Here is a 60,948-nt window from a genome sequence, read left to right on the forward strand (position 1 = left end):
GCGCAGCCAGTCCCTGATTATCTTCCTGTCTTCGCTGCCCAGCATCTGGGAAAGCTAAGAGACCTCTCTAGATAAATCACCGCAAAGCCACAGTGAGGACAACCTTACCATGGATAATACTGATGTAGCTGAATCCAGTAACAAATTGTTTTCTGCTGTAGACCGTGCCTTTCATTGCAGTCCTTAGGGGACAAGCGATGGAAGGAGATTCCCTCCTCTCAGAATTAAATCAGGAGGCCTATTATAAGAAAATGAACTCAACTGCTGCACAATATCCTTTGACATTCCAGTTTTGTGATCCGGAGGCGGTCGAACCACCACGATTTAGCAAGGACAGGCTGGCCACCCGCCGCTCAGACTGCCTGCGGACCGCAAGGACGTCGGGCACGCAGGATGCTCTGTCCGGGCAGCTGCACGCACACAGGCATATCGAGAGCAAGCACAAGAACTGGGAACCACGGGGAAGCAATTACTCCGTGACAACCGATGCCTCATAACTTATTCCAGCAGCAGGACGTCATTCCAGCTCCACCTGCAGGAACTTCCACTGCTGAGAAAGCCTCGAAGGTTAGATGGGAAAGGTATTGCTCAGGAAGGTGAGGGGGGCGAGTAGGCTGAGGTTGGTGGGGAGAAGCAGGCTACAGGTTAGAAAAGCGAGGCATAAAAACACTCTTAAATAGCTCGGAGAGTCAATGGGTTTGAGTTCCTGGGTATAATCCCAAAGGCAAATGCCAAATGCAGCTTCCCAAGAGTGCCTTCTAGCAGCCTTCACGAATTCTCTGCTCCAACCCATACTCTCTCCACGTTCAGTCTCTCTGCACGGTTCGGCAGCTGAAGTTTCCAGAAGGAACATTTGCTGAAACTTAATTTTACAGGAATATTAAAGAACATTTGCAAGGCAAAATCTGAATTGACAGAAGGGGACATTCATGATACAAATGTCATTCCAAAAAAAGTTACTTCTCTAAATCAAGGAACACACAATTAGTATGTCCTTGCAAAATTACCCATCTCTTTAATTATAGGTTTCGAATATCAGAAGCTTACAACAGCGCTTTGGAATCTACAGGCAAAAAACTTCATCTTGCAGATAATCACAAATGGGAGCATGTGGAAACTGCGGTCATCTCCAAAATGTTTCACTTAGAGAAAGGAAAAAAAAAAACCTCATCACGTAATTTAAAACAAGGTAAATGCCCAGCAACACACCGACAACAGCCTAGAGGAACAAACTTCCTGCAGAAAGGGCTCACCTGGCTCTCCCTGCCTGCCTGGAGCCACCTTCCCTTATTTCTGGACGGGGAAGAAACCAAGCTGGATTTCATTGCCCAGCAGGAATGGCATCTGCGGGAGACTTCTTCCCACCACACAAGAAGAGCGGTGCAGCTCCTGGAGAAGCACGTTTCCATGGCAGAGCTGCAAATCCCGATCTGCAGAGCGTCTCAGAGGCAGCAGATAAGCCTTTGGCTTTGAACTGGAGACAAAACCCAAAGAGGTAAGCGAGCAACCCACGGTGAGGGTGGAGGTCAACTGACTCTGATGCTTCAAGCAACCTGACATGAATGGGGCATCAAGCTCAGGCTAAAAGAAGTAGCAACCCAGCCAGTTTCATAAGTAATCCATCCTATTAAACAGGGAACATCATTAAGAGGTAGAAAAACGACCTTCAATGCACTCTCACCAAGATTAAAACCCTCAAACTTAACTAGATTCCAGGGAAAAAAACACCTTCAAATCCGCACGATTTTTTTTTTTTTTTTTTTAATAATTAAATTTTATCTTTACTAGCAGAAACAAGAAAACGTACGAGCACATTATGGCTCGCAGGAGAAAGCCCTGCATATAAAAGACAGCAAAACAGGTCCTGAAGTGCGAGAGACAGGAAAGCTCATGGCATGGATCGCCAGTCCCAGAGCAAGCGTAAGGCACGGAGAAAAGCAGCAAATGAGCTACACCCAAGAAACGAAGAAAACTGTGACCTTGAGCTAAGAACACGTTTGTAATAGATCTATAAAGATGCCAATCTCCTATTTATATAGTGGATAAATACCTGTGCAGCTACCCAGGAAGCCATGCATAAAAATTCTGCACCAAGCACCTGAGAAAAACCCTACGCCAGAGACTTCCCTGCTCCCATCTCTCTATCAATCCACTGCAAAGCTGTACTAAATGCCTGTTTTCCTCCTCATGGCCTAAATGCCGTGCATTTTATCTGAATTATCAGCATTTGCCAGGCCTGGCTTTACCTATGCAGACAGCAATCACAGAAAGAAAAAAAGGAAGAAGAAAAAAAAAAAAAAGAGGAAAAATCCCATACAGCTTATTCAAAGGCTGGAAATGTCTGACAGCCCTGGTTGTTACATGGTGATTTTCTTGCATCTCTATTCAAATAGAAAAGCAGCATGGAAAGAACTAGAGATCTAAAGCAGCAGCCGGACTGACCAAGAAAAACGTTTGGTAAAAAAGACGGAGGGCCAGGGTAGTACGCGAGGAGCAAAACCAATAGCATCCTCTGTGTGAACTGCCCTAAATTGAATTGTTTTTACCAGCTTTGTAAAGCAAATTTAGGCTTGTAGGAGACTCCAGAGAATACTGGTGATTTTGAGTAGACAGGCTGAGAGAGTTGGGGCTGTTCAGCCTGGAGAAGAGAAGGCTCCAGGGTGATCTTATAGCAGCTTTCCAGTACTTAAAGGGGGCCTACAGGAAAGCTGGAGAGGGACTTTTTACAAGGGTGTGTAGTGATAGGACACGGGGCAATGGATTTAAACTGAAAGAGGGGAGATTTAGATTAGATCTAAGGAAGAAATTTTTCACTCAGAGGGTGGTGAGGCACTGGAACAGGTTGCCCAGAGAAGTTGTAGCTGCCCCATCCCTGGAAGTGTTCAAGGCCAGGTTGGATGAGGCTTTGGGCAACCTGGTGTAGTGGAAGGTGTCCCTGCCCATGGCAGGGGGGTTGGAACTAGATGATCTTTGAGGTCCCTTCCAACTCTAACCATTCTATGATTCTATGCTTCTACCCTATAGTGGCTTTGCAGGGGACTCGGAAAGAAAACGACAGTAGCAGGAACGTGTATAACATTAACGCGCGTGCCTGTGCATCCTCATCGCAGGGACAGGCTGAAGGGGATTCCCACATGCTGGTGCCATGGGATGTCCACAGTCTTTCAAAGAGGAGGGAGACACACCTTCCTCTTTCCACTCTGGAAATGACCAACTGGGTGTTCCCATGAAGAGAAGCACAAAGAGCTAACATTAACCTTCTACCTCTGATGCCAATACACCAATAGATTGAAATTATCCTCCTTAAGTAACGGCGTGCCCTCCAAGAAGCCAGGATTAACGCAGTCTCCGCCCAAAAGGTCAAGCAGGCTCTAGACCTTACTCATGAAAATTAAGGTGCAGGCTGAGATGGCTTAAATTTCTGCCAGGAACCTGTGGCATACTGTTCCTGTTCAACAGACGCCTCCAAACACTCTTGAAAAGCCAACAGGGAGCAGCAGGCACGGACACGAGCCCAGATTCAAGCAGTTTGCATTTCATACCTCTGCCTTCCCAGCTTGCTGCTTGCTCCCCAGTGCTTTCCCCTTCTCTGATGCTCAGGAAGCTGAGAGGACACATGGGACCCCTTCCCACTGCAGCACTGCCCATGACCACTGGGACTCTGCTCTGAAAAACAACGTGAGTTTTGAGAAACCATCAGGCTCAGGTCTCTCAATACCTTTTATAACACAACCACCTTTCAATTACTGCACTGCACCACATCCATCCCTTTAGTGTTTCATGAGCATCGACAGGTGACAGATACCAAAAAAACAAAAGCCAAAAGGCACTTTAAAAGGGCAGAAACAGTTCTGGGAGAGCTGCCTGGGGAAAACAACCCGACCGAACGCCCAAGAAAATACCTGTTCCCTGCCTCTGCTCCAGCACAGCTTCACCAAGAGCTTGGTTCCCCCACGGATGGGCTCAGCAGAGGTGTAGATGCCACAACAGCAGCTCCCAAACTCCCGTCACCCTCCCAGGGCCACCCCATCCCAATAAGCACACACCATTATGAAGAATCAATTAAAAACAGCAGGAGCAGAGGAGAAGGCACAGTTCCATCCAGCGTTAAACTTCTCCATCCCAAGGCACTTTTTTTTTTTTTTTTGGATCGGTACCTTTTGCCTGTGAGCAATGATAAAACTACTGATTAAACTTTAAAGGGGGACTATCTTTGAACCAGAGGAGAGGCACAGCAGGGAAGGGATACATTATTTAAAGGAGGGTTTGTGTTTTCCACCCCAGCAGCCACCGTGAGATTGCCAGGCAAGGCACGGTACTACAGAGTCAAAATCCGAGTGCCCCGAGATGAACATTACATGGTAATATCTGCTTAAATAATCCGTTTATTACATCTTCTGATTGTAACTTTAACAAGGCACAAGTTTTACAGCTAATATTTTGGAGAACTGCAACGTGTTTTTTTTTACGGCATGCCAAGAATTCACGGGAGAACGAGTCTCACCTAAGTTTACTTCTTCCATCAGGGAACTAAATAGATTTTTCACATAAAATTACCTATCACATGGTGCCTATAAAAAGATGCAGCTGTAAACGTCCCAGTTTCAACTCTGCAGATGAAAGTTAGTATCACAAGGAGCCAAAAAAAAAAAAGGTTCCTACAGCAAAATGGCTAACTGCAATACATTTTACACCTGTCTGGAAAGCTCTTCCTTCAATGCCGTGTTATCACGTATGCTACAGCCCCCTGCCAGATGCTCGAGCGGGGTTGTGCTGTCGATGTGCAGCGTGCACGCTGCTGGGGAGGCACCAAGTATGTTTGCCCATCATTTAAAATCAACGTTTCTCTTTTTTTTTTTTAATCAAAGAAGAATTAACCTTTGGGGAAAAAAAAACAAACCATGCACCAACCATCTCCTGCAGTGTTGACACAATAGTTTTCATTTGCAAGCAAATGAAAGTTGAACTTAAACGTCAAATATTCGTTTATCAGCATTAACCTAGCTTCCCCTCCCTTCTTTGCTCTCACAGGCATTTTTCTTGTTCGGTTTCAAGTGGGCTCATGACTGTATGTGTAAAGCTATTTTGCTCCTTTAGCTTTGAGAAGGGTTCCCCAGATTACTCCCCTGAACTCCTCTGACCCAACTAGTCGTCCCCTCTGACAGGGTTGCCTGTTCTAGGCAACATTTAAAAAAATAAAAATAAAAATAATCCACAAAATTAGGCTTTCAAAAAGGCTCCCATTCAGGGAAATCCATTATCATTAATGGCATGCCTCCCAGAATCTGTTCTTCATTTCTTTTTCATTTCAAAATGTCAATGCATGTTGTCAGAACACAATTGTTTTCCTTAATCATCCGCAGCAGTGAAGTAGAAAGTACTCATCTTTGTGGTGTGGAAAAGTCACTTGCTTTATTCATACCACACTCAATTTCGAGAGGATGCTTTCCAGGCTGCTTGTGCCCTCAAGAATCAAGATTTATACACTCATCTTCCTTCCATACGAGCCTGCGTGAGCGATAAAGTTCCTTCCACCGGGAAATTCGAGTTTCTTTGCTAGGGTTGTCACTGAAGGAAAGGCACAGGTATGAGGACACGTGTTCGGAGGTGTCGGAAAAGCCATCTAGAAAACTGGGTATCCTCTCTCTTTAAGCTTAGAGAACTAGAAAAAGAACTGGGGCATCGTTGTCGGCTCGACTTTCGTCAAAGCCAGGAAGGCGAACTGTGGAACGGCGATCCACTCCATTATCGCTTCTCCAGAGTTGCTCCTCAGTGCAACAACTATATACAATCTTTTCAGTTTGGTAATTGTGGGTTTGGTTTTTGTCCCCAGCAATCACAAAGCGAAGCTGCTGAAAGGTGCGGGCAATAGACTTCTTGAAGAGCTGTTGACAGCTCCCAGGAAACTTTTACATTTCAAATGCATTCTGCCCACATTTCCTATATTTTCTGTGGTTAAGTTCCCCAATTTAGCACACAAAGCTATTTGCATGAAAATAGCATCTTGAGAGTTTCTTATGGAAGACTTACAATGCCTTTCTTTAAAAAAAAAAACACCAAGTAATTGCAGAATTGTGTGTTGAATATCTCAGGTAGCTGTGGTAAGAGGAGAATGAAGCACAAAACTGATTGCAAATATTTTTCTTTCATTTTAGATCCCATCAAGTTCTTGTTCTCCAACTGCCACTGACAATGGTACTCCTGGATACATTAATCTAGTGCCATTATCATTCTCTAAAGGCAAGGAGAGCTTTTATTAAAGCAAAGACAAATTAATTCAATGATTTGACTGTCTGTGTTTCTAAAAATACATGTAGACTTCCTTTTGACCTGCAGGTAAGAAAATTCTATATTGATATATCCTTGGACTAAACTCACTCCCCCAGAGAAAGATAAAACATCCCATCTGGTAAGCACTGCTTTCCCAAATTCCTACAGAAACGGCTGGAACCTATGATGCATCTGACATGGGCAGTGTTAGTCGAGAGAAGAAATCTGTTTCCAGATGAGATGGTCCTACCCAAATCCACCAGACTATGAACTCTACCAAGACTGTGATCTGCAGTGGAGAAGTGTTATGCAAGCAAGGAGATAACCTCTGAGGTAGCCAGCAACCATCTCACTTCAGGACATTGCACTTCCGATCACCATCGTAAGACGCACGAGACAGCCAACATGCAGTTAGCATTTCCACATGCTCCAGAGAGGAAAAAAGCAACATTTTTACCAGATTTTATACTTGCCAGCGCTGCAGGCAGTTTCACAAAGAGATGGCTCCCGTGGGGATAAGCAAGGACAGGTCACAGGTGGCAGCAGCCTGGGCCTTAGTGCCTGTGCAATCGCTTTGGACAACAGAAGCTCCCTGGATCCTTCTGGACTCGACATTCTCTCAAGGTTGCCCACAAATACAGGGGGCTGGAGCCAAAAACTTGGTCCTGCCAGCCCCACCTGCCTACATCTAAAAGCAAGGAATTTCTGGCCAAACCTGTACCACACAGACGATGGTACTGATCAATCAAGCAGCTGCATCAGGTAGTTGAAACAGCAGAACCAAAGGAGAAATACCAACTCTGTGCCTTAGCTACAACCTCCAGTGAAGGCAACTACAGTCATTTCTCTATACTTGGCTCTGTCACCATCAGCAGGTGGATGAACCCATCGCAGCTACCTGGCAGATGTCAGAGCAGTTACAGGGGCTGAGAGGAGGCGACAGAGCATGATGTAGTTCGCCCAGCTGCAGTCTATCTGCCTTTTATCACCCATGAAGCAGACGAGGACGTTCTTTCAATTGCCCGTGACTCTCAGAATCACAACATTGGGTTTCCACAAGAACGCCAAAGAAGAGTAAGGCAGCCACCATCGATGCAGCCTACCTTGTGAAAAAACTCTGTAGACACCCTGCAGCCTATGGGACATCTCAGATAGCTCACAAGCACCTTCATGCAGCGGCTTGCTCAGAGCAAGAGCCTCACCACTCCCACTTACCTGGACCCGAGTCTCGGAGCCATTCACGTACACAGAGATCACTCCACCACGGATCAAGTCCTGAATCGAGCTCCACATTTCTGCTTCAAAGCTCCTAGAGTAAAGGAGATATTTCTCACACAGAAATCTTGAACTCCAATGGAAAAATCACTGCGGGAAGGTAAGTCTGAATAAACTATTTACCCACTCGACCAGATGCTTCCAGAAATTAACAGCATGCTTTTGGCACCCCATGGGAACGTGACGTGGAGAGATCCTAGCAAGAGAGACCTGTCAATTAAGACAATAATCAATATTCTCTCTAAGGCAACCATTCCCCTTAGGTCATTAGAAAGTCTTAAGAAAGAATCACTGCCACTACCTTCTAGGCTGGACCACAGGAGCTGTGTATGATGTTAGGTATCAGTAAAGGAAAAGAAAGCAAAGAGAAAGAAACTTCAAGAAATTCCAAAACTGGAACTGCAACAGGGCTAGAGCGCTCAAAATCCTTAAAGGACTTTAAGATGTGGCCTTAATGTTTTTTGATCTACAAGATTTCTGCTGCACCCACACAAATACCCCTGAATAAGACCCTGGAGTTTACTCTAAACAGATTCCAGAGGCTTTACAGATAACTACGAGTTATCTGTTTCATGTCTCACCCAAAACAACACACACACCTTCTGCAGCATAGACCAAAATCATGAAAGAATATCACGACATCAGGGACCTGGAGGAAGAAAGCAAGTAGCAAATCACTCAGAATAAACCCAGGCAGCACCTGGACTTTCTTTGTGGATATCCCAGCTTCAACGTTACTTTTCTCACATTGTCAGGATCATTTCCTAAAATGACACATAGGAAGAACTTTTTGTGTGAACAAATGTCAGATTATCTTGATGGCTAGCAGTATTCCGCACATCATCATGCAAATTCATTTAAAAAAATTTACAAGGTCATCTCCGAGCAACTCCTAAGTAGCTATTCTCATGCAAATTTGTGTGTGTAAACGCAAGAAAAAAATACAAACAACAAGAAATATACTGAAAAGTAAAAAAAAAAAAATAAATACCAACAAAAATGACTGCAAGTAGAGGAGCTCTCCCACAAGACAGCAGGAGATGTGGGGTTTTTTAAACGCTTCTGACTGTTATTGCAAAGGCAGGAAGAAAAGACAAATTAGAAAGATGAGAAGGTAGCAAAGCACAAGGTCAGCAATAATGTGACTCCAAGGTATTATTGAATTCAGTCAAGGTTAATCAGAGAAGCCAAGTTTTTACCTTGGTGCCTTCACCAGGTGCCTAAAAATGATGTAAGGATCCAGCCCAAGAAACATTAGATTCTCTCAATTCTGCCTCACAAAGAAGTATTTGCAAGACCCTGGTTAATTAAACCAATAAACCACAAGTGAAAGCCTGGCCTCGTGCCACATTTTTACTAGCATGTTGTGCAGGGGTGTTGCATTAACAGCTGTTATCCCATCGCAGGGGGATGGGGGAGACCAGAGCGGGGAGCAGAGGAGAAGGAGCAGCAGCGGAAAGAACAAGACGAACCAGCTGATTTTCAATTAACAGTTGAAATAAAAATGAAGTGCTTTTAGAGCTCGGCCTTCGAAGTGCCAATACTCTTAAATAACACGGATACCTGGCCGTTCTATAGCCCTATTAAATCAACTTCATTTGTTTTAAGCAAAGCTGAACGGTACTTATTTAACAAGCACTTCTTCAAGCATGACTCAACACGCAGGGAGGAATCCTTCCAGGGCAGAGAAAAACGTCTCAGAGGGATGCTGGGAGAAGAAATTTCTCTTTGGACTAGAAATCAGTCAACACAGCAGCTTCGGGCCAGGCTAGGAGTGTTTGGAGATGGTTTGGATCACCTGCTTCTACCCAGGCTGGGATACACCTTACTTTGTCCCATGAAGGTATGCTGATGTCCCCAGATGTTAAGCACCCAGGTAAAGGGGTGAGGTTAGGATTGCAGGCTCCTGGGGGGAGAAGCAGACACCTCAAAAGGTGGTTCACTCTTTCAGGACACTCTAAAGATACTCCTCAGTTACCCTCTTCTCCCTAAAAGCACCAGTAGCAACCTTCCTACCACCTTGGTTTCAAGTGAAATGGTTAATACGACTCAGAAGCAACATCCTCAGGATACATGGTGCTATGTGTCTGTCCCCAGGTGTGAAGCAAGGTGAGCAAGCGGTAGTAACAGCAGCCTTGGTGGACAGCAAGCCTCTAAAGCTGTCACGCAGCTTGCCTGGGAGTCCTAGCCTGTCCTTTTCTTAGAAAATACAAGGATTTTGCTTACCAAGCGAGTCTGAGGAGGGGCACGCATGCTACATCCACACTATCCACAATCGAATCCTTCTCGATACTCTTGCAGTCCTTGGCCACCCAAGATCATCACCCTGTCCCACCTAGGAGCACATCACAGGTCAGTTCTCACCTATCCTGGTTATTTAGGGCTGAGTGAACAACTTCACCACATTTTAAGTGCCCAGGGCTTCAAGTTTCATTAGTGGTTACTCTTACCTGTCATTATAGAATCATAGAATCATAGAATGGTTAGGGCTGGAAGGGACCTTCAAAGGTCATCTAGTCCAACCCCCCTGCAAGGAACAGGGATATATATTATCTTTCGCTTCAGTTTCTGTATCCTGATAGCTTTGATCCATTCCCTGTAAGAGCCACTTACTCCAATCCCTGACCCCTCACCTTTGATACAACACACAACCAGTTCTTCGTTGGAGCCTCTTTCCTCCCGCCAAAGAGCTCTCCACCAACAGCTTCATGTTACAGCCAAATCCAAATCCATACACTCAGCCTGAAACTCTTTTCCAATCGGTCGCCGGTTCTCCACGCGGAACACACTCCTGTCCACACGGGACCAAGGCTCTGGGGCACTTGGAACAAAGCATCTCGGCGCGTTCAGAGTGGTGTTTACGAGCCAATGTGCATTAACCTCTCCTCTTGGAAACCTGAACACGGAGAATAATGGTTATCCAAAAGGCCTAATTACCAGCTGAGGGCACGAGGCATGGCTAAGCCTCACAGAGCGGTGAATTGCCTTCCTGGGATGGGTTGATGAGGGACGTAATCACAGGACAAGTATTTTGAAGGAGTGCATCTTCATCTCTCTTAAAAGTACCAATAACCAGTACCTAATTTTCTCTGTCCTGCTAGAGCTTCTTTGACTTCTTCAGAAATTAATACCTGTCCTTAAGGTTAAGCTGAAACAAGCACCACTGATTTTTCAATGGCTCCAACTTCAGGGCTGCTAGAACAGCCAAATTATCATCATTTAAAGGCTATCATTAGTTAAAGCAGAAGTTTCATCATTTAAAGTCAAAAAAATGCAAGAATATTGTTTGCGATACGTGCAGAAGCACACTTCACTTCGCATTCAGATACCAACATTTTGGAAAACAGCCCAAACTCTCTAGTACCATCAATGTAGTCCAAAACATGGATTAAACTGAAGACATGGGGAAGGAGCAGCACCATACTGGGAACACAAATACTTTATTTCTCACCTGCCCCCATGCATCTAATTTTAAATCCTTCCTCTACGCCTTGCCTGCAGGGCACTCTGAAACATTCAGATCCTGGGTTTAAAGCATTCGTTGCTCAACGCTACGTGGTCCTCTCTTTAGCGATGCACCCATGCTTCAGGAAAAAACAAAAACAAACCAAACAAAAAAGCATTGCTGAAAGCATCAAATGCACAAAAGCACTCTACTTCTCAACCCACAGCAGCCCCAAAGGGCAGGACGATGCTGAAACAGCCACCCCACTCACCACCACTCGCCTTTCCATGTCACTGACGAGCTCCAAACCACAAAGACCGAGGTCATGGTGCAAAGGCACCCCCCTCTCATCCCCTGGCAGCACACTGGGAACACGCACAGCCCCGAGAGGTGAACACAACCCACGCTCACCCAGCATCGGCCTGACCACATCCACTCGCTCCCGGGCGCAGACGGGAAGGGGGTGTCTCGACCCCTCCGCCCCCGCGCCCCTCCGTTTCAGAAGCAATAAGGAGAAAAAGGGACGAGGCTGCCATTATTATTCGAGGTTTCGAATCCGGGAGGGATGGGGGAGGCTAGAAAATGTCATGGATTTCTTGTGGACGTGACACAGGCTGGCTTGTGGGCAAATTAACACAACCGGGAGAATGCGCTCAGGCTCATCAGGGTAATGAAATGTGATATCCACTGGAGAAAGCAGGGGCAGGGACAAGCTCCACTTTGCTGTAGCAGCAATGCCCTTTAGACAAAAGACTCCCTGGTGAAATGCAAAACAACTCTGGGATGGAGTGTATTCTAACAGGATCCAAGGACAGCAAACCCATAACCACGTAAACAGATCCCTTCTGCTTATTTCTGCGCTGCAAGGGGACGTGACGACGGGTATTTGGGGAGGGGATGCTCAGAAAACACTGTCGTTATTCCTTTTTCCGGTTGCCTGCTCTCTAATAGCCCTGCTGTTCGGGGTCCAGATAAAAAGATCTCACCCCAAAAAACCTCGCTGACTACATCTACAGGCCCCATACATCAGCTGCAGGTTTTTTAAGATTGACTTACAACTGCTGCACCACGCAGGGAGGCAAATTAACTTGGCAAACAACTCTTCCCATCCAGACTCATCTTTTCTCCTGCAGACCAACCCAAACCTGCTAGCACTCCTTTCCTGTGAAGACAGATAAATTCCAGCTCTTTTTACACTCTCCTGTTCAAGATCGCTGGCTGTTGAGATGACACACACCACCCTAAGACCATGCAAGGAAATCTTCCTTGCTAATGCATGAGGTGGCCCATCTAGCACTTGGCATGCCCCAACCAGGGCTTCCGGTCCCACCTCTTCAGAAATGCTCGTCAGTGGTGCTTTCATCCCATTGCACGTCCTCCTAACAGCTCCCAGCTCAGGTGACTGTCTCCAGGCTTGCAGGTGAAGACCTGCCTGTTGACTTATTACGGTCTTTCTGCAAACCAACTTTATTTCAGGGCCCTCTGCCTCTACGTACCTCCCCGTCTTCTGTCGTTACAGACAACAGATTGATTTTTGCATAAGCGGGGCTCCTGGAGAGCTCTTTCAGAGGAACTTCAAAGGAGGTCCTAGCAAAGGTTCTCCAAAATAGTAACTAGTCTTGTCCTAACATCGTTTGAGCACTGTACATACATTATTAAGCATATTTACAGAGTAGGAAAATACCCATTACCCCATGGATAACACTACCTGAGAGCTCCTCTACGTGAGTTTGGTGTAGCTCTGAGTAAAAGGGAGACACCAATCCCAGGGAGAGGGAAAAACAGAGATCACAGCTTTAACTTTACTTTTCACACCTTCCCTCACAGAGGAAACGCTGCGTTAAGATGTTGAGTGAAGCATAACACATCCCACACTCCCCATCTCAGTTTGAAACATGTAGCCCTCCATTACGGAATCCCAAACTGCTGTGCTCAGGCAGGTCAAAGTACAGTGATTCATTTGTTAAATTGTTTCTTTGGCGGTGTTTGGACTTGAATTAATTTTAACGAGTACCTTATCCAAAGATGCCAACACTTGTTCATCGAAGACTGGGCTGCCACCATACCCTGGACCCTGGCTTTCTCTGGCACAGTGGGCCTCAAAACCATCTCCTGGACCTTGATACCAGCAACATACAAATATTCGTTCCTCCATCGAGTTTGGTTTGGGTTTTTTTAAGGACTTTAAAAAGGCTGTTGGAAAAACATTGACTTTGCAAAGTTTCTACACGGAGCAATTTATCTGATAGGTGGCATCTTAATTTGGATATGTGTTTTAAGAAGGCGTCTTCAGGCAGGGAGCAGCTAAGCTTTGGGAAGTTACATAAATCAGTACATTTACATTTGTATGCGCTAACGAGAAATGAATGCCTCTTTCCCTTCCAGTTAGCATTTGTGTGTGTCACGGGTGCTGCTCCCTCTCCCCACCTTTTCCACTGTCTTCAGGATATGACCACAGAAATTGTCATATTGAATTACACTGATAACCCGTCTAATTTAATGCCCTCTCGACAATAATACCCCACACCAGCTGCTACAGAGGAACATTTAACACTCCTTATAATTGACAGTGATGAAACAGCACCACCACGAGGGACGTACTTCCTTTGCGTTAGGGGACCCCCTCCTTTCCTTCAGCATTTTACCACGTACACTTTTATCCCAGCTCACGTACCTGTGAACGTTATGCTTTGAGAAAATCGGCTTGGTCTTTTTGGGGGTGACTCAGTCGTGTCTTCTGGCAAGGAGTTTTGCAGGTTAGCACGTTAACTGGGCGTGCAACGCATCTTCTCCTGTATTGCCACCCAGTTGCAAGCAACCACCTCTTACATCTCCCAGAAAGGGCTACACGAGGGCATGGGCCAACTTGTCTGTGGCATTCAGCGACTCGCACGCCTCGGTCACATTCGTTCTCCTCTCCTGCAAACACAAACAGTCTTAGCAACTAATGCAACCTCAAAAAGGACAGCTTTAAAAAAAAAAAAACTGACACTTGTAGTAGCAAGGAAGCCTTCCCTGGCCTCTAATCACTGTCAGAACCTATCTTCCAAACCCTTCTGTTTGTACCGGATTGTCCTTCCTGCCCGCTGCAGGGCTCCAGGCAACGCGCCAGCTCCCACAGATACACCCATGAACGGCTTCAAGACCTCCTTTCACCCCATGGCAAGAAAAGGACGAGGCAGGCCAGACTCGGCCCAGCTGGAAGTCTTCCTCCTGCGGGAGAGACGCGCACCGGGCACGCACACAGCCCCGTGACTCAGATGAACAAAAGACGTGGCTAATTGGATGTCGCAGTGCTCCCACGGCAAGGAGGGGACGGGGACGGCGTGGGGCTGCCTTGCAGAGTTCAGTTTTCTTCCTCGACAGGGAAATTTGCAGCGTAATTAAAATGAAATGTTGGCGTCTGTGTTGCACGTTGAAATATTGATGGAGGGAGGCATTAAGCATTTTATGAATGCATGCTTCCATTTTGTGATTTACTGCCCCCAAACACCTTTTTCACAGAACCTACTCGGGAAGAAAGAGGGAGAGATGAAAGAGCAATAGTGGTTTTATCGCTGCAGAAAAAAGGAATGGAATTGGACAAAGTTAAATACAACGTATTGAAAGATAGGCTTTGGCTCCGAACTTCAAATACAGCAGGAGCTCCCTCACACCTGGAAAGGGTCCACTGAAGTCCATGGAGGTTTTCTCCCCTTTCCTTGTGCCATACCAGATAATGCTGGAAGTGGCTACGCTGCTTTTGACTACAGTTAAAAAGAGGTCAAGTCCCTATTTGTAACGAGGCTTGGAGTAAAGTACTCCCAGCAGTGTGAGAAGACACACAGGTACGACTCTCCAACACCTGCATTTACCTGCCACTGTGTCTTTATTACTCAGCCCCACCAGGTACAGTTTAGCCAAATGGAAGTCTGACTCCATCCTTATTTCAAAAAAGGGAGAGAGGAAATATTCCGAGAGTTCTTTAATTAACGACCTAATTACAACACAGACTAAGACGAGGCCTTTCCTGTGGCAAGGGCAGCAGCTAACTCTGCCTGAAATTTATTTGCCACAGAAATGAGTGGCAAATTTGCCTCCTGGATGAGTGAAATCCCAATCCTTAGCCAAAGATGAGACCTTGGCATCCATCGAATCTCAGGCAAGGGGAATGCAGAACAACAGAGTACCGACACAGCAACCAGCTCCAAAGAAGGCGGAGGAAATCTTGCCAGGATCCAGGAGGACGCTTTAATACATATAGTTTCACTTCACTCAGCCACTACTGTTTTCTTTTTGCTCTGCCAAATCAATTAATGAACTGCAGTGAGCAGTCAGGAGCTGGAGACAACATTATTAGCCCTGGTGAGAGTCAGGAGGGTGGCCAACCCATGACCCAGCCATCCACGCTGCCCAACGAGAGTCCCTGTCCTACCATTCCCCAACCTCAGCTTCTCCTTTCATTCCCTCCTGTGCCTCTCCTCTGCTCCTTATAACCAGGTTAAAGCAGGAGAAAGGAGTTGCTGGCCTCACATTTGGGCTGGAAAAGGGCCGTGTCTGTACCGCAGGGCAAGCCCCCATTAGCATCGCACATCCCTTATTTTGGCACAAGACTCACAAGCAACTTCCCTTTCCATCGAACCCCACAAGCAGATGGGGCTCCAAATTTGCCAGCTGTTTTCCCAGAGGGTGGCAGAAACCCCAGCCCGTGGCTCCCCACAGCTGCACTTGTTTCAGGGTTTGCATCACTCACCACCAAACGCACCGCAGGCTGCGACCAAAGGAGCAGGGGATTCACGTGGACGTCCCATTTACGAGGCAGCTGTGGGGCTGTCGAGGGAGCTCTGCAATGGCAGGGAAGGCTGGACAGTGTCTGCTAAAGCACACAGAGCTGGGCTTGTGCCTTGAACAGGCTTGTGCCTTTTCCCCTCCAGTGTCCCTGGCCTTCTCCTTTCTTTACCAACCCTACAAAAACCTACAGAACAAGAGAGACTTGTTCACTCCAAGTTGCCTAAGTTGGCCACAACCACATTACATATATTACAACGTTTTACTCCAGATAATCGGAACTGCAACGTTTTAGAATCACAGAATCATAGAATGGTTTGGGTTGGAAGGGACCTCAAAGATCATCTAGTTCCAACCCCTCTGCCATGGGCAGGGACACCCTCCACTACACCAGGTTGCTCAACACCTCATCCAACCTGGCCTTGAACACTTCCAGGGATGGGGCAGCCACAGCTTCTCTGGGCAACCTGGTCCAGTGCCTCACCACCCTCTGAGTGAAAAATTTCTTCCTTACATCTAATCGAAATCTGCCCTCTTTCAGTTTAAAGCCGTTGCCCTTTGTCCTGTCACTACACGCCCTTGTAAAAAGTCCCTCTCCAGCTTTTCTGTAGGCCCCCTTTAGGTACTGGAAGGCTGCAATAAGATCATCCTGGAGCCTTCTCTTCTCCAGGCTGAACAGCCCCAACTCTCTCAGCCTGTCTTCATAGCAGAGGTGCTCCAGCCCTCGTATCATCTTCATGGCCCTCCTCTGGACTTGCTCCAGCAGCTCCATGTCCTTCTTGTGTTGGGGACTCCAGAGCTGAAGGCAGTATTCCAGGTGGGGTCTCGCGAGAGCAGAGTAGAGGGGCAGAATCCCCTCCCTCAACCTGCTGGCAACGCTGCTTCGGACGCAGCCCAGGACACCGTTGGCTTTCTGGGCTGCAAGCGCACATTGCCGGCTCATGCTGAGCTTCACAGCGAAATAGTGCTCCCATATTCCAAGCTGAGGACACACAAGTTGAGCATGGCTCTCCATACTGACCCACGCACCTGAAAAGGAAGATTTGCACTACATGTACACAGAAGTACTTGAATCTTTAGGCTGGCACTCAGCCTACCCAATTCCAGGGTCCTTGCTCTGCGTCCCAGCCACTGTCAGGTCCAACTGGGGTCAAGGACAGACCCTCACGGAGCAGTTCAACACACACAGGATCTGAATCATCCCTTGAGATTCATTCAAGCCACCTCTCCCGACCACAGGGTGAGATTAGGTACCCAGATGTTTCACTTCAGGGCCTGTGCTGGCTCGGGCTCAGCCCAGCTCTCAGTGCTACTCCATTTGCATATGCAGGCATAACCTTGTTTCACTTCTTTTAATTACTACTTGTTCCAAAAACGAAATTCATTTCATTAGATTTCAAATTTACATTTTCTACCTACAATTCTTTCAAGTTTCATTTCCTTTGGTAAGCCCAAGAACTTGGCTTTCTAAGCCAACTTAAAAATATTAAATTTTGACTGTATCTTTGAATTCAAGCATTTACACGTACAGTTTTGAACAACAAAGCAGATGTTGTCCCATAAGCGTACTATAAGATGAGGCAGAAGAGGCAAAAACCAGAAGCAAATCCAACAAGGCTGATTATTCAAAGCTAGCTGGTTGGAAGAGTCCTTGCCAGCTACATATGCTGTGAAAAAAATAGATTTCATTTTAAGGTTTGATTCTGTTTTAACATAAAGAGGTAGGATTTATACAACAGGGCAACTTTTTTGCAAGATGAATTTTTATATTCCATGATCTCTTTACAAGTAATTCAGTCACTGCGATGCAACAAGACACTTTTCGAAGACGCTCGATTTACTATTTACTGAGCAGAAAATATCAGCGAGAGAGGTCTGTAGAAAATTAAATATATGCACACTTTGAGAAAAACAGTAAGTGATAGATACCGCTCAATGAAATTTTATGTGACCAATAGCTGTTGGTGGATATATGATTTAACAGTTGCATTAAATATCTGAAGCTTTAACTAATCGCTGTATAAATAACTTACAGTGGTGGCTTTGGGCAAACGACTGATAGAAGGGTTCTCAGCAGATACAGACATGTATCAATGGAGGCAGCTCCAAACAAGTTCTAAAGGAAGAGAAAAAAAAAAATAAACCCAGAAATGCTACTGGAAAAACAGGGAGCAAAGCACAAAAGCTCCAGCAGTGCCTATGTACAGCAGCATGGGAGGAGCAACCTGCAAAAATAACGTCTGTTGTTCATCTCGGACACCCAGGGTGCAGGAGGGAGCGATGTCCGAATGGGTCTGTGAGATGCAGTGCAATCGTCCACCGCACGATCCCTCCCTGGGCCACCCATGGGACACGGTATCGATGCTGCAAAAGGTCAAAGGAGCACACAAGAATTTCCTCGTGCTCAAAATGCACCTTTTTGGTGGTCTGCCTCATGAGTTTTCCAGAAGTCTCTGGGAGCTCTCACTTTGAGCCTGATAAAACACGCTTGCGACTCACCGCAGCTAAGTACAAGTCATCTCCACCCGGTTTGATGAGCCTCGTGCAAAGCCTGCTTCGCATTTCTGCGGTTCTCACCGAAAACAGACGGGTAGGTGCTCCCTGCCCCACAGACTGCCACGTCTGCGATGGCCAAATAGGTCTCTGGGCAGCATGGAGCACATGTCGACATGGTGTACAACATCTGGCTGCTCAGCCAGATCAATTCTTCAAAGCTTGGCCTTTATTCTCTTTTTACTCCCAACCAGGACGAAAGCACCTGCTTTAAGAGAAAGAGAAGTTAACGGGCCAAAACCACCACCTCCTCGACATTCATGGATTGGAGGACCACATCGTACGATCCAAGAGCAGGGGACAAACTTCAGCATCTGAGGAGCCTCTCAGAGTCCTTTCAGTTCTTCAATCTAAATCACGTTAATCTGACAAAAGGAGGAATTGCTTCAGGGCAGATTCATCTGGCAGGAAGGAAATTACATGACTTCCCAACACGACCGAATATTTGCCACGTTACACCAGTGTTCAGGAAATAACCTCGCAGATGAGCGAGGACAGCGCTGCCCTCTCGTTCTGGAGAAGAAGGTTGAGCATGCCAGTGGTGGCTTCTCATGGCTTCCAGGAAAACACCAGGTGTTCAATGAGGTCAGGAAACACTTCCAAGAGGTGCAACTCCTTGTTCCTGGTTTTGAGGTTGTGCATACAATTTTGGCCAATTTAGGGTGATCTATGTGTGGATGCAGCTACACCACTGGTAAAGTTAATTTTTAGTATGAAGGAAGGTAATTCAGACATTGGTAAGTATGGATCTTCACTTTCCTTCGTGACCTGAGAGACGTTCTCAGATTACTTACAAAAGTAGGATAATCATATGTTATTTATCTATCTTTAGATAGGATCCTGTCCACTTTTTTCCTAAGGATACTCACTTGGGATAAGGAGGAGAGGAGTTGAAGGTACTGCCCATCTTCTCCTTTCACCAATGTACAGCAACGCAGGGTGGGGGGTTTGGAGTGCGGAGAAAAGAAAAACATCATCAAGGTCAGTTTTCACTGGGATGAGGAAGGGACTAGACAGGAAACTGCCCTTTCACTGTCACTTCTGGCTCCTCTTCCTGATGTTGAAATCCAAGAGCTAATGAAGATAGATGGGTTCATCCATGCTGTTGGGGTCTGGATACTAATGGAAATTATTTAATGGTCAAGAGCTGTCACAGGGTGCATTGATTAATTAGCAGTGTTAGGAGGGTGACCTTACTGGCACGGCAGCTAGTAATAATAGAGCCCAAATCAGTCAGTGAGCATATCCAAAGGGAAGATGAGGCAATCGTAGGCTTGCAGCTCACCTTCACTGCAGGCAACAAAGGCAGCAACTCTTCCAGAGGGCCTGTTTGCATCTCCCACCTCCTGCTAGAAAGGGATGTGTCCAGAATGAGTCACTACAGGGCCAGGTGTCTTCACGGTGGAAGAGTGCCCTGGGGATGGAGGTGACTCCTCTCCACCAACCCAAGAGTGTGGCTGTGCATTGGCAATGGGGAAGGTCAGTGGATGGGCGCTCTGTTTCTCAAAGGATCTGCTGTTTCAAGCACAGCTTCTCCCTGTCTGCAAGGGAACCTGCAACCCTTCAGTACAGTCTCTCTATACAATGATTTTCTGCCTTCCACCTTCTGAGGATACAAACTTTCACTAAGAATTGGGTCTCTAACACCTCTGAGGTCTTGATTTCCCCTTGCCTCAGTTTCCCACCTGTACAAATCAAACCTCCCCCCATCCATTCCAAGCATAACCTACTCGGAGTACAAAACCTCTCTCTCTCCCTGTGTGTCCACAGGGCCTGGAAAGAAAAAATAAAGAAAGAAAAAAAAAAAAGAAGCTTGTTCTAGGGCTTTTCTATACTACTGGAAAACAAACCAAAAAAAAGAATTAACAAAAGTGACCCCTGGGAGCGGAGAGCTGCACTTAAGATAAGCTTCCCAGGTGTCTGGAGGAGTGCAGGGAACGATGATGAAATAGCTGTATCATATCCACACACATTTGTCAGAGCACATACTGACACAGCTGGGAGACACTGACAGCTCTGCAGAGTAAGACTAATTTCCAAGCACTGAAAATCATCTCGGTGAAAGTAAAAATTATCCAGCCAATCTGACAGAGTGGCCATAATTTCGGCATCTAACATCTCAGTAATGCCTGAGCCACAAATTATCGTTCTGCATCAGCAGAAAGCAGAGGTCTTAATGTTTTTTGTTGACATCACAGACTTGATCACCGGCTATAGTGATTTGGAAAATAAGACAGGTGCTTTTTGCACCACGCTTACCGCCAATGAAGATACAGACACAAGGCAAAGAGAGGGAAGATCCTGGCCTTTTCTCCAGTTTTTTAACATTTCCTCCAAGCACTTAAATAGTCTTTCTGGGGTTCTGTAAAAAAAAAAAAAATAAAGCAGCAATTCTATGCTCTAAAGTAGAGCTAAACCTTTCAGCAGTGTAAATGAAAGCAAGTGAAATAAAAACGTATACCGCTTCTTCCTCTTAAACATGGAGCAGATTTCAGGTTGCCTCTCAAATTTTGTGAGCAGATGGCACCACAAAACACCCTCTACCCAACCCATCCCTGCTGGTTGGTGACTTTTGCCAATGAACCGGATGCAAAACTGGAGCCAGAACTACAGCGACTCTGGTTTAATTTTTCTGGTTCATAGCCCGTAACGGAAGCATTTTGCAGCATTACTTGGTGAGAGCTGTGTGCCACAAAGCATAACGGGAGCATTAAGCTGCAGTCCACACCCAAGCTCCAAAAGGAGCAAATCAGATCCCAAATTTTACAGTGCAGATGAGGTGGGTTTCTCTCCAGATGGGCTCTCAGTCCTTCCCCCTACAACAGCCACATCTGCGCACTGGAGAACCACAGTAGCACCAGGAGGGTACCCAAAAACACAGGCACTTTTTTAAAAAGTCCTCTCTCCCTCCTTATGCTGAATTTGATAAGCAAAAGCAAGACTGCATTCCCAAGTTGAGCTGAAGTACATTCAAATACTTCATGGAGTATCCCTGCTGATTTAAGACACCCCATCAGTCATATAAACTACAGTTACCTGCTTAAGACAGCAGATCAGCTGCAGCCACCAGGCTTGAGTGAAGCAGCTTCACCTGCTCAACTGTGCATCAGAAGAGATGGCCACGTTATCGCAGAGCCATGCAGGCCTCAAGGGCAGGCTGGAGTCTGCAGCACCACCACGGTATCTGTATTTATTTACATGCTGGATGTTCTTTGCAAACTGCTGATCAATAGCTGGTTCCTGGAGAGAAACCCTCTCTTTGCTGAGCCATGCTGCTGCTAGCGCACAGAGGCTGCTGTTTGATCCTGCTGACTTAAGTCCTTGCTGCCATGACGGGCAATATCACATCTCTTGGTTGCACTGCAACTGTTGGGCCTTTATTCTAACACAACTTGCTTGATCCAGGAATAGGAGTTTGGGGAGAAAAATTCCTGTTCTCTTCTCGCTCTTTTTCTGCCCTTGGCCACTGGGTCTGTTCCTGTCCCAGCTCTACTTCAGCCAACTGTTCCTTCTTTGTTTAGTTTGCAGGTAGCAAAATGCCGTAGCCATCACATTGGCTGAGGAAGGTAAAGCACCACATGAGCTTTCTCGAGCCTGACGATACGTCAGAAGTGGATTCCCCAATATACCCTTGCATTGGAAACCCTCCCGTCCCATGAACAAACATTGTCTCTCCATCACGGGGCACACTCCTGCTCCTCATCTTCCCTTTGTGTGACCAGTGTGAGGACCAAGTTCTCACAAGGACCCTCTGGAGGGCTCATGGTTCAGAGCAGTCCTACGAGACATCCTCCTTCCAGAAAAACAGTCAGGTCTCTTTCCCAGCACTACAACACTGTCACCAACATCTTGACTCTTCATGGTGCCTCGAGCAGACAGCAGCAGCACCTGGTGAAAGCTATCTTGCCACAGGACATTAGCTCTGAGATAACAACACAGGGCAGCTCATGCCACTGAGCAACATCCTCCAGGAGTTCACGGCACCAGTGATTTTTCACTTCAGGTCAGAAACAACCACCTCCCTTTCTCCTTCCTCCTCACCAGCTTCAACACTTTGCCTTCGCAAGGTCACAAACCCAGCCTACACCAAGTTGCAATTTCCAAGACCAGTTCAGGGTACTACTCAGAAAACCTTCAACAGCACCTCAGAGGGATGTAAGCAGAGGTCCAAGAGCTGAGACAAACCATCACCAGCAACAGGTCCCTCCTTTTGAGCCCAAAGTCCCTCCAAGACACAGCTGCCGCAGGAGGGAACGGAGTCAGCTGGAATCAACCACAGCTCCCTATTGCTGTAGCACTCCAGCAAACTTCCAGCCCAGACTGTGAATCGGTGACAGTTTGCAGTATTTCATCTCTCCCTTCCTTGCCATGCCTGCCACAGGAGCTCTTTATCCTCGGACTTTGATGCGAGCTGCTACGTTATTTAATTTGCTACCCCCAACGGGTGAGGCACAGCGGCATTTTGGTTTCTCAAGATTGCTGCGTACGCAATTTTCCCATTAATTTTTATCCTGCTTCGAACAAACAGTGCAGACAGCATGGTCCAGTGGTCATTCCCACTAATAGCAAGAACAAGCAAAGCAGATGAATTCAGCTTGTAAGAAGCAGCACAAACTCATTAGGCTGGGGAGAAATAGAGATGGTAATAGAAGTGAGAGAGTAACCTCATCAAAAGAGTAAGTTTAATGTTAACGAGGGGATGGGGCAGGGGGGAATCAGCACTGCACCTCACATGAATTTTGCACATGAGTTTCTGCTATCAGATTCTGGGGAAGAAAAAAAAAAAAAGGCAAAACTTGCCAATGTTACCTGCGGCAGCTCCTCCTACGCCACGCTCCATGCCTGGATAGTACCCCTGTGCTTCCAGCAGTGTAATACACTTCACCCAGCTCACCTACCACTCTTCTGGGAAGGCTGGAGATCAAGCTGAGCACCTGAACAGACTCCCACAGACGATCTACAAGAGACCAGCACACCCAGCAGCCAGCGGGGAATCATTCATCACCACAAAAAAAAAAAAGAAAAATCAATCACACTCTCTGCTCTATCAGCCCCGATCTAAGAAAAAAAAAAAAAACACCACAATAATATTGCAAAATACCTCTCAAAGGCAGGTCTAGGAAATAAAATTCACAAGTCTACCATAGAGCAAAGCTCCTAGAGTTGGCCACTGTCCCCTCTACCAGCCTCACCCTGTGCCATGGCCCAAAAGCTACCTGTTTCTGTCTCCAAGGAAATCACTGCCTTACATTCTTTCTCTCCACTCCCCTACTATCAGATCCCGTATGTTACAGCCGCTCTTTCCTTCTAAAGCAATGTGATAAACATCTCACTGATCTCTGAGCTACTGTTTTCAACCCATTTGCCTTTGAAGTCTGCCATTTCCAGTTCCAATCAAAGAAGAGCTTGCATAGCCCAAAACTTCTCTACCTTCTCTAATCCTACCTTCTAATCCCACCCAGTAAAAGGTCTGTGCAGACAGACCTTGCCTTTACCATCCGCATGCAGAGCCTTCTCCTGTCTCTACCTCAGGGCAGCTTTCTGCAAGACCGGCAACTGGGAAGCTGGAAAGAAAACCCAAGGACTTCCAGGACTTGAAAACAGCAACGGTAACCAAAGACCTCCAGCAATCTGGCTGGAGAGACATCCTCAAAGCTTACATATCTATGGGCAAGCATGGCCCAGGAGCAGCACCGATGCTTTGGTGCACCAGAGGATGTGGAGATGCTTCTCATGAGAAACAATTCGGTCATGAAGGTCCAGCTGAAGAGCTGCTTTGCTGAGCGCAGCCACTCTTGAGCAGAGCTGATAATGTCAGCGATCGCTCCCGGTTTTCGGAATCGGATGGGTTTCCTGACAGCTCCAACCCTGTGCCCTCTTGCCAGGGGCTGCGGTTTCAGGGAGCTCTGCCGTTTCTCAGCATTTTCCTGACCCCTAGTGACAAGACAGGGCTGTACAGCAGCCACTCAACACGCGGCCCCCAGCTCTCCCCACATAAACAAGGAGGAAAACTCGCTCCTTAAGATGGGAGAAAGGCTCCCAGATCCCTCAAGACACTCACCCTCCGCAACCCCTGCGCATTTGCCAGAAAATCCAATTTGTTTAGCCAAGAAACTCAAATTTGGACTGAAAGTCAGGAAACAAGCTGAATACATGAAGTTTCCCTCGCACTGGGCTCCAGCTGTGTCCAGGGAAGTTGGGTTACGTGACGAATCCATTAGCACACTGGACAAAGCGACGGGTGGGGAGAAGGCAGTTTTGATGTATTACCTTCCCCCAGGGCAAATGCATCCTGTTTCAGGGAACGGAGCGACCTTGGCAGGGCGGCAAACTGCATGATCTCACCACCCTCCACTACGGAGCAAAATCCCAGGGACCTGAAGGACAAGACTTGTGACACAGGAGTGCATTAGCTGCCAGGGCCCACAGACCTTGTTTTGGTCATGCCACTTGGTTTCAAGGACAAACACAGAGTCAAAGCAGTATTATTCTGGCCCAACTCCTAAGTTTTCAAACCAAAGTCATGCCAGGCTTCTCCGTGCTTCAGCTAGCAATGGGTCGTCTCTTCCAGTACCAGTTTGATAGGAGAGAAGGCAACCGTGGCAATGTCCACTCAGGTAATTTGGATTCATGTTCGCATCATCCTCCTCCTCTGGGAAAGGTCCCTTCAATGCAACATTTCCTCACTCCCGGATGTCATGATATTCCATCATCTTGCAGGCAAGTTATCTCTCACTTTGGTACTCATGTTTTCTACACATTAGAAGTGGTTATGCCACTTTTATTGTCTTTTTTTTTTTCCAATCTAGTCTTCTCCAGGCCTGACATCAAGGCCCTTTACCCAAAGCATCGTGTGAGCGGACCAGAGAAGCCCCGATTCGTACCACTCTGATTTATTTTGTTCACTGCGCTGAGGCCAATTCCCGGCTCTCAATGACTTTGATAAAACAAGGCAACAAGAGGAAGTCTCACATAGGAACAATTAACGATTCATCTCTATTTATTGGGCCCTTTTGTCAACTTCAACTTGTCACAACTGCCATAAAACCCCTCCAGCGCTAAACAAACTAATTAAAACTTGTGCCACGAGAGCAATACTTCAGATACCAGCGGAGCAGTCAGTGATGAAACAGGTTCATAGATTCATAGATTTCTAGGTTGGAAAAGACCTTAGAGATCATCGAGTCCAACCATCCCTAATCCCCATTAAACCATATCCTCAAGTAGCTCATCCACCCTATTCTTAAACACATCCAGGGATGGGGACTCAACCACCTCCCTGGGCAGCCTATTCCAGTGGCTGACAGCCCTTTCAGAGAAGAAATACTTCCTAACATCCAACCTGAATCTCCCCTGACTAAGCTTATTCCCATTTCCTCTTGTTCTATCACCCAACACTAATGTAAAGAGCCCTTCCCCCACCTCCCCACCATCTTTTCTCAAGTATTTATAGGCCGTAATCAGGTCTCCCCTCAGCCTCCTCTTTTCCAGGCTAAACAGCCCCAACTCCCTCAGCCACTCCTCATAAGTTTTATTTTCCAGCCCCTTGACCAGTTTGGTCGCCCTTCTTTGGACTCGCTCCAGGAGCTCAATATCTCTCTTAAAGCGAGGGGCCCAAAACTGGACACAATATTCCAGGTGCGGCCTCACCAGTGCCGAGTACAGGGGCAGGATCACTTCCCTGCTCAAGGTTGGCCCACCCTGGCTTAGAACACCTTTTGGGGGCTGAGGTTCACCAGGGGATTGTGACCCTGTCCCAAGCTACTCATTCAAATGCTATTAGCATGCATGCAAACTGCAAATGTATTCCCAGTGAATTCCAGAGGCACTGCAGCTGGTTAATTGTTTCCCTGCTGACTAAGCCGTTGTTCCCCCCTGCCCACAACACATGAGTTTCAGTCTCATCACAGGAGAAACCTCAAAGCCATAAATGCATGGACAATTCAGTACCCACTGGGCAAAAATCTGTTCTCCACCTCGTGAGTTGCCAACAGTCCTCCCGCCCTGGGTCTCTCCGTTCAGGGAAAAGAGGTGAAGCAGAGCACACCCTTCTCCCTTCCAAACGGTAGGAAGAAGGAACGGCAGATGGTGCCAAGACCTGAAGAAGAGCCAAGCGCATCAGTTAAAGGTGAAGCAAACTAACAGCACACCCAGTATTTTCCAGAAGGCCTTCTCTAAGGAGCAGGGCCCATCCTGACACGGGCTCTAGTTCAGACCCTGTCTCCAGCTGCAGCCAGAAGCAGACCTGGGAAATGCAAGAACAGAGTAAGCACGAATTAAGCTTCTCCCTGTATCTGCCTTCACCTACTTCCAGCCCAGGAGATCCTCACTTGATGTGTGTTCTCTCTTTAGTGCACAACCCACACTGAATCCCTCCTGGACGCAACAGACCAGCTTCTCCAGTGCAGCGGTGAAGGACACTCACCCATCTTCCAAAGTACAGCCCTGTCACACCACCTTGCTTGAGATAAAGACTCCTTCTGCCAGTGCCATCAGCAAACACCCCGCTGCTGAGTCAGCGGCTCTGCTAACAACCCACCCAACGCAAACTCACATTGTGGCAAACAAGACAGTAGAAGCCACCACTTTCTTCAAAGCTGGTTAATCCCATTTGCCTCGTGAGAGGGCCCAAGATGCAAAGTCAGAGTGAATTTACCGTGACTTGAGCCACAGTAATGCTAACCCCACGGGTCAGCAGTTCCCAAGGGATGCTTGAAAAAGGACACCAGCAGGAAGATGACACTGAGCACGTTTCTAATACTGTTAAGTGAGGAGCCAGCACAGACTGTGGGGAAATAAAAAAAAAAATAGAAAAAAAAACAAATCATGTAGGGAAAAAATAAAAATCACCAAAAAAAGGCCATTTGTTGCTGTGTTGGAGAGTCCTAAGCTCCTGCAGGAAGCTTCCCTCTCCTGGAAGCAGCAAGGATCACGCTCTCCACATCTCTTACAGGACTGCAAGCAGTCACACGTTGCAGTCCGCACTCTCAGAGAAGGAAGCTAGTATCCCTCTTCCCTAAAGGGACCACGAAAACATTTCAGGGAATGTGAAATGAGAAAGGAAGTGAACTCAAAAAGCAAATCTTGAGATAGGAGATAGCACACGATTCTCAACCAAAGAAATCTTTCAAGATCAGGTACATTTTTTTTAAAAAAAGTATTGATGAAATAAAAATAGTAACAGTAGGTGAGTGATACAAGAGCTCCCTCCAAATACACAGACACAATGCATGCATGTGGGTTTAGCTGCCATTGACCTGGCCCGAAGAAGCACAGCTCTGAACTAGACAACAAGGGAGGAAAACAGAAAAAAAAGAAAAAAAATCTGTTGTGAGTTAACAAGCACACTCCTTGCACGGGGCTGCAAACTGCTCTGAGTAAACACCTTGCCCAACATCACTTAATTAAGCATTAAAAGTTAATCTAAAGAGTCTCATCTCGAAAAGAGAAATTAAAGGTGTGCAGAAGGGGAGGTTTCATGCACTTGGGGGTTCAGGTGTCGGAGTCAGCCAAAGGATCAGCCACAATTTCACACCGTAGAGCGAGGAAAATCCCAACTGCCCTGTTGACACTTTTCAGCAAAAGCACACCCCTCTGCGAGAGGTCTCACAAGTGAGGCTGGCAGTCAAGGCTTGATTTACAACCCAGAAGAGAAATCGCCATTACAAAGGAGCTGGGTAATCAGTAGACACAGTATAATTAATCGTTTTTCTCCTGATGTTCTCCAATCACTGAAATTCTCACCTCTAATGAGCTGAGGTGTCTGTCAGTTGCTCTGTACAGGCAGCACAAGTATTGGCAAGGTAAACAGGATCGGCTCCTGGCTGTGCTGGAGTAAAATCCAGCAGAGGGAAAGAGGGGTACAATGAGAGACAGGGTATTTGCTTCCTCCCCCACCTCCAAATCAGTAGGGAGGCCAACAGAGGCACTGTCCCCTAGCCAAGGTGCATTCGAGGCCCTGACAAGTCACCATCATCAAAACAGCCACCACGCTTCCTTCAGAAATCCGCAGCTGAGATCACCTGGACGTGGCTGTTATCCGCAGCGCCCGTATCTCCACCTGCAACGTCACGACAACGTTATTGCTTCCTTTACCTCCTGCTTATGCCACTGTTTACAGGGATGCTTCTGCTGGGCTGTGCTGATCAAACCACCAGTCCTGCAATTCAAAACTTATGCTGAGAAAATATTCTGCCGGCCTTTCCCAACCTTTCAAACAATCCCACCTCCTGATTTCATTCCTGGAAACCATACAGCACCCCTTCTCCTCTCATCCATATCAAAGCTTCCAGCTTCATACCCGCACACAATTATTTTCTTCTCAGGTGCTGCATTGCTCTCCAAGTCTTTTCTCCCCAGACAGACACTCGGGGTCTCCCTGGACACAAAAGATGCTAATTTTTCCTTTTCATGACCCTGGCAAGCAAATCTATAGCAGGCAAAAAAGGAGGAATTTGTTTCCCTCTAACTTGCCTGCTGGAGAAACAAATCATCTCTAACAGTATAAAACAAAACACGCACAACAGTATATACAAGGGATGTACGTCACACTGTACTAAAAAAATTTCAGCATCAGTTGCTTCAAGGGCAAAGAAAGCCACGAAGGCATAGCAGGGTGCTGAATTTCTGTCTACCATGTACATCAGCACGGTACAAAATTGTTGTCCACACTGGAAAATTGCCCGTCACGTGAGTGGGTTTAGCAGACACCGAGCTGCAGGACACGGGCACAAATCCGGCAAGCCTGGAGAGCGAAAACACGCCAGGGAGCGGCACGCGGCACCCGTGCAGACACGGTTCCCTCGGCAACGGGAGAAAACACCTTAAAAATGCTCCGAAGTATTGAGCTGCACGCGCTTCCCCCATCATCCTGGCTCTTGGTCCACGTGCTGCGACATAATCCAGGCTGTCCCCAGACAACGCAGCCCTCAGCTCCTGGTTATCACTGCAGAGAGACCAAAGGGCCGGGAGGCACACGTATGTTCAGCCCGGATGACTAGCACATTCATCACACGTGTTGCCAGCAGCATCCAGCGGTACCAGCTTTAACTGCCCTCACCCCCCCGTTCTGCCTTTTCCCTTGTGCAACAGGTTAAAAAAGCGACCCTGTAAGAGAGGGAGGGGTGGTTCAGGGGTGGGCACATCACATCAAAGAGACCCTGGTTTAGCATCACCCAAAGCCCCACAGTCCCACAGGGCTGACCGCTGCTGGGCAGCGTTGGGAAAGGCACGGGCAGCGTTGGGAAAGGCACGGGCAGCGTTGGGAAAGGCACGGGCAGCACAGGCAGCAGCTCAGGGCGGGTGGACCCGGCCCCCTCGCCACGCCTCCCAGCCACCCCGGACAAGCCACGGTTCCACTGGGCTACAGCACGGCGGCGTGCACCAGCCAGCCTGGACCGGGGACGGAGGCCACGGAGACTCGCAGGTGATGGTAAGTCACTACTGGGAAAACCAGCTGTTGCTTCGGAGGTGGCGGAGAAGGACAGGGCAGGAAGGTTTCGGCAGCAGCTCCGGCCTCTGAGAAGAGGCAGGAGGAAAGGGAGAAAGGAGCAGAGCTCTGCGCTGTGGTTAATAAGTAACGCAGGGAGCTCCACCGGCTGCTGCTGAATTACCAAAGCCAGCGCTCGCTGGGCTCCGTTCCTCTGCGAGGGGGAGGGAAAGGGTCCGTCACAGCAAGGCTGCGTGACCAGCGTGACCCCCTCGCTCAAATATTGCATGGCAAGCGTGACCCCCACGCGTGCTCCGCCTGCATGGCCCATGCAACCCACCCTGGCTGGCTGGAAATCAGCTTTGTCACAGCAGCAGAGAGGACAGGAGCAAAAGACCATGGGGCCCTTGTGGCATACCTTATTCCAGCCCTGCCTGCACATCCTGCTCACACCAGGGCTATCCCCTTTACCTTCTCCTAAGTGACAAGTCACCCTTAAAAGGGAAGATGTTAGCTTGAGCAGAGAGGGTTGTTTCATCTCCAGAAAGTCCAAAACTCGCCCAATTTCCCATGCTGGTTCCTTTGCCTCGGTTGCACAATGCCTATACTTGAGTTTCCAGCTGGCAAAAAAAAAAAAGTCCTCATGGCTTGGCAGTTGAGAGCCAGCAAAAGAAAACAAAATAATTAAATTTCTCTAACGAGAAGAGTGTGTTTTTAAAGGAGTAAGTGCATATGAAAGCACTAACATGCCATACTGACAAAAACTGCAGGCTGGCCAATGTGCTGGGATGCAGAAGGAGGGAAGACGAAGCGAGTGGGGTGGAGGGCACGGAGGGTGCTCCAGGCTGAGGGTTCACCATCACAAGACGCAGCCGGAGGAGCTGGCTTTCGTGTGGTCCATTGGCCAAACGTCAGTCTAGCCATGCCTCCCACTGGCACTGGGCTCTCAGAGAGGAGCTGGGCCTGGAAAAAGCCCCAGGACCCGTCCTCCCATGCAGTCGGGATGCAGAAAAGGGTTCGGAGAACAATGAAGCCGCATCCCTTCCAAGCAGCCTGGTTTCTTGCTCTGCCCGGGGGAGGCTGGCTTGGCACCCAGCCCCCTGCATCCACACCCCTCTGCTCCAGGCAAGCGACAACTCTGGCTTTATGCAGCTTTTCCTCTCTTTAGCACTGACACACAAGCAGGAGCTTTCAGACCTGATCCTGAAACCTGGCACAGCCCCCCCCACCCCGTGTGCCCCCCCCTGCCAGCAGCCCCGTGCAGAGCCAGCCTTCGTCCCCACGTTATCCAGTTGCTAAGCTACCCGCACCCAGCTTATCACGCCATCGGCGCGGAAGGGCAACGGCTGAGGGTTTATTGCACTGAGCCGTGTTTACTCACCACCTTCCCTCCAAATCCAGAGCTTGGGAAGGGACGGGTTTGACATTAGCTGGGGGGAGAGTCGGGTGTGGAGCTGGGGTTGCCAGGGGCTATCCAAAATGCCGCACAAATTGAACAGTGGCACACTAGCAGCAAGGCTGGAGCACACACAGGCTTTCCCCAAACATCATGCAAACGGGAGAAAGTGCAGCCACGATGCCAGGGGGACAGGAACTATCCCATGTCCAGCCACCCCTCAGCTAAGGTGGTTCAGCATGCACCTTGACACTCTCCGTTTCACGGAGCTGACAGCTTTCTCTAAGCATAAGGGTCATGGTTACGCAGGCAGGTAGGCACCCGCATGGCCCGACGGCTTCGCAGACCCAGTAACATGGTGATAGGGCATAATCTTTCCAATCTTCCTCAAAACATGCAAAGCCAAAGAACCACCCACAAAAACATCAGCTCCATGGCCACCTCTTCGGTTTTGTACAGCCTGGGAGTAGGTGAACTATAGGAAAGGAAGATTCGCCTTCTTTAGTCAGCAGCCCCTTGAGATGCTTCACTTGGGCATCAATGCTCAAAAGTAGCATCTTTAACAGCTGAGCAAACACCCACAAGAAACTGGGCTGTATTTGTTGGAAGTCCTATCTGACTTGCCACGCTTTGCTCTACAGCATATAAAGGAAAAAAAACTGCAAAGAGATGCTGGTCTTTGTCACTGAGAAAAAACAATCCTCGCTGACTCAAAAGATCAGATCACCCACTAGGAAAGAATCTTAATTGCCAGAATGTAACCTTTCAGATAGAGCAATACCCCTTCTGCACTCACTTCTACCTTCCTCGTCGAGCCAGAAGATACACTGGCTTCAGGCAGCCCCCATCCCCAAGAATTCCATTTTAGTTTCGTCTTTGCCCATATTCACTCCCCAAAGCTCCCCAAGAAGAACTGCTGCTTCTCCACCCCCCTTAAAAAATAAATAACAGCAGCTCTGCCCAAGAGGTCAAGACAGACAATGCTAAACCACAATCCCTCCCTCTGCCCTTTGTTACTCAGACAGAAACAGCCTCTTAAACTCCATCACAACGTAAGGCAGATTGAAAAGGAAAAGGAGCTGAACTCCAATTTAGTGTGACTCATCTCTCTGATTCACACCACTTCTTTCTCCTCTAAAGCAGGCTTCCAGTGCAGATGACCTGCAAACAAAGCTCTCCTGCTGAATTCAGGAAGGTACTTAGCAAACCTCAAAAGCAAGCAATTCCTAGTTCTAGAAGCCATTGCAGAGGTTGTTGTTTTTTTCCCCAGAAAATTACGTGTGATGAATTTGGGAGCTAACCTCACGGGGCCAACTTTCATAGTGCCTCAGGTTATAATGAACATATACATACACTGGTAAAGTGGTAGGTGTTGCAGGTCAGAGGACAAGACAGACAAGCTGGACCTCACTTGACCTGGATACACGTAGGATGTACCCAGGGCAGGGAGCAGAGGACAGCACTGATATTCCCTATCATCAGCACCCCACAATTCAGGTCCGCATACACACTTGAACCCTCCCACCCAGTCTGCGGCTGCTTCCATGGACCTGTAACTCCACGACCCATGGGATGCCTCGCTGGTATGAATATCTGCCTCATCCTACCTCTGCCACGCTGATCTGCTCCTCTTCCCTTCTCTTTCTGCGGTATCAGGCAGGAAAAGCCCACAGGCTGAGCGCGGAGGAGAGGGAGCAGCTGCTGCCAAACCTGAGAGCTGTGGGCTGGAACGAGGTGGAAGGCAGAGACGCCATCTTCAAAGAGTTCCACTTCAAGGACTTCAACCGGGTACGAGCATCGGTGGTGCAGCTTTACAACACGGGAGACTTGGTTTGCAGAGCAGGGAATCCCATCTGCAAGGCTCAGCCATACAAAACCCTCCGTGTTTCTCCTGAAATGTAATGACTGAGCAAGATAACCTGCCCAAAATAACAAAGTGCTCAACCCAGCACATGGTGTGTCTGGGAAAAGCTCCCCAAAAAGAGGAAAACCCACAGGAAACCTCAACAAAGATAGAGAATATCCCAGGGTTTGCATTTGGTTGGGTTATCTAGAAACATGTGGTGTAAAATTAATAACTATGTGGTGAAAAACAATGTATCACAGGGTACGTGGTTCAGAGTTAACTCTTCTTCTTAACTCCACTGGGCAGGCCTTTGGCTTCATGACCAGAGTGGCTCTACAAGCAGAAAAACTGGATCACCACCCTGAATGGTTCAATGTGTACAATAAGGTAAGACAGAGGGATGGTTGGGGCAACCGGAGCTCTTCAGGGGCACACATCCCTTTTGTGAGGCATAAAACGACAGCAGCAAGCGCTGTTCAGATCAGTGGGACCCCTTTCCTCAGATGCTAGCTGTAGGAAGGAGAAAACCAGGCAAAATACCAGACCACCTCTCCCACCCCGGGAAATTTCACTAACAAGTCTGGAGAAAGTAATAGTACTACCTGCCTCATCAGATGCCAACTGTCTGCAGCTCTGGGGGAAACTGTTCCTGCTCTTTCTGCCAGCAACACTCGGTCGGTCTGTCTGTCTGGTTTAGGTTCACATCACCTTGAGCACCCACGAGTGTGGAGGCTTATCGGAGCGAGACATCAACTTGGCCAGCTTCATCGAGCAGGTTGCAGCTTCTCTCTCCTGACGAGGGAGAGACACGTGAAGCCACATGAGGCCTCTGTCACTGCCACCACCCACACCTCGCCTGGACGGCCACACCTAGAGCCTCCTCCCGCTTCCAAACTAGTTCCTGGATCCACACTGCCTAACGCCATGCCAAATTGCCCGCCACAGCTTAGATGAACGGAAGCACTTCTTGGGCACCACGCATATATCCATCTCTGATCTTGCCACTTCTATTCTTCGACCCTTCGTTACCTGCGTGCTACCAACCCACAAACCGCTGAGCCTCTGGGGCTTTCGGAGGTGCCCTTTTAGCAGGAGGCACGTTACACGATTGCACCAGTACATCTTTCCAGAGCCTGACCCCATCCAGCCACGTGTTATTGCTTCTTTACCTACTGGAATATGCTTTCTAACCTAAAACATGGTACGCAAACCCACCCTTTCATTTCTCTGTGCCATACCAGCAACTGTAATGTGCAATCTGGTTATTACCGTAACCTCTTTTCCAGCAGTATTATAAGCAGGCACGCGATCTCATCCCTATTGTAACCTGCCCTTAGTAGGATACCAACTGAAAACGTTTACAATAAAGGTCTTGGTTAACCTGATGTCAGTTTGGAAAGAGGCCTCACTGTCAAAAATCACGCCAACAGTTTTCCCGAGGTAGGTACTTGGCCTGACTGCTCTCAAGAAGGTGCTTCTGCTATGGAAAAGCTTCTTGATGAAGCAAAGCGGAGAAACAGCACGTGCCTTCGCAGGCCTGCACCTCAAAGTGAACGGGGTCTGAAAGAGAACAAAATTATCAAAGCCAGGGCAGATCAGACAAAAACTGCTTATGCTAAAAAATCAGAAGGGTACCCTAGCCAAGGCACGAAAATAGGGAATTGTCGTGATTTAGGTCGATCCGGCAACTAAACTCCACACAGCCGCTCTTTCACTCCTTCCCCAGTGAAGTGGAGAGGAGAAAAAAATAATAAAAGGACTGAGGGTCGAGACAAGAACAGAGTGAGCACCCACCGACCATGGTCCCGGGCAAAACAGACTCAGCTTGGGAATAAAGCAATTCATTTTATTAAGTTACTTAAAAGGATAAAGAGAAACAAAAGCAGTTACTTGAGAGGATAAAAAGAAACAAAGCCAGATCTTAAAAACAACACCTTCCCCCCCCCCCCCTTTCCTTTTCTTCCCGGCTCTACCTCCTCCCCCAGCGACACAGGGGGGCAGGGAATGGGGGAGTACAGGTCAGTTCATCCCATGTTGTTCCTGCCACTCCTTTTCTTAAAGGAAGAGGAGTCCTTACACCCTTTTCCCTTGCTCCAGTGGATCCCCTACTCAAAGGGAAATCCACAGACTTTTCCAACGTGAGTCCCACTCGCAGGATGCAATCCTTCCCCATCAGATTGCTCCAGTGCAGGCTTTACCAGTCTTGGATTCTTCGGGAGTTGTTGCCACTCGCTCTGGCGTGGGTCGTCCCACGGACATTAGATGCATCTCTACCTTGTTGTGCGTCCCATGGCTCACGACCGTCCTCAGGTTCAGGCATCTCTTCTCCAACCTGGGCTTCTTCACAGGCTGTGGGTGGGTCTCTGCTCCACTGAGTCCGTCCTGGCTGCAGGGGGGCCGCCTGCCATCTCACCACCAGTTGCAGGGGAAAGCTCCAGCACCTCGTCCCGTTCTATCTTCACTGACCCCGTGTCGGTGTGGCCGTTTCTCTCAGATCTCAGTCCTCTCTAGGTGAACTCGGACCAATGGGCACCCTGGGAGCAGGGCGCTCCCCGAGATCCCTGGGCCGCGCCAGCCTGGCACAGGCAGCCACCCGGCCAGGAGACAGGGAGCGGGGGCAGTGCCCTCCTCCCTTCTCCTCGCACCTTTCCCGGTTCCTTTGTCTCAACTTAAATAGGGCAATTTGCAGAGGCACCGATTGGCTCAAACCCGAGGGGATGGGAGTCCGATCTGGTGACCAGAACTGGGTCTGACCCGGTTCCAAAACCGGGGAAGTCACAGGGAGCGAATGCCCTCTCCTGCCACCAGAACCCTTTTACATCAACCCATCACAGGAATGCCCAACCTAAAGGCACAAAAGCGGGGCACAGACGAGCCAGGGGCTGCTTAGGGTGCAATGCTTCCCAAAAGAGGCTGTAGGTGGATTTGGTGGTGTAAGATCTTCGTGCCACTAACGCAGCAGCGACCTCTGCATTCGGTGAGTCCGCAGCCAAATCGCTGCCTTTTCAGAGTAACGGCAACAATTTGCTGTGAAACCAACCGTAGTTGCTTTCAGCAAAACAGCCTGGGAGAAACACTACAAACACCCACTTCAGGTCTTTTTTTTTTTTAACCCTTTAAAATTCTATAAATTATTAAGACAAAATCCATAGCTCTCAAGTGACAATTTTCAGCATCCTTGAACATCTCATGCAAGATGTAGCCACGGACACCACCTTAATCTTGACGGAATGAAGGAGCAGCCCTCGGGCACAGTTAGTAAGATCCATAAACCATTCTCCCTGCCACAGACCAGGCTGTGCATGAGCAAAGACCAGGAGCAATAGGTCCCCATTCATTAAATGATCGCTGAAGCAGAAAAATAAAGAGTTCAATGAGCCTAGATAGCGAAATGCACCATTTTAATACAAACTAGGCCAAATTTTCACCATCTCTTCAGCTATTTCAGCCAACAGTTTTACAGTGGCAAATTAGAGCAATACAGAATACTGCCATCAGATGAACGCGTCCCATTTGTTCATTAAAAATTCCATGTGTATTTATTGGGCAAGATGCTACTGTGTTGTACACAACACTTCCACTCCCCTCTCCCCCAAGTCATCAGAGAAGTGCAGACGAAATCCACAGCATGAAGACACGCAACTCTTCTTGGTCCATCCCACTGGATATTCTTCAGTCTAGTACCTAAGAGCACGCGATTCCCTTGGGAGCGCTTTGTACAAGCCACAAATCCAACACCTCACTTGGAAAACCTGACAGTCAGAAACCTCGCAGGAATCAATAGTCACAAAGATCCCTCCGGGTCTAAAGTACCATCCAGTTTCAGGTCATAATCCAGTCCATAAAATTCTTCTTTTTTGTCTTTTCAATAATTATACAGCCTGTTAATCGCATTGTTTTTCTAAGACCATTTGGCATGATAAAGGAGATGCAGATTACATGTTAGATGACAAGGATGCATAAAGACTACACACCGGTAAATTCCAGTGGCCTAACTCCTGACCGGAAGATTACAATTACAGTACAGAACAAATACACATAAAGTAATTAAACCCACAAATGTTACTACTAAGTGAAACCCAGAATGGAATACATTGACTTACAAATAACACCTTCGAATACATCCAAAAATGTGAAATGGAGCACTGATCCATTAGATCCATCTGCTTCCTCAGAGGAGAACCCAACTAGGGAAGAGGAGGGAGTTTTTCTCTTTTTAACCCCATCCCAACCCATCTCCTCTTTCTTGTAAAGCAGAAAAAAAAAAAGAGTACCTCCCTTTTTGTTTTGTTTTTTGAATCTCGGTTCAAAAGAGAACCATCACAGTAGCCAGACACTTTACGACTGTCTCCAAAGTACAGCAAACTCAGAGATGCAGTAATGGTCACATTGGCAAGAGGTTAACAGAATAAATAGGTCCAACAAAAAGGCTGACTGCCAGAGCTGGTAACACCATCAAGAGACTATTAGGCTATTCAAATGCTATGCTTTCAAAAGGGCTCAGAGACATGCATAAAGTCATCAGTGTTAAGGGCAGATGGCCAAAGTACTTTTGTCTCCCAGCACTGAGAATAAACCTGTCAAAAAGCAAGTATTCTTCCCACAATCACTGGGGCCAAGGCTGCTACACTGGTGTGCCCAGTGACTGCCTTCTCCTTCGGTGTAATTATGATGCAAGTGTGTGCTTCAGCTGTGTTAAGCCAGTGAGGGTCAGCTTCGGGCTAACAAGCCCACTCCAGCAGAGACACAGATGCCTTCTGATGCCCTGCACAATGCAGAGGTGGCATGAAGTCTTCTCCCAAGTGCCTAGGAGGCTCTCGGTAGCATGCAAAAAGCTGAGTGGAACCACATGGGAAAGCCCTGCAGGAGTGACTCCACCGCTGTTTAATAACTCGAGATTCTAGCTTGTCCTTAAGGACACAACTGCCTCACAAGTTGCACTAGGAAAACTCCCTCACCATAAAAACAGTGGAGAAAAATAAAGAAAGGTGAGCCATATGCCCAAGGCTTGAATACCTCCCAACCTGCTGCATCCTGTCATCCATCTCTCAGAGCTATACCTACATCTTTGTAATACTATGAAGGGACTTGGCTCAATACAACTACCTTACACAAGAGCGTACTTTCTCTGAGGCCAGTCTGCCTTTGAGGTTGTTTTTTTCAGTATAGTACCGTAAGGAAACGACCACAGCCAACGCTGCAGTCCACAGCTGAACCCTCAAACCCTCCCTGGCATCCCAGAAAAAAAAAAAAAAAAGCCAGAGAAGCGTCAAGGCACAACGGTGAATGCCCTTTTGAGAATGTGCCTTAAAAGAATCAGTGCAAAGAGCAGAGACCGCTGCTATTATAAACGTCGCCTTTTTATACTAAAAGATGGTGGTAAAAAAAAAGGTCAGCATTGGCGCCATCCGTTTGCACGTGAATTCCTCGGCCGTGACACACGCCAGGGCCTGACCGACTCTACTACAGCATGGTGAGATAGTGCAAAACCTTCAGGTCACAAACAGTGAAACCCTCCAGAATTGTGCAAGGTACAACGAGCACTCTTGGTGGCAAAGGCATACCTTCTAGAAGAGGCAGGGAAGCAAAACAATTACTACGTACCCAGGATTTTCAGTACCATCCAGTTCCTCTCCCTATACCACCCGCTTGGTTTCCATTTCAGTTGTTATTCAAACCAAGAGATTGCAGAAGATTTTGTGTCTGGTTTTTTTCCCCCCTCAGCAGATATCGATTGCAGTCTCACTGAGACCTCCAGAGGGGATTTCAAAAAGAGTACATGACCATCTCTCCTTTGCCAATTTATCGGCTGCGCATTACACAGATATAAGGCTCCCAGTCAGTTAAATGCAGCAGCTTGGAGGAACACTCAGAAGAAAACAAAATATTCAATTTATTTTCTACCTTCAACTTCTGGGAAGATTGAAGCTTTGGAACACAACATGAGAACTCGAATCTAACACTTGGTTGGACACCGGCTGAATACCAGGTCTGAGGAGAAGAAACAGCAAGGAATGAAGTGACACACAGAATACCTGAGGAATTTGGAGTTGTGGAATGGACATTCAATTCACCATCAAAAGTCATGATGAAAATAGGCAGGGAGGAAGGGAAAAAAAAGCCCTAAAACTAAAGTTGGGCATGAAAATAACGCAGATTTCAGAACAGATGAGGACAGGGAAGGAAGTTTTCAAGATCAAGCTGCCATCAGACCTGCAATTGTAGGAACAAAGGCTTACTGCAATCTCTTCCCCTAGGAAACCTTTAGAACCACCCCAGTGCTAGTTGGCAAGGCACCGATTGTTGCGCTACAGTCAGCGGTGGCCAGGAGAGCCGTTCATGTGCTTTTCACTGCAAGGAACATCCGTGCTGTAGAGGCCGTCCAAGTAGGCCTGAGAAATCTCCGCTACCAAGCTCCTGTCTGGGACGGACTGGGCCATTCCATAGATGGCTCCCTAAGCAGAGAAGAGGAGGTCGTTACGTAGGATCATTAATGTCACCAGAGAAACATGCTCACCCCAAACACACCCTTGCTACGCGCTGGCCTCCTTACCATGCCTGTGGTCTTGGCGTTGAGGTCCTTCATGATCTCCTCAATGCTGTCTTTGACATCTTTCACGAACTGTTCAGCAACACCGGACTTTGTGTGCAATTGCGTAACGCAGAGATGAATGCTGGGCAGGTAGGGGAGAGAGGAGAGATTAACCATCTCAACTACGTGCAGCTCCACGTCTTCTGAGCAACTGACAGCAATTTAGTCCTTCCACAGCCTGTGACAACCGTGTATCTCCTTAAAATAGCATTTCAGCAGTATAAGGGGAGAAGACAATCCACTCTCTTCCAATTAAAGCTCATCCCTGCCAAACACTTGCTAGAATCAAGCTGCGGAGAGTTCAGCTCTTCTTTTGCCAAATGGCAACTCCTCCTTCCTCCTCCTTCAGTGTACAGGGTTAAAGGCCTATAATTTACTCACCTCGTTCCAGGTAACTCTGGTGAGAAAAACGCTGCTGCCTGCAAGCACAGTGATCCTTGCCATCATTTCCCTCATCATCTTCTTCAGCTTAGATAAGCCGTCAGCCACCCACGGCATGGAAGTTAGCATCCACCAGAAGGAACAGGGCTACTCGCACCTCTGAGCTGTTGCTTCGGGCTCTCTAGACTTCACTTCATGCTAACTGCAAGTCCAAAATTTGTTCGGCGCAGCTACACCTGAGAGCATTTGCCCCTTCTACCCATAGAAAACCAACAACTACCCACTCCAGGAAACTCTCTGACAAACATTCATTTTACAGCAGGCTGGAAAAATCACTGAAAACGATCGGCCCGCCACTGTTCTTTCAATTACCTTCATCTTCAGTGGGCAGCAAGATACTAAAAATTAATAAATAAATAAATCTACAAACTCTCAGTTAACTAACATGAGATAAAGCCCTGGCTATTTATATTTTCCTGCTTGTATTAGACAGAGGTAAATAGAAAGGGAACCTCAGATACGTCCTTTGCCAGGCTCATTAAAATGACTATTGCTTTATCCTCACTGCAGAACTGCTGTATATCAGCAATTACAAAGGTAATTCCTTCTCTGCAGAGGAAAAGTCTACGTACAATTTATCAGATACAGACAACATCACTCAGCAAATCAAGAGCTACGTGGCCTGAAGACAATCGTCTTGCATACCCTGGCTTACACACATTATTCCACTGGTCTTCATAAACTCACCTTGATGGGAACTGTAGGGCATTTAAGTTCCATCCTTTTGCAGCTAATAAATTAGATAATCGATAAATGTCAAAAGTGTCCGAACCAATGGAGAGGACAGACACCTCTGGTTTCCCAAAAATAAAGATGCTGTCAATTTTTCTCAACCTTAAAAAGAAAAAGGAGAAAAGAAGTGACTGACCAGGGCTGCAGGGGCCAGGCATCCTGTCCATCTATCTGGAGCCTTAAAGGAAAAGCTACAGAAGGGAACAGATGACAGCACATTCCTACCAAAAAAAAAAAAAAAAATCATGCAACCAGCCCAGGTCTTCATGACTTGCAAAAGGACTCAGGTCATTAGAGGCCCCCCATTAGAGGGAGGACAGAGAGGCAATGGAAGACAGAGCAGCAGAGAAGATCAGCTTCTCAGCTCCCATAGCAACACAAGCACCCCAACAAGAGAGAGTATAACCTTTCTTTCACCATCTTCAGTAAGTCCTTCTAGATTCCCCCTCAGCCACAGCTGAGACAGAAGAAACTCTCAAGGCAAAGTCAGCTAAAGATGCCTGCACCCCTCCTCTCTGTGCCTCTCAGCTATCCGGCACAGGGCCACAACTCTTGGGCATAACCACAGCATCTTCTCCCATAACTGCCCGGTGGACCCCCATCCAGCAGATAACATGCTACGGCTTCTCTGGAGAGGGAAGTTGCAACAGAAACAAAAGCAGTTTGGGAGAAGGAGTCTAGAGCGGGGTTAAAGAGTGCGATCAAAACGCTAGGGCACGTACTCTGATTCGAGGAAACGAGTTGTTTTAATGATCCTCTTCGTAGCCTCAACGTAGCCCGATTCCCCTATGTGCATCAGAGTTGCCCAGCACGCGGCTATGATTCCACCGGGCCTGGAGCCTGCCGCGGAGGGGGAGGCGTATATGCCCCCTTGCCAGTCAGGTGCTATAAAGAACTGGTAGCTCCTGTACTTCTTGTCGCTGTACAGCACCACTGAGGAGCCCTTGGGAGCGTAGCCATACTGCAAGGGGCACAGAAAGCATTAAAAAGCAGCAGGAGGGCACAGGAACACATTCAAGCACTCACTGCATGCAGTCACCGAGACCCCACTTGCCCATACTTTGGCGCATCACACAAAGCATCTGAACAGGGCAGCCCTCACCCCTGCGCTTCAGCACTCCACCACACAGCAGAGCAGAAAAGTCCGAAGACGTGGATGGCATCGGGAATTGCTCCCCAGAAATGAAAGCGCTGGAAGACATTTCTCCTTCTCACCTTGTGGGTATCAGCAGAAATGCTGGTCACACCTTTTACACGGAAGTCAAACAGACGTTTCAGAGGGAACCCTGCCTTGTCCATGAAAGCAATGAGAAATCCACCCAGGCAGGCGTCGACGTGGAAGGGGATTTTGTACTTCACCGCAAGCTGTGTGTGAACGAGAGGTTCTGGTGAGTAAGATGCAATCAAGCAAGAAAACGATGTGCTTGGGGCACCCAAACTCCAGTCACCAAAAAGTACTCTGCGTTTCACTGGGATTAAATATTTCCTGGGCCCTTTTGGAGCATCATGCCACTCTCAAGCCATTGGGGACAAGAAATCTGGAAGGGATAGAAAATCTGGAACGGCTGTGGGATGCATTCTCCTGCCTTTCATATGTTTGAAGATTGCCAGCAAGAGGAAAAACAACATTGCATTTTGGCAGTTTGCTGTATTTGCTAAAGAGATGTGACAACTTGGTCTGAAAGGAATATCCGTAATAAAGTGTAAGGGCGTGATCGAAATGAAAAGAAGGTCAGAGGCCCTGGCTGGTTACATACAAAATAAATAACTGGAGCATGGAGAGAAAAATCAAGAGGCATGTTTGAGAAATAAGATCCCAGCCCTTTGACTCCTACTCCCTCCACGCATTCCTCCGACTTCTGCGCCAAGTTTGCTACAAGCAGTAGGCTGTAAATCAAAGCCTTTTTACCAGGTGGACTGTTCTGGTGTTATTTTGTCTCAGATATCAAAGAACAAGTCCTCCTGGTTGGTGCCACAGTGGGTGCAGCTGAGCTCTAAGTCACATACACAATACATACCTTCAGTTACAGCACGAGTTTATGGCACACGCTTGAGAGTTCAGAGACAAAGCACCCACAAAAAGCTTGTTGCTTTGCCTGGCTATGACACGCCGCACGCACCAGCCCAAGTCTGAAATCCAGCCCCACACAAACAGCTTTATGACAATGCCCAGAGGTAACTTCTGGTATTTAAAGCCCACCTTCTCACAGCAGTTAAATGTGCAAAAAACACCCAGCCCTGTATTCCTCCTCACTTCTAAATTGTGACCTACATACCCTGGTGTTGGTTAACACCTGATCTGAGGACATTAATACCCTCCCAACCCGTGCGCTCCTCCCACCAGATCCACTGGTGGGCATTCTGGAACCCTTCTGCTCTTCTTGTACGGAAGGACACACTGGTTTATTGCTACAGAACCCAGAAATCCCAGGGGCGTCCTACCTCTGCCACCTCTTCAATCGGGTCCATAATTCCATGGGGGAACTGGGGAGCGGAACAGACGAGCATGGCTGTGTTCCTTGAGATAGCTCTCCTCATTGCCTGAAGATTTAAAGAGAGAAGATGCTCACATTCCATTTACCAAGTGCCACCCTGCCAAAAAAGATAAAAAATGAAAACGTGCAGCGTCTGGTTTTAAAAACCCACACACAAAAGCCCATAGAAAGCAAAGCAATGAGCTACAAGCATCAGCAGACATCAACTGAGTCATTTAACTCATCCATTTGGAAATACTAGAACGCTTTTGTTCGCCCTCCTCTGAAAATCTGGGGCTATTTCTGAAATATATAAATTATTTGATTCTGAACGCATCACGCAGGACAAAGGGACGGTTTACATCCAAGCATTTCAAAGAAAACCTTATCTGCAGTGACAGTAGCTTACTCCTGCTGTTTCTCCCTATTTCCAGGAAGCATTCATCCCTCTCTATCCACTGACTTGCTACCTGGATAGGTTGATTTCTTTCTATTTGCTGTACGATGCTAGTTTCTCATAAAAAGAGTGCCGTGCTGCCTAAATCGATACCTGAACATCCACTTCCATAGCCTTGGTCAACGGAATGTGAATCAACTTCAGTCCAAAGTAGTGTGCTGCCTTGTCAAACGCTGCGTGAGCACTCACCGGGACCAACCTAGAAAAGTAACAGACTGCGTATGTCAACCCAGGCAGCACCTAAGCCTTACCATGAACGGGAGGGGAAGGAGCAAAAAAAAAAAAAATTCAGCTTACAGATATTTCTGTGTGACAGAAGTTGGCCTGTTTGAAACCTGCAATGTGTCAACTAGCCAAAAAAAAAAAAAAGAAAAAGAAAAACGTTGGGGAAAACGCTCTCTTGGAGAGAGAAGAGGCCACTGGCTGTTCTGAACTAAAATGATGGACACTTGATCTAGAACAAGCCAGAGAAAAACCTATTAAGTAATTCTATTCCACTGCTTGGTCTTCTGTGAACCAGGAACCAGAGGTCCCAAGAAAGTTAATTTCTCATCCTATCAGACAATACCATACCATCTCCAACAAGCTACCCTGCCCAAGAGGGGTGTATGACAATACGAAAGGGAAGGAGCAGCATAAATACACCAAAGGAACACAGTATTTGCTGTCTCTCATCTCTAATGGCAGTGGCTGAATAGCTTTAATTAATCGTGTTTTCTGAGGCATCATATCTTCATCGGGGCCTTTAATAGCACACAAAAATGTTAGACAGGGAAGAAAAGAACTGCAGGAATTCAGCAGAAGATGAACACCACAGTGTTTCATCTCTCTTTATGTTTTCCCCCGTAAGCAATTAACCAGAGAAACATTTCTGATGCACCATCTAGAAAAAAAGCAGCACATTAGAGAGAGCAAATCCTCTATTAGCAGTGTAATGATTAGCACAATTCCTCATTTCAGCTCCAACCAGCCTCAACTTCAGTCCCAGAGTTTTCAGGCTAAACCCTCTTTGATCTGAATAAATCAAACCCCTTAAACACTTCAAAGGGCCTGACAATCTCTGCTCGAAAGGGGCCCAAAGCGGAAACGAGCAGGGTCTGTCTGGAGCAGCATGCAGGTATTGCCAAAACGCATCTGCACGGCATAGCTACCGCAGCCCCCCAGGCTTTTATGCCTCCCAGGCTGCTTAAAGGTTTTGGTGCTTTTGCACCGCGCTTCTTTCGACCCAGGTCTCTTTCCTTCAGACACAGATGGACAAGGAGGAGGTGGTAACGAGCTCTGAAATGAAGGAATATCGGCGTCTAGCAGCCACCTCGACACAGAAGAACGAGAAGTCCCACGAGCTTCCGAAGTGACAACCAAGCCACAGAGGTATTGCTCACATTTCTGGCTGTTTGATGCCTCTCTCGTAAGCCAGGTCCCGGTACGCCTTGCAGGCCATCAGAATGCTCTCAGTCCCCCCAGATGTCATCTGTTGTGAAGAAAACAAACAAACAAGAAAAACAACCGCTTACGCGGATGTTGCAGAAGAGAACAGCAAAAAAGAGCTCAAAATGAGAGCAAAAAATGCTGCTGCCACAGCATCTCTGCCCAGAGATGTTTCAGAAGCAAGAGATGGACAAGACCAGGTCTGGGTTTCCAGGGCAGAAGCCACTGAACAGCTCAAGGTATTTTTCTGACATTCAGCTTGAAAGCGCGCGTTTATTTAATGTTGACTCCTCTATTTTAAGGAGAAGGGGGAAAGGGGAAATGAAAAAAACACCCAACTCAAAATCCTGACAAGAGAGGATGTACTGCACTGTCATCAGCTGGCAAACACCACCGCATCTCAATGAAACTACCAGTACCTACTTAGCTCTTGATCACGCGCAGATTGTTTGGCTGGATTACAGATTAATTATGCCACGTCTATGGAAACAACAAAGTTGATTCTGTATTAAGTTAACTGAAGTCCAGCAGGGTTTATTAGGTCTGGAGCAGCGCCACGCCGAGGCATGGAGCCAGCTCGGGGTTGGCACTGCTCCTGAGCCACAAAACCTTCCCAGAACCTGCAGCACTGCCAAGTGCAGAGCCCTATCCCACCTTCTCTCCGCAGAGGCCAGCCTAGGTCTGGTCAACACCAGGCCAGAGCTTGTAAGTCCTCAAAGATCCAAAAATTTTACACCAGGAGGAAATTCTGCGTTACGCTCCCCAGTAAGTCCCTCGGTATCCACACAACCCACTACCCACGCTGTCCCAGCCCACTTTACCCTGACCATGGGAAAACAGAGGGTTTTGCATCAGGAGGTGGAAAGAGAGGAAGGTACGCACACAAGCCGTTCGATCAAGTTTACCATTGCATACTAGAACTCAAGAGCTGTTGCAAAATAATAAATGACTCTTTAGAGGAAGAAATCCCTCAAGCGGGAGGAGGACTTTCTCTTGTCAGCCATGAGTCCTGGCATGCAGGGGACGGAAAAGTGTGTGAGCATAAACCTTCCAAAATGAAATTTCATCCCAGTAAAACGTGAGGCTGGTTTTTCAAGTAGCCTGCAGGACGGACTGACTACTATGCTGGGTGAGCCACAACTGGAGTATAGGAGGTACCTGGGACAGGTATACAGAAAGGCAGGTGAAAGAGAGGAATCTACAGCTACTTATAGCACTTACAGAAGACTAACTCTGACCTTTAATTCTGCTGAACTGACTGCAATTTCCCCTTTTAACCTCTTCCCCCCCCCCAAAAAAAAAAACTTCAGAAGGATAAAATCACATTTGCATGCCTTATGACATGTTCTAGTCTGGGTTTTCCTTTGTTTTTTTCCCCAGCTGACACAGCTGCCAACCCCCAAAACCTTAAGAAGCAGTGTGACTGCATGACAGTGACTAAACATTAAGTGCAGAGATAAGGAACAAAGTTCACGGGCACATAAAACAGCCTGCCACATTTGTTCCTGACAGATCCAAGCTAGCAGCAGCTGCCACCACAGGCAGTGTGGAAGTGACTGTCACACCACAGACAATTTCTGCTTTTTCTGTAGTTTAAAAGCAACAGCTGTCAGCGATAAACTCTAACAGAGCCTCACGCTGGATCAAAAAAAAAAAAAAAAAATTGCTGCATTTATTGTGAAGCAAATAGACAGTAGCAAGAACACAATGTCCTAAGTGTTTTATGGGCTGTGTCGTTCATTTCTCAACCTTTCTTATGAAAAGATTTGTGAAGTTGTCAGCTATTACCTTTGGAAAAAAAAACACACAACAAAACAGCTGGTATAACACAGATTGCCTTCCTACTCCCAGTGGGAGAAGAGGAATGGGATTATTGCATGCTTGTAACACTGCTTGCAACATCGCTTACAATATTGCAACGATTGTGAAAACTTTGCTAGGCACGATTGGGGGATCTTGGGAATCAGGTTGCTGAACACCAGACACTTTGTGCAACCAGGCCTGCTCCTCCTTGAGCAAACAGTACCTATGTGGCAGTTGGACAAGATGATCACTGTAGGTTCCTTCCAACTGAAACAGTCTATTCTATTCTATCTCCACTCTCATCCAGATAATCTGCTCTCCAAAGGGCAGCCTCTGTACAGTCTCAGTCTCGTTTCGATCTTTCCACCAAAGCTCTAAGGGCACATTCTGCCCATGGCAGGGGGGTTGGAACTAGATGATCTTTAAGGTCCCTTCCAACCAAAACCTTCTGTGATTCTATTATCACCCCCTTTCTAATAAATAGGTAAGTAGAAACACAGACCTGTCCTATGACATGGGTAGCAACTCCCAGGAAGCCTCTTGGTTCCTAGTTCAGTTCCTCTTACCTACAACACACAACCCTTTCCTGCTTGAACTCTTCAGTATTCATCGTAGGGGCAACTTGAACTGTCAAGCCAGGAGACGGAAAAAGGATAGTCCTCTCAAACTCTATATGGGTTTCTGGATGAGGCTTTGAGCAACCTGGTGTAGTGGAGAGTTTCCCTGCCCATGGCAGGGGGCTTGGAACTAGATGATCTTTGAGGTCCCTTCCAACCCAAACCATTCTATGATCTTGCCCTTATGTATCACAAACCCTCCTTCAATATTTGGCTTACCACCTGCATGCAAATGCTGGAGCTACACAGTTCTGGGGAGGTCAGAGTCAACGCTTTTCAGCAGTTGGTCAGACACAGGTTAAGGAACAGCATCCAGGACGGATCCTCATCCCAGGCACCAACACTGGCGGGCAGATGACAGCACAGAAAGCTTCTTCAGGCAGCTGAAAATCCACTCAAAAAGCTGAATTCTAGCCAGATCAGCTTCCTAAATTGGCCCACAGTCGGCACATCAGTACCAACATGAGTCTCCACCACAGAAATGTGCTGGAGCAGGTTGAACTACAGCAGCACCTTCAGCATGGCACAGCCAAAAACAGCTAAAACAACCCATGTTTGGTCCACGAGGTTTAAACCTGCAGAGGGAGTCTGCTCCTTTGCAGGAGGCTTTGGCAGCTCAGCTATCAGCAGCAAACTCGTTCTGCTATAGCCAGGGCTTGAATCACTGTCACAGGATACAACTTCCCCACCGCCTGCGGCACGCCGGCAGCCGGCCAACACACAGTGATTCAGCACCCGCCAATGGCTCACACAAATATTTTATTTTTTTTTCCTCTCCTCTAAATGAAAGTCCGCAGGCTCGAGCGATGCCACGGGGAAAAGGGCTGGAAACAAGCACTGGTTTAAGCAGTTTTCCAGCCCCGTGCTATCTTCAAAAGCCAGGCAAAGTGTGCCGAAGGAAAAAGGCAAGCAAACAGACTTTTTTGTTCTTGATTTATTTATTATTTTCCAAACAGGAGGGGAGAGGCGAAAGCAATATCCCTCCTGGGCAAAAAACATCCCTCCTGCTTTCTAAACTCAGTATATCCCTTCCGTTGCTCCCGCCCTCCAAATCACAGTGCTCTGGAACCTCAACATCAACACAGCAACGAGAGGTATGGTCCCTACGCTACGATTTCTTTGGCCATGCCACTTGCATGTCACTGTCAAACTGCCAGACATCAGATAACCACTTTGGTTCCTGGTCTCCAAAGTTTTGCTTGCATTTTCAGCTTAGGAAACACAACCCTGGAGACAAAGCCAACCAAAAGTTTCACTGAGCTGAACTGCCCCATGAATAACAAAGCAAACTACAACTTATTTCTCGGACACCATTAGAGTAAAAATATACCACAATCCACTGCGTGGTCATAACATAGTGGCAGACTCACATAAAAACCCTGTAAACCTGCAGGTCGTAAATTCCACTAGTTGTCTGTCTCAAGGTGACCCGCTCATGGCTACAGATAAAACCTGACAGATCTGCAGTTTAAGGCCCCCCCTCCTCCCAAGACACACCACTCACATCTCACTGTTAAAGTCCTGCTTCAAACGTGCAGCCAGCTCTGTGACAAAGTTCCAAAGCCCCAAAATTTGGGAGGAAGAGACAAGCCAGCTCCTACAGCAGGTTTAGGTTTGCATCTGCTGATTTTGCCTCTCTCTCCTGGCCTCAGCTGCAAAGTGCAAGAAGAGAATTCATAGAGGGACTGACATCAAATACACAAGCACACATCCCCCCATGCAATCTTCCCCTGCGCTTCAAAGCTGCCCTTTCTTTTTAAAGTTCAAAAACCTACTAAAAAAAAATAATTGAAGCTTGCATAAAAGCAGTGATTTCTCCCCAAATTAGAGGGGAAATCCACAGAGTCAGCACTGCAAAACAAAGCACCTTGTGAAGAGGAACACATGCACACATCAGACAAGAACAAACTCCCTCCATTCCTCCTCTGTGTGCTGAGCTTAATTAGTCCTTCCAAATCATTGCAAGAATGCGATTAGAATCTCCTGGGAGCCAAAAATCACCAATTCCTGTCTCTTTGCTCTTGCGGAACGTGATTAAAAGGAAGAACAAAAGTAGTAATTAGTGAGAAATAGGAAGCATCCATCCGCTGCCGACAAGGATTACTTTTAAAAACTACTTATAAACCTGGAACATCTCTCGGTGCAACTTAAGGCAAAAGGCATGTCTGCACAACCCCCACCACGAGGGCATTGTCAGTGGTTTTATGCTCGTGTTTAAAGTAAGGAGAATTACAGCCCCCATGTCTCAAATAAAGGCAACTCCTCTAAATAATGCAAGCTGCTCATCTGATTTACCATTCAGGAACCTAAGATGACATTATTTCGTTTTAGCATTTATTAAACACACCTAAAACCTTCAAAGAGGAAGCAGGGAACTGCTCTCCAGAGATCCTGCTTAGGAAGATGCCCACATGACACAGGGCAGGATTGACAGCACAGGGATCTCCAGGCTGCTGAAAGCCCTGGGAACAGCACAAATGTGTCACTATGCTGCTTTTCCCAGACTGAGCAGCACAGTATTAGCCCCAAAAAGCGCTGTTCTGCAACGTGTCACGGAAGTCGGCGCGCAAAGGAAGTGAAATTGCCTCACTGAGAAGCACAGACAGAAACTTCTGGGTTTTTTTCCACATGCATAGCCACAGATACACTCTTCAGAAACACCAACAAGCTCCATCTGCCATCAGAGACCATCACCAGGCACCAACAAAATCAGACAAACAGTCCCAGCTGCTTAAATCAGGTCAGTAAATCCAGAGGACAGGGACCTGCTGCTAAAACACACTGCTTCTCAGAGATGTCAGTCAGATTTCTGATGAAATTCAGAAAAAAAAGCATTTGCTTTAATTTTTGACACTGCAAGAGTTGAATCAAGTAAACCACAAGCCTTCTCAGTAGAAAAAGCCAGCAGCACTTCCTGAACAGATCAATGTAAAAATAAAGATAACTCATGGCACTGCACCCTCCCTGGTTTAGAACCTCTCTGTTTTACAGCCTCACAGATTACTGAAGCATAACTGTGGCACAGTCTGAGCAACCAGCTACACCAGGGCCTTCCAGAGAAGAAAGCACAGCATCAGTTTGAAAAAACGCTCTTTTTAAAAGGCTTTGTAACTGTCCAAGCCTCCAGAAATAATTCTGAAATGCAAGTTCTGTTTTGGGGAGATGAAAATAAGAGAAGTCTTTGAGCCCAACTACTTAAACAGCACGTGCCCTCCATACATCCACCCACATCTCTCCATCTGTCCAGCAACTCTGGACACTCTTCACAGTCAGGAAGAGCAATGTGGGAGGAAGACAGAGTCCACTGAAGAGAAACTTGTTTGGACAAGATAATTACAGGGATGCAATTAGTCTTCTGTTTCCAGCCAATCAACTTCTCAAGCCTTCCTCTCACCCTGCAAATCTGACTGTTCAGCCAGCTAGAACGTAACTCCGCGGCGGGTTGCGCGCTTCCCCGTTTGCTTTGCTTCCGCTTGTATCTCAGCTGTGGCTCTGCAGCACAACCCTCGGAAGGGAGGGGAAGAAGAAAAGAGTAGAGGAAAAAGCAGGATTCCCCAGAGAACGTCTGTGGAGGTCTTACATTGGTCATGATCACTGTCTGATTGCTTTGGAGCAGTTTCTTTTACCCGTTCTGACCCTCTCCTAGGCAATTTTGCTTTTAAATTTCAATTTAAATCCACAGGGCCAAGGCTGACACTTTTACAACGCAGGCTTTGTGTAACAAAAACCGAACACGCGCGTCGCAGGCTTCAGCAAGCAAAGTTCTCCAAGCACACAGAAAGCATCGCAGAGGTATCTGACTTGCATCAACTGGCATCTCAATAGTTGGTGAGTTTCAACAGCTTTAAACCCAGCCTCTTCCCCGCTCCAGGGATAATCTCAGCAGTGTCCTCAGCACTGCAAACCAGGAAGGGGATGAGGTGAAGTGAAACGCTTGTAAACCAAGAGGTGTGTTCCCTCCCTAAACTTGAACATGGCACAAGGAATACAGTCCCAAGACGACAAGTCAAGTCACAGGGTGCAACCTCCTGCTATCAAATCAATCACACTTTATATTCCCTGACACTGCACAGTCAAGTTTCGTCTTCAATCCAGTTGGATTTTGGTCCCAACTATACCTGCTATAAGGTTACTCCGGTACTTACCTCCTTAACACAACCAAGCCTCCCACTCTCAGATTAAGATCATCCAAGGCCAGTTCACCTCACAAGCTCTTGTGTCAACACTGCCTTCCCATATCGATCTTCAGCCGTTGCTGGCCCTCTCCCTCCCTAGTATATGTACAGACAGCCATCACCTCACACCTAGTTTCTGAAAAATCTCACCTGGATTCTTCTCACAAACAGAACTACTTCCTCACAAGCTACTAAGCAGTCTGTTTGTATCACAGCTGCACCTAACCACCATGCTAGGAGAGAAGACCTCACCGTCCCATGCACCATGTAAACAGAGAGAGAACTTGGTCTAAGGAATTCAAGATCCTTACCAAAAAGGTAAAGCAAGAGAGAGGAGCGTAAGCAGCCACAGCTCATTTTTATTACACTAATTCACCATGCAGCTTCACATCTTTTCCTCTTTTGACCAACTCTGACAGCATCAGTTTAAGAAAACACATCTGGACCCTTGCTAGGAACACTATCGAGGCTTTAAAACCGGTTTCCACTGTAGTACGCTGGAAGTCCACACGAGCCTGGAAAGACAGCCTTCCAGCTGGACAGATGACAATATGTGCCATGCCTGTGTGGATCACCAACACTCCAAGCTGCTTGTTGGTGACTAGCCAGCCAGCCAGCTGGCCTTGTCCTCAATCTTAGTGTGCTGGCAGGCTCACAGATTTCCAGTTCAGAGATTAAAACTGAGGAACTACTCAAAGTGACACTACTCTGTTCGCCGTCCCCCACTGACAACCAGCCAGGCTACATTACACTGGTTCTCTTTTCCAATTACCATCAAGCCTATATCATTTCAGAGCGTGAAAAAAGGCTGAAGTAAACACACACACAAAACAGTGTCTTGTCTAGACAACTACTTCCCTGAGTTAAATCGTCTCTCATAAAGCCCCACCAAGAGCAGCAACTAGCAAACGTCTTCCGTACAGCTACTTTGGCATGGCATATACCAGATTGAGCTTGATCTCAGGCTCAGCTGGATAACAGAAGGTGCATCTGCACTTAAATCAAAGTCAGAAATATCCAAAATGTTCAGGGGACACTTGAAGACAGGCTACTTACAGCACCACAAGAGCTGGGGCCCCCGTTGAAGAGCGTACAGGCAATCCTCACTACTTCCGCCTCCATCTTCCTCAAACCAGGGAATATATCTGGATGGAGAGGATTACTCCAGGCAAACTCTTCATACACCTACAGAAAACAGAGACAGGAAGTTAGCCTTGCAGATTAAGCGCTGGATTATAAGTGCAGATCTGAGAACTCGCCATGCACACTGTTATAAGCAAATTAGCTGCATTTAGCCCTAACAACACTGCAGATCTCCCCGGGTTTAACTCCGGCTGCAAGTAAATACCACAAGCTGGGAAGCCACGGCTGAGAGGTAAAAAAAATATTATTTGTTTTTCTAGGGCACTCTGGCCTCTGGAGTGATTCTATAACAGCAATAATTCTTGCCGTAACGACAGGTTTAAGCATTTAGCTATTTTTTTTTTTTAAAAAGAACACAATACGCACCCTACAATTGCATTACACAAAGGAGGCCAAAAAAACGTACTTTGCAGAGCTAATTTTCAAGGTTACTATTAAAGGGGAATTCTGAAGCAGCTAGAAAAGCACAACTGCCCACCCACACCGCAAAAGTGGCCGTGGAAACCAGTATTTCATGCTCGTTCTGCAATCACAGGCTCACAGGATAAGGCTGGAACTGGCCTGTTCCAGCCTCCTGCAGTCAAGATCAAAAAGCAACCGCAGGGATGTTAACAGAAATGCAGCAGAAAAAACAGTGAATAATCAGCACAAACAGAGGGAATGTTTCCATAACACTCAATCCAAGCTGAGGCCCCTTTAGAAAGGCTGCTCTGAGCTTTATGTTTCCCCAGAAGTAGCAAAGAAAACGCCAATGAGCAGAAGAAAGCACCAGTAGCGACCACCAAACAGAGCTCATTACAGCTTTTATAAAAGCTGTTCATAGGAGCAACAAGGTTTCCCTTTCTAGCAAAAATCCTCTTCAACTAGATAAGATTTGAAAACGGACTTCTGGGTTGTTTAAGTTTTTTCCCGAACCTCCTCAAAGGGAAAAGTTCTCCAAGTAGGTAAACAGACCTAACAAAGATGCCACTGAAGCACATCAACACTTCACTGTTGTAAGATTTAGACCATGCAGTAACACCAAAAACATTTTGCAAACTTCTGCTTAAACCAAGAGGAATTCAGTTTTTCTCAGCAAAGCTGTTCCAGTCCAACATCCCACAGCCTCCCACAAACAGGACAGCCTGGGATGCTTTCACTCCAGCCTGCAGCAAAGGCACATCTGTCAGGAGGCTTGCTGAAGCTGACCTATGGCAATTTTATGCCTCCTACCCTTCCCTGAATCAGAAGGTCAGTACCAGTTTCCAGTTCACTTGTAGCCAACTTCTTACTTTCTTACTCAAAACAACATCTTTTCTGTTCAGATCCTCGTTATCTACACATGGTGTTCTCACAGGGACAGTCACTTGGCCAGCATTACACTGCCTAAACACTTTGCTAATAATTCCACTTCCACCTACATTTACTCCAAGGCTCTGTCTTCATACTGGGGCAGTCTTAGCTTCAGATCTTCCCTATTTATTTTTGAAAGATGCTGGAAAAGCGTTGAGGGGTTTTTGCTCAGCCTGAAGATGCTAAGGATATCTGCAAAGATGCAAATTTAGATTGCTTGCACTTTACCTTCACCAGCAGACGGGTGAGTTTCTCTTCACCACTGTACACAGTCCCAGAAACTTTCCCATCCTGCCAACGTACGTCTCCTGAAAGAGAAGGAAGAGAACACTGCTTGCAAACACAGCCATTCTCAGAAAGCATGTAGAAGTGCACACAGAAGTCTCCTCACCAGTTCTGCAGATGAGGATTCAGTTTTTGGGATTTCACTGAGGAGGAAGAAGCACGATTTTTGTGCCACAGAGCGATGGCTAAGCCTCTGCCATCATGTATCTCATGAACTTAGCAAACTGCAAGTAAACGATGACTAAAGAGTCAGCACATAAACAACATCCAGCTGCAGCAAGCAGTTATTTTAATACATAATCCACTTAATCCCCACTCGGTCTCCCCAAACTGCTGTCCAACCAACTGAGCTCTAAAGTGGCTAAAGTTAAAGCCACTTTCAAAGGGCACCCATCACCACTGTAAGCTGAGAAGAGATGGAAAGGCCAAGCTCGTATTGCTAAAAACTACAGTGCTGGGCACTTAAATTAATTTTCACCTAAAATGATATTGCTGAAGCTTTAACGAGTGATGGATGGATGGATGGAAATGCATCAGCAGCACACCCTGTTGAAAAGTGTTTCAACCCACCGTCCAGCGTGATGGTACTTAACCAAGTCACTTTCTGCCAATAAACACCCCAGTAGTATATTTCAAAGAAAAGGCGAACATTGTCACAATCCAGCTCTCATTTTCCAAGCAACTTTCCAAGGGGAGTGCACATGTGCGGGAAGGAGGGGGGCACAGGAAAAGAAAAAAGGAAAGAAGCAGCTGGTTTGAGGGAAAACACAGGCAGAAGCTACATAAGCAAATCATAAAAGTAGGAAAGAAGGAAGTTGTTATAGGATAATTGACTGCAAAACTGTTTGATTCTGAACTTGGAGTAGAGATGCACTGTTCTAGCAGAAAATTCAAGGCGTTTCTCAAATTTGGGATAGGAGTAGGGCAAGTCTCCTCTAGACAGCAAGTCACTCGAATTTGCTAATTAGGAGTAATAGGTACACAAATCAGGGTGGACATATTTACATGAGAGAGGCAACCAAAGTTAAATTTCAGACACTGCTTATGTGGACTCAAGCCAGGAGAACATCATCATGACTTTGGCTTCCTTAAATGGCATTTTCAAGGTGCAAACCATTATGACTTTGGTTAAGAGAGACAGTCTTGGAAATCCCCTAAAAGTCCTGCTTGCAAGTTTGGGGTTTTTATTATGAGTATTCTCTGGGGCTTCACAGAAAATCCATTTCTGGTAGAAGCCAATCATCAAAACAAACGCTCAGAAATGTAACAAAAAAACACATTCAAATAACTTCCTCCATATTTCTGCTCTCCTCAGCAAACCCATCATCAGTCTAGAATTCTTGGGGAAGGAAAGGAATTTCAATGTAAATAGACAAAAACAGCATTAGAAGTCACTAATACTTAGTCACTTCCAGAAAGAAAACAGACAAAAATTTGCACGCAAAGAACATCAAATATTTAAGATGAAGTCATTAGAACTCATTTAAGAGCATAAGCCTAATGTTAGGTCTGTGAAACAGACCCACCTCTGCTGCAGTACAGACTCACGTTCATACCTTTTGAGCTGTACTCTTTCATCTTCTCTAGTACTTCAGGCTGGCTCATGCCTTGTTCCGGCAGCGCTTTGATATAATCCTTTTCATCTTTCAGGAAGGATAAACTGGAAGTGACATCGTTCAAGGCTTCATCAATCTTCTTTTGAATCTAAAGAGAAACGAAAACCCTTATCAACAATGGCACTGGCCATATTATAAATAATTGTTGAGCACATGCAAGATTGAACTCACTAGCTACATCCATGCTACTGAGCAGAAAAGACAGGAACCATTTCAGCTCTACAACCAAAAAGCATAGCAGAGTTGACAGTCACACAGTTCAACTCCTTCCTGTCAACCTCTCCCTCCAAAAACCAGCTGCCTGGAATAGTGAACTGGCATACACAAGTCTCTAAACCACACTGGGAACTGCCTGTGGGAACAGTAGCCAGCGTAGCCCAACACTGTGCCAAGTAACCAGTACGGGTGGTTGCAAAGTGGCACTTGAGCCACTACTCGGCTGAGTTTAACAACCCAGACATCACACCACCACAACGTTCACAGAAAGTATGTCCTTTACTGGGTATCGATGAGCAAGGGGAGCTTTGAGCCCCTTAATGCTTGAGAAAACAAAGCTTGAGGCAAAAATACTGCATTTTTACCCACCAAACCTTTTTAAGTCACAGTTTTTAATTTGTAGAAGTCTTTGGATGCCTACTATTTTTCACCTTGTCTCAGACACACAGTTCAGAAAAATCAGGAAAATAAGAGAGAAACAATAACAGAAATGCCCAGTACAGGCACAGGAGATTTCTTTCCTCCCACTCACATCTTACACTCAGGAGGCCCAGATTTCTCCTCACAACACATTTCGAAGCAGACACACACCTTCACAGCAACACAAGTGCTGGGATATCATCAGCTTTAAAGACTTTTGAACATTGGAATGCCTCAAAGTCAAGACCTTCTGTAAGCAACTGATAGGTTATCAGATATCAGCCTACCAAAGAGCGGAAAGAGTACACAGATAGGACACCCCAGGATTCCTCTGGCACAAGAGAGTTTAACAGCACTAGACCTGAGAAGATAAGTCCGGGCAAAACAGAGATTGCATACAAGGGGCCCAGAAGGTGCCCTTTTCCAACAGGCAGACAAAAAATACAAGCAGAAGAAAACAAGTCATTAATTCATCTGATCAAGGGCTACTCGAGCCAGAAGGTGAAAGCTGGGGCACCTAACATGACATAAAGGGGACATGCTCGTCCCTTCCAGAGGACTGGGGAAGAAACTTGAAGCAGCTTTCATGTCCATGGCAAAAGGAAAAAGTTCCTGTTAGCTACCTTCCTTTGATAAAACTGCCTATAATAAACCTGTCCCCTCGAATCAATGTATAAATCTGCTGACATACCATGCAGAAAGAAGGGCAATCATCAAGTGTGATACCATCACTTACTAGGTAAAATAAATCAAGCTGTGCACGTCTCAATCATTAAGTCGTTAACGTGCTAAAACATGCTGAGATTTGTAGTTTCAAGCTTTTATGCAAAAAAAACACATCTCCCAAACTAAAGCTTGTCTTGTTTTAATGATTACAAAAACTCCTGATATCTTTGTGCTATGATGCTAACTATTGCTAATAGGTATCTGAGCTCTAAACTAATCATAGACAGTCATATGATTAAAAATATTATCCTTCCACGTTGCACAACAAACATCTAGCTATCTCACACTTGCTCAAGAATAAGACATTGTTTCAGAAGAACAACTCAAGTTCAGTCCTGTCCCCTTCTTCCATAAATAAATTATTTTTTTTTTTAAATCTAACAATGAGGAAAAGTAACTGGAAAATTCTATACCCACACCCACTGATTCTTGGTTAAAAAGGGAAAAAAAAAGTGGCACCTCCATTTTGCAAGAGTGATACTATGACAAAAAGACTAGGCAGAAATTATATCTTTCATTAAACCAGGTGGCAGCAGAAGACCTTCCAGATCTACATCCTTGGATCATTACGATCACAGTATCATGACAACGAAGATGCACAGAACAGTAAATTCTCCAAGAGAGCTATGCAGGCTGGAACAAGGACCTGGGGTCATATATCAAAGAAAGTTGTTCAAATACTTACCAGAGCCCCGACAAACGGCATTTTCCTCAGTAGTTTAAAAAACTGTTTTTTAATTCGGGATGTTAAACCTGAAAGACAAAAGTCAGAAATTAACCTGAGATGACACAAGAAACAAAAAAAAACATGGACTCAGAGCACAATACTTCTGATACAGCCCACGACACAGGCTCAGTATTTCTGATCCAGGCTAAAATAACTCAGTGACCGAGGGGACGCGGTGAGACAGATTAGTGTATCAACGAGCAGGGTTCAGAAGTGGACCATGCTACAGGAACATCCAGCTTGCAGAACAGCAACCACCTATGGTAATCAATAATTTGACTCGTTTTTCTACTTACAAGGGAACTTGCACCCACACGTGCAACTTTACAGGAAAGCGAGGGATTTGCTAAAGGTAAGGTCTCCAGCAAAAAGGGAAAATACTTTTTGAAATTATTTTCTGCCTCTTTAAGTCAGAATAGCACCATTACATGAAAACAGCTCAGCGACATGAAACAGGCTCCCCAGCCAAAGGAGGAAATTGCGGTTCAGCCATAACGTGACAGGGATTCGCCCGGTGTCTGGCCATCTGATACAGGAAACGCATGATGCACTGGGAGGCGACTCAGAGGAAGGGGATGAACAGAGGGAAGAGCAGAAATTCCACCACAGTCCAAATATTGAAATGAGAGAAGCCACTGATGACAAACACGAGAAAACTCCTGGGGTAGCTCTACAGGCAGGAATGAAAGCAGGATGACACAGATGCTTTATAGCCACCAAAAATGCCTTTTGAGTCCTACAGGCATTTCAACCCAGCACCAGCAGTCACAGGACACTTCCGCCAGGAAATAACTAAGTAAACTTTAAAAATCAACCATTTTAGGACTTGGCAATTTTATCCGCATTCCCCTACATGCTTCATATATATTTCACTTCACATATATTTTGAAAAGCTGCAGGAGGACAGTAATTGCAGTTTGGCACATTCTGTAGCAAATGCTCATTAACACTCTGAAAATAACATTCCTATTGCACATTTCAGTGTGCACACAGTTTCATTAAGAACTTTCACAGTGAGAGAAGACTGCAAACTCCTGAAAAATTCAGACAATCTAATTGGATCTCATTAACAATTAGTCAATACTTAAAAAAATACCATCCAGCAGTACAAACATTAGCCAAGAAGCTAACATAATGCTGTACTGAGCAAAAAGCTTCACACCATTTGTTCCTTCCGTAGATGTTCTCACTATTCAGCTACTCCTGTCTCTAAAAAGAAGAGAGGCTGGTTGAGGAACAGAGAGGCACAGAAGTAAACATCAAGCTAAAAACTCGGCTATTTTTAACAAACTGCCACTGGAGTGCAATCCCAAGGCCTATGGGAACTGCAAAACATCGTGTTCTCCTCTGAGGGCAATGTAGTTATCTCTGACCATCACACAGCCAGAGAAAACTGCAGGTTCATCAAAAGAGATCCCACTGAAGAGCTGTCAATATCAGAAATGGCTCAAAACAGGAAGATGCTCCAGAAAAATAAAAACTAAACCAAATAATCCACACAATACCACCGCATGTAATTATCTTGAGCATCCTGAGAATGAAACACACCTCCAACACCAACTCAAAACCACATCTCCTCCACCAGGAAGGGAAATAATCAAGAGCGAGGGCTATCCAGACACTGTGCACCAGTGACTAAGTTCACAAGAACCCAGCTCTCAGATAAATGTCTCCAGGTTTTGAGCAAGAGGAGAATGTTGCGGCAAATAAATGGTTTAGCCAAAAGCAAAAGGGGGACGTGAGGAAGGAAAGGAGATGCAGGTGCATTCCAGGTTGGCCTACCACACCCTCTGAAGGAATGGGGGCGTTTCATCGATCAGACAGGCCTTGACCTTAATTTGCAAGAGAGTTTTGTTAATACTAGCTGACAGCAGGTCTCTTAACAAGCGTGTGGCCTTGTTTCATCCTCTTTCCCTCCACTACTTAGGAATAACTCTGTCCCTCCTTCCCTTCCCCCAAACATAAGAAATTCCCTTATTTCAAATACTTACTCTCAGCCTGGAAGAGGAAGCCATGCAGCCACACACTTAGAAGCGTGGAAGAAAACGTCAAGGCAATCAGCTGCCAGGGTTCAAGCCCATCGCACTGAGCATTCACAAAGCTTGTTGCTTTCTCCCAATACATCTGGAGGATCTCCTTGTAAGGAATAATGGCATCCTGCGCAAAGGAAAACGAGAACATTACAGAGAAAAGTTCAAATGCACACAAATCAGGCATCAAAAAGTCAATGAGCCTACTGTCTATTATAAAGGTGCTTTTCGGTATGCAGACCGCATGCTTTCCTTAATTCCTGTAAACAGATCAGGTAGGAGATAGTTGTCGTTCATCTCCAGTCAAGAGACATCAATAAAAATACACATCTTGAGAGATTTCAGATATTCAGAGAGAAGGGCCAAGGGCAGACGAGTAAGATGTGCAAGCTTCACAGTCCTAAGACTCATCACCAGATCTTACCACGGCCCAAGAGAAGCAACTGTGTTAATCTCAGTATATTTTCCAGTATCAGCCAGTGAAGACTGAACTACTACAATACACCTGTCAGAGAGCAGCCACATTCTTCAGGTACCACCAAAACAGGTCTATTAAGTACCTAGGGCTGGATTTTTAAAGATGTAGGTACTCAGCAACCCCTTAAGTTTAAGATCTAATTAGTATGTTCCACACCAAGGGAGGATGGAAGAGACAAACACTGCTACTGCCAAAAAAAAATCAGAAAACTATGATGCAATAACAATTACAATGTCAAACTAGCAATTACTGTCGGGACAGAGCCCAAGTACCTCA

General features: G+C 46.6%; 2 protein-coding genes across 2 annotated transcripts; one reads left to right on the forward strand and one right to left on the reverse strand.

Annotated features, from left to right (window-relative positions):
* Positions 1-33,298: 33,298 nt before the first annotated feature.
* Positions 33,299-33,776, forward strand: PCBD1 (pterin-4 alpha-carbinolamine dehydratase 1). Its single transcript, XM_009989665.2, has 2 exons — positions 33,299-33,367; positions 33,678-33,776. The coding sequence occupies exons 1-2, from the start codon at positions 33,299-33,301 to the stop codon at positions 33,774-33,776; spliced, it is 168 nt and encodes a 55-aa protein (XP_009987967.2).
* Positions 33,777-39,294: 5,518 nt separating this feature from the next.
* SGPL1 (sphingosine-1-phosphate lyase 1) lies at positions 39,295-60,315 on the reverse strand. The gene is made up of 13 exons (XM_009981200.2): positions 60,156-60,315; positions 58,123-58,190; positions 56,016-56,163; positions 54,403-54,482; positions 52,756-52,884; positions 45,059-45,147; positions 43,770-43,875; positions 43,188-43,286; positions 41,961-42,110; positions 41,468-41,706; positions 40,701-40,847; positions 39,534-39,654; positions 39,295-39,435 (listed from the first exon to the last, which is right to left on the reverse strand). The coding sequence occupies exons 1-13, from the start codon at positions 60,286-60,288 to the stop codon at positions 39,295-39,297; spliced, it is 1,650 nt and encodes a 549-aa protein (XP_009979502.2). The 5' UTR covers positions 60,289-60,315.
* Positions 60,316-60,948: the final 633 nt, after the last annotated feature.

This window comes from Tauraco erythrolophus, chromosome 9, assembly GCF_009769465.1.
Source record: "Tauraco erythrolophus isolate bTauEry1 chromosome 9, bTauEry1.pri, whole genome shotgun sequence".
Classification (NCBI taxonomy): domain Eukaryota; kingdom Metazoa; phylum Chordata; class Aves; order Musophagiformes; family Musophagidae; genus Tauraco; species Tauraco erythrolophus.

Bases quoted from the DNA above. Each gene is read 5' to 3' on its own strand.
- PCBD1 (XM_009989665.2), top strand. From the start codon at position 33,299: ATGACCAGAGTGGCTCTACAAGCAGAAAAACTGGATCACCACCCTGAA. The intron at 33,368-33,677 runs GTAAGACAGAGG...TGTCTGGTTTAG, and splicing joins GGTTCAATGTGTACAATAAG to GTTCACATCACCTTGAGCAC.
- SGPL1 (XM_009981200.2), bottom strand. From the start codon at position 60,288: ATGTATTGGGAGAAAGCAACAAGCTTTGTGAATGCTCAGTGCGATGGG. The intron at 52,885-54,402 runs GTAAAGTGCAAG...TGTTTTCTGTAG, and splicing joins TCACCCGTCTGCTGGTGAAG to GTGTATGAAGAGTTTGCCTG. The intron at 40,848-41,467 runs GTACGTGCCCTA...TTTCTTTTTAAG, and splicing joins ACTCGTTTCCTCGAATCAGA to GTTGAGAAAAATTGACAGCA.